Here is a 72,089-nt window from a genome sequence, read left to right as displayed (position 1 = left end):
TCGAGGAGGAGTGTTCAATTTTCTTTGAAGTCTAATAGTTAAATCCTTGACTTGTAAATGATGAGCTTTGTCCTTTTTGTCAAATGTACGGGTGACTCTTCTTAGATAAGCTTGCACATGATACAGGACCTTAACTCGTTTTCTTCGATCAAGTTTAATTCTTCATACTGCTATCGAACCCAATCTGTTTCTAACAAATGATTTTCCAACAAGACCCTGAGAGACGAAATTTCCATTTCAACTGGCAAGACTGCTTCCATGTCATACACTAAGGAGTAGGAAGTAGCTCTACTAGAGGATTGAATTGAAGTTCGATATGTCCATAGCGTGAATGATAATTTTTCTGACCAATCTCGATGTGATTGACACATTTTCCTGATGATAGTCTTAAGACTCTTACTAACTGCTTCAACCGTTCCATTGATCTGAGGATGGTAGGGGGATGATTTGTGCTTCCGGATCTTCAACTTTAAACATAGAGTAATGATTTATGCTTTGAAGTAGACCCATTATCAGAGATCAGTTCAAAAGGTACCCCCATATCGACTGATAATATGTGATTTGAAACTCAAGATGTAGTAAGGATAGTGCTGATACATTTTATAACATCTTCTTTAATTTCATCGATATAGACGAGTATCTATTCCGTATTGAACAACACCCAAGCTTGTACCTAACATACCCTCATATGATCACACGAACAAGTCTTTTGAAATTTCTGAGTAAATTCATTATCCCCTCATGTTCCGTTAGGGATAAGATGGTTTCTATTTGAATATCTTTAGGAATTATTTTTTGTTTTGAGGTCAAAGACCTTCCTTTCTCGATTAAAGGTTGAGCCCGACTCTTATCTTCTTGTTCAGAAACAAAATCTATCAAATAATTAGTTAATTTGTTAATACGCTCGAGGTATTCAAAAATTTCCTTTATCCGATCAATTTCAGATGGGGCAACAGACACCTATAGAGCATCCGAATTTTTGAAACACATCTAGTAACAAAATAGAGCATTAGAATAATCATCTATCATTGGGAACCGTTGCAATTAGGTTGACGAGTTGATTAATCAAGCGAGTGCAAAAATGGGGTGTCTACAGCTTTCACCTAGCAAGATCCTACCCTTTATCGTAAACGAGCCATATTTCGAATAGCTATGGCCATTTCCACGAGATCAGATAAAGTAGAATGAAAGATATTGCATATTCCATAAGGTTCGAGCTCATACTACCAACAAATATCAAGATTTGAGAAGCTTGTTGCAGAGATTGACAAAATAGAGTTTGTTGGGGAAACGTAACGATAAGAGAAAGGCCAAACTGTCCTTGAAAGGGGAATCAAAAGTGAGAGAAGCCTCCTGTGGAAGGTTATGATGGAAGGACTATAATGATTCATGTTGTCTTAAAGTAGAAACCTAAGAAGTCAGGGTAAAACAAGAATGGCAGAAGAGTAAAGAAGCGACGGACAGAACATTTTATACACGTTTACACGGCTAAGAGTGGACCTACAAAGTAGAGCAAGACGTATGACGAGCAGCAGACGATGGCCTTTATTAAGAAAGACTTGGAAGACGTGGTTATACGACATTATGACGCTCTGGTGATACCCCTTCAGGTTGGTACCTTTACTTTTAAGAGAGTATTGATTGATAATGGCAGCTTAATTGACATCTTCTACGCCTCAACTTTCTAGAAAATGAAGCAAAACAGTAGTGCACTAACCCAAGTAAGAGCCCATTTGATTGGATTTAATGGAAGATTAAATTAGCTCTGGGGGGGATAGTTTTGCCTGTGCAGGCAAAACATGTGATCATAATGACTAAGTTTATGGTTATTGAAGCAAGCTCACCATATAACGCCATTATTGGGAGATGGTAGACGTATGAGATAAGGGTTGTCCCATCAACGTACTATCAGGTCTTGAGGTTCCCAACATCGCGGGGGATGTGAGACATCAGGGGAGATCAAATAGCAACTCAGGTGTACATTGTGGGTAAGAAGGAGTGCGTAGAAGGAGAAGGTCAGCAATAACAATTACAGTGGGGAAGAGGTGAGCAAAATGGACCCCTGTGCTTGGAGAACGGAAAAATGATTGATATAGAGGAAGGAAGGCAAATCAAAGTAGAGATAAAGTTAGGCCCAAAATAGCTAGAGAATCTGATAGATAGTTTGAAGAGAAATAAGGATGTCTTCGCTTAGTTGATAAAGGAGATGCTAGGAATCAGTCCTGAAGTAATTGGCTATTACTTAAATGTTGAGTCAAGCATAAGGCTAGTAAAACAGAAGCCGAGGAGGTTAGCACCATACCTAAGGGAAGTGGTAAATGAAGAAGAAAAAAAGCTAATCAAAACAGGATTAATCAGGAAAGTGTAGTTTCCTACTGGATAGCCAATATTGTGGTAGTACTGAAGATGAATGGGAATGTCAATGTGTGTATCAATTACGAACTTAAATAAAGCCTACTCAAAAGAAAGCTTCCCACTACCTAGAATTGATTAGTTAGTAGATGCCACATCAGGCCATGAAAGATTGTTTTTTATGGACGACTACTCTGGCTACAATCAAATTCAGCTATGCATTTAAGGATCAAGAGAAGACAACTTTCATCATTGAACATGGACTTTATTACTATAAAATCGTGCTATTTGGGTTGAAAAATCCAAGAGCAACATACTAGAGGTTAATGATGGAGCTTTTTAAAAACCTATTAGGAAAAACTGCGAAAGTTTACATCGATGATTTGTTAGTGAAAAACAAAAAGAAGGAAAACCGCGTCATAGATCTAGAGGAAGTATTTTCACAAGTAAGAAAAGTTCAGCCCTATGTGGCTCAGGGTCCCGAGTGACCTCTATTGTCCTAAGTAGTAGTGTGGTTTGTGTGCTTAAGTGAGAAAAGTTTAACCCTGTGTGGCTCAAGGTTTCGAGTGACCTCTACTGTCTTGAGTGGCAGTGTATCTAAGTGAGAAAAGTTCAGTCCTATGTGACTCGAGATCCTAAGTGACCTCTATGTCTTGTGTTGCAGTGTATCCTGTGTGCCTAAGTGAGAAAAGTTCAGTCTTGTGTGGCTCAAGGTCCCGAGTGACCTATACTGTCTTGAATGGCAATGTGGCCTGTGTACCTAAGTGGGAAAAGTTTAGCCCTGTGTGGCTCAGAGTCCCGAGTAACCTCTGCTGTCATGAGTGGCGAGTGACCTCTACTGCCCTGAGTGGTAGTGTGGCTTGTGTGTCTAAGTGAGAAACTTCTACCCTGTATGGCTCAGGGTCCTAAGTAACCTCTATTGTCCTGATTGACAGTATAAGGAGAGACCTGGCCTGCTTAACAGGGCAGACCTAATCCAAATATCTGCATAATTTTGGATTACGCATGTCAAGTCCGAAGATCTAAGAAAAGATCTCCCAAGAATCTTGGACTCAATCTCAAAGATTTAAATTTCATCTAGGATCCTTGTAATCAAGGGATTCATTGTAATCGAATCCTGATTAAAGGGGAAACCCTGATTTGAATAAAGAACCTATCAATAGAGGAATCAATGGAGGAAAATAGGCGGGGACATTTGAAGAATAAAGGCTGAAACTGTTTTTCTTTAATATTGTTTTCTCTGCAACTCTAACTTAGGCATCAGAGGATTATTGGCAAGTACCACATCGGTTCTTTTAGGAGGGATTTAAGAGCTACATCGGATTAATAGAGCAGAGTTGATCAAAGTAAAACTCGATTTCGCCTCTACCGTAGGTAATGATAATCAATCGATTGATTTGATTTCCAAACAAGTTATTATATAAATCAGAATTTATGCTTAGATCTTGGAACCCAATTAAACTAAGTTGACTCTACCAATTTCATAATTAATTATCAAGTTTTGAAATTTTTAGAACAAACAGTCAAATCTTCTGATTTCATGGTAATTGCATACCCTTTTATTTACCCACAAGATTATCTAGTTTTTTAGTGTTCAAATGGCTGGTGGCAATGGGGAAGTTGTACATGCAACTCAAAGAACACACCCTGTTATAGTATAAGAACTATAAAGAAAAGTTTGAATCAACTTGAATGTTTCCATTAATAGGTTTTAATATACCCATTGATGATATTTCATCAAATTCCACACACCAATCATCTTTAGCGTTTTCTAAAATTTTCTTTTCTTCTAACTTCTCCTTATACATTAGTTTCTCATTGAATATGACATTCTTACTCCAAATTAATTTTTGATTTTGTAGGTCCCAAAATCAGTAGTCAAACTCATCAATGCCATATCCAATAAATATGCATTTTCTGGACTTAAGAGTCTAATTTGCTCCTTTCATCTGAATCTATATGAATATAAGAAATACAACAAAAGATTCTCAAGTGTGATAAGTTTACCTCTTTTCCAGTCCATGCTTCTTCTGGTAGTCTAAAGTCCAATGCAACTGATGATCCTCTGTTAATTAAGTTGTAGTGTTCATAGTATCTGTCCACAAAGATTTGGGCAATCCAACATTAATCTACATACTTTTGGTACGTTCTATAATAGTTTTGTTCATGTGCTCAACAACACTGTTCTGTCATGATTTCTAGGGAACTTTTTATATCTGATTTCATTAAGTAAGCATTATTTTGTCAAATTTAGATATATTTTTCAATCAAAGCTTTTCATTTTCTAAACACACCAAATCTATGTTTTAGAAAGTAAATCCAGAATTTTCTAGTATTTAACGAATTAACAAAAACCACCAAGTAAAGGCACCCGAGCTGGTCCCCATACATCAGTGTGAACCAACTTCAATTTCTAAAGCTTTAGAGCCCTTTTGACTTTTGTAAAGTTTGCCATTTTTTGTTTTTCAAATATGTAATCTTCACAAAAGTCTAAATTATTCTATTTTAGCCCATATGATTTACCTTCTGAATGCATTGTCTTCATTTCCTTCTCTCTCATGTGCCCAAGCCTCCGATGTATTTGCATTGACCCTTACAATTGCCACTACAATTGTATTAATTGTATTAGATATAACACAAAGCATATCTTCTTTCATTCATTGCGCTATCACCATAACCCCTCTTGTCATCTTACATGAATCACCAAAGATTGTGGTAAATGTTCATGAATCCGCAAGTTGCACAATATAAATCAAATTTTTTTTTAATTGTGAAACATGCCTCACACTTTTCAATTGTAAAGATGTCCCATCTAATAAGCTAATATATACATTACCCTTTCCAACAATGTCACAAGGTTCGTCATACCCGATAGACATTTCCAAAATCACCATGTGCATAATTTTCTAAGATTTGTCTATGACAGGTAGCATGGGATGACGCACCCTAATCTACAACTCACAAATCATTGTGTGCAGCAATAAACAAGATCATTACATCATAATCATTATTATTAGAGAGGTTTACCAAGTCTTTCCTTTCATGATTATTATTCTCAACGGATTTCTTTCAACTTTACAATCCCTTCTGAAGTAACCCTTTTTATCATAGTTCCAACAACCATATCTTTTTCCTTGAGGAGGTCTCAACTTATTTTTTCTTGATTTTGAATGCCCACAATTTTGTTTCCTCTTTCTGATGTTCTACATTTTTTTTCATATTTAAAACGTTTCTTGATGTCTCTTTTGCTCCTAAGATTTTTTTACGGGCTTCTTCACTTAGGAGAAAACCAACAACATCTATGTACTTTAATGTACCAGAACCAAAAGAATTGCTCACGACCATTGCCAAACTATCCCAACTATCTAGCAATCTAGATGAAATCAATAAAGCCCTTATTTCATATTCAAAACTAATCCCAACGGATTCTAATTGAGTTGTGACTGTATTGAACTCATTTAAATGCCCAGCCAAACTATCACAATTAGTTATATTCTTATTAAAGAGTCTTTTCATCAATGATACCTTATTTGAGGCAAAAGGATTCTTGTACCTATCTTTCATAGAGTAGCCATCAGATCTGTTGTCGTTTTCTCCATAGAGATATTAAATATCACAAATGAAGTCAAAAATAGTTTAATCGTACTAAGGGCTTTTCTATCGAGAATCTCCTAGTCATCATTTGTCATGTTCATAGGTATCTTCGACTTTTTTCCCAGGGGAAGATAAAAATCCTTCTAATAGAGGGTATCTTAGATTTGCATCTTCAAGAATCCAAAATTAGAACCATTGAACTTTTCGATTCTCATTTTTCTTCTTCAGCCATTTCCCCCACTCAAACCTAAAGGCTCTATTATCAATTGTTGAGAAAACAGGGGCAATCGAACCAATTAAGAAATTAATCGAAACAAAATACAGATTTTTACATAATTCCCTCAAGATTGAGGTAAGTCTACATATCACACCGATTCCACTATGAAGAGAATACTCGCAGTTACAGATTACAACCTTTCCCCAAAAAATGAGAAATATATATACCCCAAGAAACCTAATTAGGTTTATACATAATATTAGTGAACTACGAAAGTACCCTTGGGTAAACAATACCTCCTTATTGACTAGTACTGTCAGGTTCCACAAACCACAAGACCTTCCTCAAACTCATGATAATCAAGTATTGATGTGAGTCTAATGAAATAAATAATTTCCATGAATGTGATGGTCGATGAAGAGTCAATAATGCTAAATGCATGCTATTGATGAGATTATGCACGTGATCATCCTGTAAGATGAGCTTTGGTAGAATTTGATAGTCAATGAAGAGTCGCCAATGCCAAATACATATTGAGATTTTGCATGTGATTGTCATATAATATGAGATTCTTTGGAATTTTCACTTCGCCAAATTTGTCATTGATGAGAAAAATAATGTTATATTGACTGCCCACGCAGGTTAAATGATGTATCCAAGTGCATTGAAGAGGTGCAAGTTTTGCTCCATCATGGGCTCAACCATTGGCCATACCCTGTTTCGGACCTTTAACTGGACATATGGTCAGCTGCATAATGGGCTTACATTGGCTTAAGACCTTTTTTAAGTCCCATAAGGGTTATATTATACCCTTAAGCAATAATGGTTTTTGTTTAACACAAAATAGAAGACGGGCAAACACACATGGGCTACTAGGCCAAGGGTTTTAGTGTACGAGAATGTGACAATGGGCTGATTTTAGGGAAACAAACCGGTGGTTTAATCAAATGGACTGGTCCGTTTTTTTTTAAGTTTGGTTATTGCATGTTGGACCGGACTTTAGTTGGGTAAGTTTGTGATTTCATGGGCTTTGTTGTTAGTATACATTTCAAAGGAGTTGGGCCATATAATAAAAAAGAGCAGAGCATCATGAATGATGATATTTGCCAATTGATATCTAGTTTTCATCTAGCACTGAAGATCATCTTGATCTTTAATTGTCCAACTATTTCAAACTTTAGATTCTATATAGAGTTGTGTCTAAGCTAACAAGCAGGGCAGTTTCTATTCTTAGATAGCTATATATAATAGTTGTTGATAAGAAATTAATGTGTCATTCCTATCCTTTAATTCTTCATTAATTATAATCCATTTGGTTGGTATTAGTGCATCGAATTCAACCAAGAACTAACTGCTTGTATCTTGAGCTAATGTACATATTTTGCTTCTAAAAGAAAAGAAGTTTAGGTGCCATTATATTGATAATATAGTGCACCAAGATAAAAACCCATATTCGACAGATCAAGGTGTCAATTTTTTTTTTTTTTTGACAGGTTGAAACTGTCAAACTAATGGAGGATGAGAGAAATTCGATGAATCTAAGCCGTCAAATCTGAGAACATAAGAAATTTCAACAGTCGTGGGTTGTCCAAATTTGATTTCTAAAATTCATGGGCTTTGGCACGTCAAATTTTCTAGTGTTCACGAAGTGATAGATTTCTTAGAATTGAATTTCCTTATAGAATTATTCGAAAATTTCTTTCCATCTCAACAATTCATTGATTACCTGGACACGAGAATTTTCTTCAAATAAAACAAAAGGAATTATCATTGCCGAGGTCTTTTTTTTTCTACTATTGACAATTTAATGAGTCTTTTGTTCTAGATGTTGCATAGTATCCCTACACCCTTTTGGGATGGGACTAGTAGTCTTCCCAACTTGTAATAGAAATCATGTGACTATCCAATTTCAACATACAACCTAAGGGAGCAAATCCCTGTCACTAGTTTTAATCGAATCCCTGCCCCTAGTTTTACCTCTGAGCTAGCTCTCTTAGGATGCAATTTAATGAGCTTGATAGCCATGACACGGCTTAAATCAAGTAAGAGCCGATTTGGATGGATTAAAAAAAAAAAAGCCTAAGAACCTTATAACTTTAAAAAATAATATTGAAACTACTAATAATGTAGGGACTTTCATATGAGAAGGAGAAATAAAGATTTCGTAGGGATCAATTTCTCTAGGGATCCATAGAGAATTTCCACATTTTAATCCAACACCTAACCTATCATTCAATACTGTGACAATATAATATTTAAGACTAATGATAAATCGATGTGGCAAAATATATGCAGTCTGTACGTGGCTGATGTGGCAAGGACACAGAATTGTTGATTTTTTTCGTTTTGTATCCCCAAAAAAAAAAGATCAATGGTTTTGTGCGCTTGCCATGTCAGCCACATACAGGCCGAGTATGTTTTCCCGCTGGGGTGTCAATTTATCATGGCTCAATATTTAATAAAGGTCTAGAAATAAAAGTTAAAATAATTTCAATATTTAAGTAATGAATCGTGATAATCTGACTATCCCATGTGGCAAACTCAATCGATTACCCAGACATTAACAAATTTGTGAACCGTAGATCAGTGTTCCTCGGGATACTTGACCACACTTCCCCATAAATAAGTGTAAGTCGAGGGAATCATGTTTCCCAAGGCGTGCAGATCTACGGTTCCAAACTTGTCATATCAAGTAGTGATTGAGTATGCTCTAAGCATTAGTTGGGATAAGAGGCCTAGATATTTCGTTTTAAAAATAGAAAAAAGAGAGGAAATTGGTGGTATTTTAAGTAAAAAAATAAAGGATTATAATAGACTAATGAAGGCAACTATGATGTAAAAAATGTTTTAAAAAATTAATAAAATATTTTATTTTAAGAAACATAATTTTAGGGTGATTTAGACATTCAACTCCCCGTTTTAGTGAATATTTGAGATACCCTATGTTTTGAAAATGATGATATGCCCCCTTGATCTCAGTATTTTCTAATAGACTAATAAAATGACCTAACTACCCCATCTTCAACCTCTTGAAATTTTTACCCTATGTCTGACTCTCAATATTAAATATGATTTTAGAGAAGTAGAAAATGATTAAAGTTTAGGTAAAAGAAATCAAGGGTCTTCCAAAAAAGGGGGTTAAGATGAGGTTGAAAATGATGGACTTAATACGTTGTTAACGATTAAAATAATTTACCAGAGGTTTAACACCTAGGATGAATGATTTAGGGAAGAAAATTCAAGGGTATTTGACTAGGGGTCGAATACAAAGGTAACTTATTATAAATTTAAAAACATACATGTTGGGGTAAATCTAAATCACCCTTAATTTTATAGAGAGAAGCATGTAATTGTGTCACACTTGATAAGGACACTTTTTTTATTTCTTCTTCTTTGAAGGCTTTATGTTTGAAGTTCAAGGAAAGTGCAACTTATAAAGGGTAAAATGAAAATTGTAATACATCTTGGAGGTTACGTGTCTTTATTGAATTTTCCACTTTTCAAGAGAAGACACCCATGTTCACACTTCACATCGTAATACAAGTATGCTAATTCAATTTATTCGGCTTCGCTTTGTCTCATTAACAAAAGAAAACAGATGTTACTGTCTTGTTGATAATTATAAAATATTGTGACAAAAGCAATCAAATATTTGAAGGAAAATAAAAGATTATTCTATTATTAATTTTTTATTTTATTTTTATGGAACACAAATTATAAGTTCAATCCTATATTTATTAGGAAAAAAGAAGTCTCCTTAAGAAATAAATTATTTTTTGTAAATAGAAAATTAAAGACTTGGATATATGTATTAAAAAACAAAACAGTCGCATTGATATTCACTCAGGTTATGTTTGAATTGAGAGAAGAGAAACTCATTAAGAGAAGAGAAATTGAGTTTCTCTCCACCATGTTTAGATTGACAGGAGAGAACTTGTGATAACTTTAAAATTTTAAAATATCTTAAAAAATATCTAAAGGCAAAGTTGATATTATAAAATATTTATCTCCAATTCTTCCATCTTCTCTCCCCACTTAACACAATCCAAATTAGAGAAATTCATTTATTTTCTCTCTTCTCAATTTCTCTCAATCCAAACACAGCGCTAGAAACACAACGATTCTTATTAAACATGCTTTATACTTCACACCATGAAGAGTATTTTTCTATTTTCCAATCAAAATGATTGACTTGAATTAATTGGTGAGTGCTTAACAGTCGAGACGGCAGTTAATCAAAGAGATTTGACTACTAGGACACTATTGCAAGGATTTGACTATGGGTCAAACAAGGTTTATCATACTTGAACGCGAACATTGGTTTTGGGAGTGAATGAATCCTTCCTTATTGACTTCTGGAAGTTGGTATTTACAATCCTCTCAGATAAATAATTAAATGTACAAACAATCTAGACAACCCAAATTGCTGTTGTTAAAATAACAGTGGTGTTGATTGTTCATGTTCATCCCACACTACTCTACAAGAGAAGACACTCAAGTTCGCATTAGGCTACAAGTATATTAATTCAATTTGCTTACAAGTTGGGCAGGCCAAACCTGAGCCCTATGGTTTAATCCAACCTTAGGTAAGGTCTGGGCATAGTCAGGTTGTCTTCAAACTTGGTTTCGGGCCCAAAAGATAAAAATTTTGACTAAATCAAATAGTGTTAGGTTCGGGCATAGGCATTGGGTTGCTTAATTTGCTTGAACCCGAACTTAATACTCTTTATAATTTAAAAATATTTTCTTATATATTTGTTTCCGTCTCATTCACAATTCACATTCAAACTTCAATTAATCATGCCATCTTTTTCTTTGCATTTTCCTATAATTTTATTATGTAAACTTTTAAATATATATATATATATATATATATATATATATATATATATATTTAGAACAAATAATTGCAAATTTTACGTTCTTTTATATACTACTCATTATATAAGTCCTTTCATTTCTAAATTATCTAGTGTTAATAAGAAATGAACCAACCCAACCAACTAGACATGGGTTGGGCATTAGTTGGGCGCATGTTGATCCCCAACCTAGTCCAACCCGCTTGAGTTGCAACCGTTCGTTGTGACATTAACAAATCAAAGCAAATGGTTGGAATTTTTCATGTAATTATTATTATTATTTATATATATATATATGGGGAATGCTAATGTCCAAGACATCATTTGGACGTTAGATTTTCCAACACTTTCACTTTCCAAAAATACCCCTATCCATTTTGTTTTTATGAAAAAATAAGAGTATCTAGGTGAAAGCGCCCTCGATCCGCGGGGTGCGCGGATCCGCTTTTGACCCTTGAGATTTGGGAGTCGCCACCTAGTTATTATGGTCTAGGAACCAAACTGACTCTAAAATGGATAAACACTGATCTACTACAGAAAATCTGAATCCGGGGATCATGTTACGGGGTTGGAAGGTGTTAAGCACCAACCCCGCCCGGCCAATGCCAGTCTCTACTTATTCCAAATATAACTACATCGCTAATGACAAAACCTAGATTAAAAAATAATGAAAAACCTTACCTTCGATCTGCAAAAGTACTATTCTCTCAGATCTGGTGAAAACAGCTCCTTGTACCGTACTCCTTATTTTGTTCTGTCTCCGGATCTGATTTCTGATCTCCGAGGCAAGGTATCTCCTTCTTGGATCTGGATGCTTTGAATTTGTTGTGGATTTTTGGGGTGTTTTTGAAGGGTTTCTAGATGTTTTTTAGGCTAAAATCGGAGTAGGGGTGTTAGGGAAGGAGTTGGGGCTCCAAAATTAGGGTTTTGGGGAGGTTGTGGAGGCTTCTTCACCTACTTTTTCTAGAGTTTTTTCTTTTATACGAAAATAGGGTGTGGAGGCTCCTATTTATAAAGTTTTTAAAAGCATTAGGGTTTCTTTTAGAGTTTTAATTAGGGTTTTAACTTTGGTCTCATGAGATGGACTCAGTCTTTAGGGCTTTGACTTAGGGTTTTGACTTTAGTCTTATGAGATTGACTTGATTAGTTTAGATTAGGGTTTTGATTTAGGGTTTTGACCTTAGTTTTATGAGATTGACTTGATTAGTTTAGATTAGGGTTTTGATTTAGGGTTTTGACCTTAATCTTATGAGATTGACTTGATTAGTTTATATTAGGGTTTTGATTTAGGGTTTTGACCTTAATCTTATGAGATTGACTTTAATACTTGACTCTAGTCTTACTTAATTGACTTTATTTTTGACTTTAGTCTTATTTGATTGACTTTAATATCTTGACTTTAGTCTTGCTTGATTGACTTTAAATTTTTGGAGAATCCCCCCTCTATTATATCTTTGATTCTTTGGACCCCCAAATGGAGGGGTCCTTAAAGAAATATCTTGCGAACCATCAACAATTTTTCTTGAAAGCCTGATTGATCAATTTTTTGGTTTAAATTTTATAATTAATTTTATTAATGTTTCACTTTACATTATTTAATGATTTATTTATTAATTTCGAAATTTTTAATTATTAAAATTGTGAAATTACCATTTTGCCCTCGGAGAGGATTTTTTACGTTTTAAGTCGTTTTTCAATGTTCCAGGATGTTTTGGAATCAGTTTTTCATAAGGAATTCAATAAGAATGTTGGTTTTTGTCATTTATGAAGTTTTTTGTATGAAATGGTCTTGAACTTTATGAGGGGTATTTTCGTAATTTTGTCAAATTTTATGAAAATTGGCGAAGTGGTTTACTTGGTTTCGATTTGTTGTTTTATGTGTTTGAGTGGATTTTTCTAAGCGTAATGGAGGCTCTAGGGTTGTTTTGATGTTAGGGGTATTTTGGTAATTTGGTCATTTTTAGTGATTTTTATCGTGAAACTTCTTTTTGGTATGCAGGATGATGATTTCTATGTTTCTGGGGTAGTATTTTTCTAGCGTAGCGTGGTTTCTAAGTTTTGTCAGTTCGAGATACCTCATCTGGATTTCTGAAACATATCTGGTAACAAAATAAAGCATTGGAATAGACATCCATCATTGAGAACCTTTGCGATCGGGTTGACGACTTGATTAATTAGGCGGATGCAAAAATAGGGTGTCTACACTAGGTCTTTTACATAATAAATGCATTTATTATGACTTTAATAAATATATTTATTATGTTAACATTAATTGTAAATAAAGTATTTAAATATAAAAACTTAATTGTCCTTAACATTAATAATGTAAACAAGTATTTATTAGGAAAAAAAATCAAGATGACCATGTTTTTTCATTAACAGAGCAAATTAATAGTGGTATTCTTGAAAAGTGGAAGTATTGGATAATGCTAACATCTCCATGTGGTCTTGAACGTTCGCATTTCACTATATATATAATACCATACACTTTACCATACGCATTACCAAACGTGTTTTGTCCTACATGGGTTAGAAGTTTTGGAATGGGCTGATTTTTGGTGAGGATAATCTCTACAATTAGACGATCATCCTCACCAAAAATCAGCCCATACCAAAATTTCTAGCCCCATGTTTACAAGTTGAAAAATTGTGAACTGTCCATTTTTTGTAAACCATTTTTTATGGGGTTTGAAATTTTGGAATGGGCTGAGTTTTGGTGAGGATGATCTCCTTACCATGGAGATCATCCTCACCAAAAATCAGCATATTCCAAAACTTCTAACCCATATAGGACAAAATACGTTTGGTAAAGCGTAGGGTGGGGAACGGGACCCTATATATATATATAAGGAAAATGTTGTATGGACCAAGGGACCATGTAGAGCATGGACAGAGGTCCACATTTGGGTTACATGGACTACCCTGTTGGTCCAAATGACAATTCAACCCTCTTGTTTATAGTCTAGATTGGGTTTGGAAAAAAAAATATCTCCCAAAATATTTTTAGGAGTCAGATCTTAAGTTTCAAAATGGCCAGCCATTGAACTCCTAGATTTAAAATTTAAATCCAACAATGAAAAAATCCCTCTTTCCAATTATGTTTTTTATTTTTTTTTTGAGTTCATAAAATTTCATGTCCATATACATGTGGCACCTGATGGTGTATTTGGATGTCACATGGTCATGTGGTCCACATAACCCCATCTCATATATATAGGGTGGCATTCAGAAGCCTTAAAGATAGCCAAACATGTTTTCAATGTATGGGTTAGAAGTTTTGAAATGGGCTGATTTTTTGTGATGATAATCTCTATAATGAAGAGATTATCCTCACCAAAAATCAATCAGTTATGAAACTTCTAACGCCATCAAAGGTAATTTACAAAAATCCAATGGTCCACGATTCTTCAACTTGTAAACTAGAGTTAGAAGTTTCGGAATGAGTTGATTTTTGGTGAGAATGATTTTTTCATCATAGAGATCATCCTTACAAAAAATCAGTTTATTCCAAAACTTCTAACCCATGTTTTAAAAAATGTTTGGCTCTTTTTAGGGCCTCTGAATGCTCCCCATATATATGGGTCAGGATCCATTGACTCCCAAGAATGACTCAAGAAAAAAACACATGATCCTAGCCTTTTAAATGCAAAATCCAATGGTTGAGATTTATCCTTTGGATAAATGTCTCCAAGATTTGTGTTATCAAGATACTCATAAATCTCAACCGTTGGATTTTGTGTTTAAAGGGTTGGGATGATGTGTTTTTTTCATGAGTCATTCTTAGGAGTCAGCAATATATATATATATATATATATATATATATATATATATATATATATATATATATGTGGTCATGCTCAGCATCCTACGTGTTTTGTCCTACATGAGTTAGAAGTTTGGGAATGAGTTGATTTTTGGTGAGAATGATTTATATGGTGAGGAAATTATCCCCACCAAAAATCAGCTCATTCAAAAACTTCTAACCCCATCAAAAGTGATTTACAAAAAATAGATGATCCATGATTCTTCAAATTGTAAAATTGGGTCTAGAAGTTTCGAAATGGACTGATTTTGGTGAGGATGATCTCCTCACCATAGATATCATCATCACCAAAAATCATAGATATCATTATCACCAAAAATCAGACTATTCCAAACTTCTTACTCATGTATTAAAATACACGTAAGGTAAATAGTAGGGTACTTAACATTTCCCATATATATAAATTAGGAGACTGTCCTTAGCTATGAGTTGTGTCTCGAGTTCGTAGTCTAGCTAGTAGCTAAAGTGAGAGTTGCTCTTTTTGTCTAGTACTTGAGTTATAAGCTCTTTCTTAACTAGCACTTGAGTAAGAAGCTCTTTCTTAACTAGCTAGAGTAAAAAGCCTGTCTCTTGATGGGGCCCCTAAGACAGCTTCAAGTCTAGTGCTTCTAAGTCTAGTGTTTGCCAACTGTTTTTCCTTTTCTGTCTAGTGACTAGCTCTTAAATGCTAAGTATCCTCGCCCCCCTCCTGGGGTGAGGGCCTCCTTTTATATGTGAAGACTTAACACTTTTAGTCAGAAGTCAAATATGATCGTATTGTACAGTCTCATATTGATTAAGAAAATTAAGTACTTTTAAAGGCATATTTCTCATTTGTTCTTTGTTATTAGGAAAGAAAGATTTGGATGTGTTTGCAAGATGAATGCAAGTGCACTGTGCACATCAACATTTATTTATGAGGTCATACCATATACCACACACCTTGATGTGTCTTTTTCCTATTTGCAAAAGGTATCTTTGATATTCAATGCATCATATGTTGGATGATCAGAGTTTTTGTTAGTCTAAATGATTTGACGTGAATTGACCATTGGTTGCTTGCTCGCCAATGTGATGTTGGTTAAAGAGAATCGACCATGACTTAATTGTTTGACCATTAGTAAAAGGGATTTGAAAATGGATGAAACAAGTTCAATTATAATTAAACAAGGTGATTGTTGACAGAAGCCATGGTTTTGCCCATGTGAGGGCAGCAAGAGCAGAATTTTTTTTGTTGGAATAATTAAGAGTGAAAAATAATATTTGTGAGGTTAATAGTGTTAGATTTTTTATCTACTGTTAAAATTTGTCTTAATAGCTCATTAATTCATAGATTTTGAAAATTCTTGTAAGAGAAAGGGGAAAGTGCCCCTCCAACCCCTACTGTAAATCCCCCTGAACTGTTGGTCATAGAAACGAATTCAATTTGTTTAACATGCTTTATGACATTAACAAATCGAAGCAAATTATGGAATATCTCATGACACTATCTTGTTTTTTTTATTATAAAAATTGTGTTAAAATCAATAATAAAAAAATTAGAGGAGAATAAAAATTATTTGAAGTTTTTTGTTTTTAATATGTGGAGACTCAATACTTTTAACTAGAAGTCCAATCTCATAAGCCTCCTTAAATATGCGTGTATTTACTCCTTTGTTCTTCATTATTGGAAAAGAAAGATTTGGATTTGCGTGCTAGGTGAGGAAGCCGGCCGTTGCAATCATATTTTACAAAGGCACATGTGTTCTTATGAGGCATACTTTACTCTTTACGCTTTAATGTATCTTTTTCCTACTAAATCCGGTCTTCAATGTCATTTGTTGAATGATTGGTGTAGTTGGCCGTCTAAATGATTTGACTTGTATTGACTATTCGATGCTTGATCATCAATACCATTACTAGTCGAAGAGAATTGACCATTTGTTAACCATTTGCCCAGTAGTGAAAGAGATTTGAAAATTGGTCAAACAAGTTGGACCATACTCAAACAAGGTAACGGTTGGTCTTGAGAATAGATGCATCTCACCCAATTGAACATTGGACGTTAGTTTCTACCTGAAAGGTTTCAACTAGCTCACATAAACCATTCGATACTCATCCAAATATAATTGTTGGGACAACATGTGAAACAATCAAAAAGTTAAAAAGTAAAAAAATTAAAAAAATTAAAATTAAAAATACATGAAAACACAAAAAGATCTACATGGCTTGGTAGTGTACCTGCATTTACAAATCGAAACCAATCTTCTTCAATAAGAAATCAAAAGAAATCAATAAGAAAAACACCCAACATTTTAATTTCAAACCCTAACCTTGAAACTCTTGTATACCTCTTTTATTCTCTCTCTCAAATCTCAAAAGAAGAAAATCCTTACATTTTTACGGTCCTAGAGATCTCTATTTATAAAATCAAGAGTTACTTAGATGTGTATATCTCCCTAAAAATAAACAATTCCAAAATAAAAGAAAATCCTTAAAATAATATTTCATAATTCTCTTTTTAATAACCCAAAAAAATATAAACCCTAAAGAAAAGAAATATAATACAAGACAATTACATAACAATCTTGGCTTGAATTTTGTTACACGAAAGACCTGGGATAATAACCTATCACACGTGTCCATCTTTTCACCTTGGCCTAAATACCAAAACCACCTTGGAGATAAACCACACATATCTTTCACAACAAATTTTTCATCACATATGCCCGGGATGCAACTCTACCTCAAACTTGAATCAACCTGACTTAGTTACTTATCTGTTAATATCGCAAACAACCATGTACTTTTAAGAATCACCAACTACACACACACCACTGAATCATCCTAGTCCATCCTGACTCAACTTGTCTGATCAGTGACTCAAATCATTGAGTTTTGCCCAGGCACTTATCACTATTTATGCTCTAGTTTTACCTTTATTAGTGCATAATCATATTTATACCACATATTTTCTCTTTACATGATTTATCTTCTTAATTAAATATAATTGCATAAAATTATAAATTTGTCAGAAAATTAATTACACACATGTTCAAAAGTGAAGGTCAAATATCATAAAAACAAAATTAAATACCAAATCAGTCAAACAATTTTATTTTGCAAATAAAAAGAGAAGAGAAGAGTCTCGACCTAAATTCTATCACTTCAAAGCAAGCTTCACCGAGCTGCGACGCCATAAAAGCAAGGAGGATTTCCCTAATTTTGCATAGAGATTATTCGGACGAGAAATGAAATTGATTGATGGTGACGCCTCGATTTTAGATTCTTCCAGAAACCCTAATTCCTTCTATAAATATAACTCTTTCCTATTGTAGAAAAAGCCTTTTGTCTTGGCCTTGAGCACTTTTGTCCCTTTTTCATTTTTAGTTTAACATCTTTTAAATTCCTTGTAATTAATAAAGAATGTGAACATAAAAAGATTGTGAAAAAAACAAGCTGAGAAATCATTGTTTTGATTGCACGGCAAACTATACTTACTGCATTGTGGTGAAACAAAGAGCTTTTTACATCTAATTTTTTTTAGATTCTTCTGTGATATAGACAATGGTTCTGTCATTCTCTACATTTTTGTATTCTTTCTATTTTAGTATAGTTCAGATATTTTTATCTTCTTTTGTAGGTTTTGCACTTTTGAAGGAAGGAATCTCAAAGATAATCAAGAAAACTTCAAGAGAATTCTTTATTTATTTTTATTTTTTATTTTCAGTTAGGTTTAATTTCAGTTTTAAATCACTTTGTAGTTAAGTTTTAATAAATATTCAAGAAGACTTGGATTGTAATAGATTAGAGAAGTATGAAGGTTGGATGATACCATAATGGCTCATTAGGTTTGCACACTAAATTTGGAGTTGGTGGCCTAAGTCAACTCAACACATCTTCCCTCGTCTGGCAGGGGATGTCTTACTCTTCACACCCACGTATCTTGTGGTAGTAGGTTAGTCATTGTTTTTGTTTGTTAATTTCATTATGTACACACTTAGATCACTTAATTAGTAAAAATCATCCCTACTAAAGGATGACACCAAAAAGATACGGATTGGAGATCATTACCAATTCCTTGCTCTAATTGGGGAATTTAATTTACTAGTTATCAAATTCAAATCAATTAAAATCAATTAGATTTAAACTATAGGGTCCATGAGCTTGATAGGAGAAATCCGCTTCAAGTTACACCAATCGCACTTCTTAATCATTGTCAGTGCTTAAGACGATCTTGCCCTACAAAGGGGGTGTAATTTATCTATTCTAGAAAAGAAGATGATTTAAAAGTACCATTGCTTAAGCGTTATGCACCACCTATGATCTGAAGATCTGACTGATCGATTTTGATTTCATAAAATTGGGTTGGAAGACTAGTTACGCTATTTCTACCAAATTAGGAGATGTTTAAAGTCAGGCACCCTTTCTAGGTCAAGTCTTTTCTTTTTATTATTTTTGGGACGATTGTGGATTTTGCGTGTTTGGTAAACGTTCGAGGAGTAAAGTAGTAAAACTTCTCGATCCTGAGATTGAATGTACCATCAATACAATTCGTAGGAAATCATAATTACCCATGATAGATGATCATGAGAGAATGTTAAATGAACTTTTTGTTCCTCTTTCTACAACCCCACCCACGTGCACTATTTTACCTTTTAACAATGTCGATCAATTCAAGATTAGGCTAGTTATCATAAATATGTTATCTAAGTTCCATGATAATAAACGTGAATAACCTTATACCCACCTTAACAGATTCTTTACCATTTGTCAAACCTTTAGGAATCAGAAATTGAATGAGGAAAATGTGAAGCTTATATTGTTGCCATTTTGTTTAGCAGATCACTTAATCGCGTGGTTGAACTCCATAGCACCCAATTCTATTACTTCTTGGGATGTTTTTATCTAAAAAATTCATGGTGAAATTTTACCTCATGGTCAAAATTGAAAGAATGAAGGATGCCATTAATAACTTTCGAGGATATCCTGATGAAAAATTCTCCCAAACTTAGAAGAGATTCAACGATTTACTGGTCAAATGCCCATATTGTATTGACAATGCATAGTGTGGACATATATTTTTTGTTGAAAAACCAATCTTTATTACTTTGATTTGGAGTTTTCACCATTCATTTTTAATAAATAGTGTAAATGGCACCTGAAAAATAGTTTCAAAAAATTAGTTGTTTGTTAGTGACACTCATACAGATAAGGGTGTTGATCCACCTAAGATCTAGGTAATGGAGTCCATGTTAAGGGATAGGAAAGGCAAAAATTATTTTTTTATTAATGATTCTCGTATAGATAAGGGTGTTGATCCACTTAAGATCTAGGTAAGGGAGTCCATGTTAAGGGATAGGACATTGACTCTGACCTTTCTCTACCTGTTGTGGATGTACTAGGCCACAAAGAGCTCTTTTAACTGTTGGAAACTTCTGACCGACATTGGCAATAAACCTAGAACCATAAAAGGGCTCTCAATCTAAAGGTGGACGGAATCAGCTTGCAGATTAGCATATCATCTCTGTGGTGGAAGATCATCATGTTTCTGTAGTGCATGACATGCTCCACAGGATTTCTTGTTCCGTTAAAGGAGTCAAACTTTGGCATGTGGAATTCCCTTGACGACTCTATGTTTCGAATTGTTATAGTGAACGGGAAGGTCCTCAAATCTCTAATAACTGATCGGGCAAGTCGACTGACCTGCCTTCTTTTAGCAACGTCTTCCTCCCTTCGCCTCAAAAGATTTTCCACTTTCCCTATGGTGAGGGGATTCAACGGCACATATTGCTTCGTGTTGGCTCGATTTTCCTCACTTTTTCCCTTGAGGTCGTATTTTTGGTATGCTGACCTCCATTTCTATCAACTCCTCCCTGGTTCTTCGATTCCTCTCATTTCTACTACCTCAAACGCTTGTTTTCTCTTTTGAGTGCCCAGATCTCTTCCGACCGTCGCTTCATGTTTCGTTGTAGATCAGGTTTGATTTGCTCCAATAGTTGTTGGATGCCCAAAGTAGGCGGGTTCCTTTGTCCGCCCTGAGATCTATGGGATTGCTTCTTCGTTGCTGCCCCCACTACTGGTACCAAATCAGTTGTCTCTGATGTTCCTTCCACCTTTGCTGCGAACCTCCTTCTAATATTCCTAGTGTTTGTCATGTGTATGTCGTGTTTTTTCTATTTATTTCCCACGGACAACGCCAATTGTAAAGGTAATTTTTTTGATCACCTCAAAATCTTCACTCACTCATCTGCAAGATCTTCTCTAGACCGTCCTTGTCCCTTGACACACAGAGCTTCCGATGCCTAAGTTAGATCCCATAGAAAATTGATAGAGTTCTATTGAGTAAAAGTTGTGTACCTTTGGGTATAACCTTTATCTTCTATTTATAGAGAAGGAATTTTCATCTTCCATGTTTTTAATATTATCTTTTTCTACTTTTGGATAAGAAGTGTGGGAATCCTTGACAATAGAACCTTTCCTGGCATATCACACTGAAATCCCAAGAATCCAGGGATCTACGTGCCTTCTTTTTTGGGATCTCTTTCTCCTTGATCATTTTCCTAGCTACGATGGCAAGATGGGAGCTTGAACTACCAAAGCGATACACTGTATGGGTCGAAATTAATAGATCGGATAATGCGTCAAAGGGTTTATCGACCCATGTCGTTACTTCTGTGGCTAGTGAATTTATTCCTCCACATTAATCATGTCTTGTGATATAGTAGATGAATCCTTGGAATTTGTGTTGGATTTGGGAGCGTAAGAATTGAAAAAACTATTTTCTAGGAAAATAAAATTTTCAAGCATTTTGAATACATATAAAATAATAGGATTTTTTCAATTCATTGCTTCATTTTTTGGATGAAAATCGATCGAGGGTGCTTCTTTTGACTTAAAACCATCTAGAAAAATCATTATGCAAAGTTTTAGTTGATCTTTTCATATATTTTAGTCCAAAAAAGAAAATGAAAAATGTGTAGGTTTTACTAACGTCGAATTCATCAATTTTTACTGTCAAGTTCGACATTTTTAAAAAATTGTCGAGTTCAATAATAAAAAGTGGTGAGTTTAACAATAAATTAAAAGTGGCGAGCTTGGCAACAAAAATATTGACCTCAACCACAGATAAAAAGTGGTGAGCTCAACAGTAACAAGAGATCATTAAGAAATAAAAAGTTTATTAAATGGACTATCAAGTTACCATTCAAAATTCAAGGACTATTTAAAAAAGAATTCCCCTGGTAAATGTCCTTTTAAGTAATTTCCCCAAAAGATTAAAGGTGTTGAAAAAGTAATTAATTATTTGTTTAATAAATGATAAAAGTAAGTGTAATGATTCTTAAAACCACCTCAGGTACACGCCCTCCTAAGCTCTCATAACAGAACCGTAGATCATTAACCTCGGGATACTCATAATTATGAAAGTAAAGAAGAGATGCATGGTTGGCAGAAGCTGGCACCCAACGGTTGACAAGTCATCATGTCGGTAGCGGTTATGAAAGCGAGGTGGGGAAGAATCGAGGAAGACCTTCTGACCCTCGAAGTTCGAAATGACTCTCTCATTCCATTACACCTGTCTCGTGAAGCACACCTAGGTGGGACCCACAACAATCTCTCAAGCCACAACGGTTATGGGAACGTAGTTTGTGGTGAAATCGATGGAGGACTTTATGGGCTTCGAGATTCGTGTGATCCATACTATGAATAGGGATTGGGCAGGGAAGGGAAGTGGGTAGACATTCTTACCAATCATTGCTGTCTAATCAACTGGGTCTCTATTAGGACTATAAATTGATCGGATCATGCATGAAATCCGATCCATTCTGATATGATAATTACAGGTCTAGATTGATGATTTGGATTCCTATAAGAATAGGATCTCATAAGGTCCTAATCCGATATCTCATTCAATTGGTTTTGGATCAACCATCCTTCAATTCAATAAAATGTTAAAAAGTATATAAATTATATTCAATATATGAAGTTTATTATTTTAAATGTATGAAACTTATTTAGATTTTATACATCAATAGGCTTTGCTTCGATTTAAACCCAATCCTATTGTTATTGAATTGGGTTTGAATCTTAATATTGAGATTCGAGAAAAACATGATCTATTGAGAGTCTAATCCAAAATTATTGGATCATATCCAGATCCTATTTAATCCTTATCGAATTGGTACTAAACCAACCCCGATTTGATCCATTGACAGTCATAGTCTCAACTCCCATGTAGGAATTAGTTGTATCCCAAAGGGTGTGGGACCCAAATGATTTAAAAAAAAAAAAAAAAAATCTTCTATAAAACAAGAAGAAAACAAGTAAATTTAAATAAAATTTTATCCATTTAAAAGTAAAAGGATGATTTAGACATGAGATAAGCTATCCTTGACCTCAATCTTCTCTTATGGTTACAACAAATCTTTGATTATTTTTTCCATAATCATCAGTCATCTTCAAACTCTGATAAATTTTATCCATTCTACCCAACCTCTCATAAAACTATCCATTTTCATATTAATACCAAGTAGAAAATACTAATTTTTTCTATTTAAATTTTTATCTTTTAGTTCAAAAATTATATTAAGGTGAAGAAGACAATAAAATTTTCTTAAAGTTGAAAAAAGATCATAAGATTGAAGAGGGTAAAGGTAAACAAAAATTACCCAAGATATTGAAGATGTCCCATTTTTAGAGAAAAAAACTAGAGTTTTTAATATGGGAGAAAGACGGGGCACATTTACATTTGCTAGGAAGGAAACTACTTGATTCCAATTGTGAAGATTACTCAAAAAGAGTTGAACATTAGTTCAAAGGTAGGCGTCCCAATGCTAAAATGTAGAAGATATTTTCTTTAAGAGTTAATGCTAAAAATTTGTTGTAACTGCAAAGTTTTACAGAGCATGTTCCTACTTACGATGCCCACTAAAATCAGTAAGTTTGTAAAGTTCTACTTTGTGAATTTGTCTTTGATGAAATTTCACCATTTTCTTTTTTTGTAAATTTTGTTTCCACGAAGTTTTGCAATACTTCTTCAATGAAAACATGAGTTAGGGGGAAGTTTTGGGTTTGTGTGGATTGACTTTTCTAAGTGCTTCTGACCCTTGTGGGGAGTCAGAAGCACTTTAAGGGTGTTTGGATAAATAGCTCCTGGAGATAATTACTTTATTTTGAAGTCATTTTAGTATTTTATTCACGAAATACCGATGATGCTACTTCTCTAAACTACTTTTGCACGGAGCCACAAAATACCGTCAAAATGACGGGATTGGGACAAGTATCCCCCTCATAAATTTTTAAAATTAATTGCATACCCTTAAAGAGGTAATTGTAATAATATTATATTACTATCCATTGATGTGATGGTAGCCTTTTGGTGTAGCATTTGAGACAAGTATGCCCCTCGTAAATTTTGAAAATTACAAATATACCTTCAAAAATGCAATTAAATAATATTATATTACTATCCATTGATGTGGTGGGAATCTCTTAGTGTAGCATTTGGATTTGGATTTAGATTTGGATTTCTAACTCCCCCAATTGTTCACTCAATAATGTATCTATGAGGGTTCCAACCATGGTTGAAAGTTTCTTCTTGCAAGATTGATGTGAACAATTATACACAATTTTACTATCCATTGATGTGGTGAAACCTTTATCATATTTTTAGTAGTTGTATATATTTGTTCATAATCTCTTCCATTTATTTATAATTGTTGGGTGTTTATATAAGTTTTTATGGATAAAAACAGTAAATACTTTTATTTTTTTTAGAGCATAATTTGTTAAGTTATAATGTTAAAAATAAGAATTGATACTTATAAGGGCATTCTAGTCATTTAACAGAATCCATAATAGTTCTCAAATACAAAATTCTATTAGAAATACTTCTGATTGCACTTCTTAGAAGCTACATTCAAATACACAATAGTTATCCACCTACTCCAAATAGTACTTCAAAAAGTACTTCTGGGAGTACTTATGTTCTAAGTACTTCTAGCTCCTATATCCACACCAGCCTAAACTTGCTAAAGTTTTTGCAATAGGTGTTGGCAACTAAAGCATGGATGAAAATTAGTCACAATTTATAAGGTTTAACCAATGAATGCAAATTTTTGTTTTACATCTATTTACAACAATTTGTAGGTGACATGCAAACTTCATGAATTTGTTATGTTTTGTGGGTGTACCAAATATTAGTACATCAATGCCATACTAGATGACAACACTTCAGTATTAGTATCACACCTGATCCAACTTAATACAACGGATACTAATCTAACACTTAAATACCAAGAAGGTAAATTCAACTTAGTTTTCAATAATTGCTATTGGCATCCCACCTTTTACTTATTACACACCATTTAAAAATAAAGAAAATAAATAAATGGATGAGAATAAGTAAAAGTTGGGGTGCCAATAAAAGCTCTCTCTTGGTTTTTTTTTTTTTTCTTCTAGATTTCTATTTTGGGTTTAAGATTTTATATGAGCCTAATCATAATTATAAACAACTACTAAAATTGTTTTAACGAGTGTTATAATGTTGTGATAATAATATGTGCCAAACCTTTGTAATGTTTGAATGATGTGTTTTAAAAATTAGTTGTGAAATGATAAACAATTTAAGAAATTAATTAGGTTGTAATAAGTAAAAGTGAGGGTGCCAATAATATCTTTTTAATTTTATAGCTGAGGTATTGTTTATGTATGGATAATGTTATAGGCACCCAAATTATTACCAAGAACACCCCACACCCTAGCCAAATTGTTCCGTCTCCTCACAAAGAATCAGCTCATTCCAAAACTTCTAACCCCATCAAAACAAGTTGAAGAACAGTAAATCATCCATTCTTTTTGTAAAATACTTTTGATAGGGTTAGAAAGTTCAGAATGGGCTGATTTTTGGTGATGATGATCTCCTCACCATGGAGATCATCCTTACCAAAAATTAGCCCATTAGGAAACTTTTAACCCATATAAGATATACAAAAAAAATGGCTATGGTGAGGGGCGTGCTTAGTAATAATTGGAGTGCCTTTAACCCTACCCTTTGCCTATTTATCACCTCAGAAAGCAACCCCACATGAAATTTTTGATTTTGTGATGAATTTCTTCCCAATTTTGGTTGCCCGGGGACCTATCGTTAAACGCATAGTGACTAATAGGTATATGTTCTTAGTTATCATTAATGAGACATTAAGAGTGGTTCCATCAGTCAAATTAAGGGGTGGGAAGGTGAGTTTTTTATGTTGTCATGTGCCAACAATGTCAAAATGATCATTTGCTAGAATATGCGAATTGTTATTAATTTAGGTTATTCCTTAATGAATGTGGTATTTAGTTCGGATTCTAGGATTTGATTCGTTTCTATAATCTGACCCAAAAATCCGATGTTACATTTGATTCTCTCATCAGCATACATAGAAATTGGATTTAATAAGAAATGAGCAACACGGTTTCTTGCATTTTGCACTAAAGTGGCTTTTTTTATCTTTTATTAATTAGACTCATCACATATGTAGAAATAAGATGAACAAAAGATGAGGCTCTGATTTTAGATTTTAAATATAATGTAAACAATGAGATTTTTTTATTTTAAAAATTAATTTTCACCATCTAATTCTTAAAATCCAAATTAAAATTTAGCATCAAAATCAAACAACTGAGTCAAAACTCTGATAAACTGAAAGAGAAGAGAGACAAACTTTCGATGTCCCTAGTTGTTATGTCAAATTTTTTGATGGAACGTACCACTAGAAAATAATGGAAGTCCTTGAAATGTAGTCTTTCTTTACTATTATATATGACAAAAGAAATACTATAAAGCATTCCTTAGAATATATATATATATATATATATATATATATATATATATATATAGGGGATGGTTCAGCAACCCTAAAGTTTGCCAAGTTTGGTGCCAAACATCTTTCAAAATATGGATTAGAAGCTTTGGAATAAGCTGCGTTTTTGTGAGGATGATCTATATGATGAGGAGATCATCCTCACCAAAAATCAGCCTATTCCAAAACTTCCAACCCCATCAAAATTGATTTACAAAAATTGGACGGTTCACAATTCTTCAACTTGTTAACTAGGGTTAAAAGTTTCAAAATGAGTTGATTTTTTGTGAGGATGATCTCTTCACCGTAGAGATCATCCTCACAAAAAATCAGCCTATTCCGAAACATCTAACCCCATCAAAAGTGATTTACAAAAAATGTTTGGCACCAAACTTGGCAAACTTTAGGGTTGCCGAACCGCTCCCATATATATATGGGTCAGGATCAAGGGACATATGAAAAAACATATGTAAAAACAATGTAACATTAATAAATTTTCAAAATATGGGTTAGAAGTTTTGAATTGAACTGATTTTTTGTGAAGATGATCTCTATGATGGGAAGATCATCAGAAAAAAAAAATCAGTCCAATCTGAAACTTCTAACCCTATTAAAAGTGATTTAGAATGTGGACCTTCGATTTTTTGCCAATAATTTATAAATCACTTTTGATGGATTTAGAAGTTTCAAATTGAGCTGATTTTTTGTGAGGATCTTCTCATCATAGTGACCGTCCTTACAAAAAATCAGCTCAATCCAAAACCTCTAACCCATATTTTGAAAAACCATTGTTTTTACATATGTACCTTGAACCTCCCCCTATATATATATATATATATATATATATATATATATAGGGGGAGGTTCAAGGGACATATGAGAAAACATATAAGAAAACTTTCGACGGTAAATAAAATTTTAAAATATGGGTTAGAAATTTTGGATTGAGCTGATTTTTTGTGAGGATGATCTCTATGATGGGAAGATCATCCAAAAAAAAAAAAAAATCAGCCCAATCTGAAACTTCTAACCCCATTAAAAGTGATTTAGAATGTGGACCGTCGAATTTTTACCAATTTTTATCACTAATTTGTAAATCACTTTTGATGGATTTAGAAGTTTCTGATTGAGCTGATTTTTTGTGAGGATGACCTTCTCATCATAGTGACCATCTTTGCAAAAAATCAACTCAATCCAAAACCTCTAACCCTTATTTTGAAAAACGAAAGTTTTCTTATATGTTTTCTCATATGGCCCTTGAACCTGACCCATATATATATGGATAGCGTTATTACCCTATTACGACTCACATTACGACACACCGTTTGTCTTATATGGGCAAAAATGTTAGGAATGGACTGATATTTTGTGAGGATGATCTCTGTGATAAGGGGATCATCCTGACAAAAAATCATCCCATTCTAAAACTTCTAACCCCATCAAAATTGATTTACAAAAATTGGACGGTCTAAAATTTTTCAACTTGTAAACATGGGGCTAGAAGTTTCATAATGAGCTGATTTTTGGCAAGGATGATCTCCTCACCATAGAGATCATCCTCACAAAAAATCAGCCCATTCCAAACATTTTTTCCCATATAAGACAAAACGGTGTGTCACAATGTGAGTCGCAATATGTGTCTATGGAACCCGACCCCATATATATATATATATGGGGGCGGTTCGAGGGACGTATTGGAAACCGGCTGGAAAATCGATGCAAGCGAACTGTTGGATTTTCGACTTTCGACGATTAGATCTCGCTTGAAAACAGAACATGCGGGCCAGCTGGAAACATCATTTGTTTAAAAACTTTTCAGATATTTTTAAAGACCTCCCTCCATTATTTATATTATTAAAAGTAAAACCCACTGTCTTCTCTCTCAAAACTAACACGCAGACTCCGTCTTCTCTCTCAAGAGTCTCCTCTCTACAAAAATTATAGATTCAAACCCTTCTCTCTCACGACATTATCCAAATTTTCAATAAAATTGGAAAATAAAAAATTGCTCCAACTATTTCTAACACTGGTGATGTTTGAGAAAGTCGCCAATGGGGTTTCTTGTGTGGAACAGGACTTGTGGTCTGCCGTTCAAGGAAGAGCATTGGTTCAAGCTGTAAAAACATTCTCCAAATAAACAAGTCAGTGTTGGGAAAGAGTTGCAGCTACGGTCCCTGGGAAACTATTAACTAATGTAAGAAGAAATTTACGTCATTGAAGGAGAACTTCAGGAGCAAAAAAAATGTGGATTAGATCATTGTTTTTTACTTGATGGTGTAGCCAGGCAAGGCAGACAAGTGATCTTGAGAGATGAGTCATTGTTGCATGTTTGTTCTAATGATTCATTTCTTTTTTTGAAGATAGAATTAGCCCAACTTACATCACAATTCACACCCTGAGTGAGAGAGAACATTTTCATTTTTCTTGAATGATTTTCGTTGTCATAATTTACTACAGATTGTAATATCTTACATTATTCTTGAGGGGGAAAGGATATCAATGTTGATAGCTTTCCTGAAGAATCTACTATATGTCATGGGGCTTTGAGCCAAGAAATTTTCCACTTAATCCAATGATGCAAAGGTCTATATTTTTGGTATAAATGTCTTTCATATTCTTTTTCAGATTTTACATTGTTATCCATATAATGACATTGGAAATAGTTGGAGAAATTTTTTATTATAAAATTTTATTGAAATTTTGGATGATGTCGTGAGAGAGAAGGGTTTGAATCTGTAATTTTTGTGGAGAGGAGACTCTTGAGAGAGAAGACAGAGTCTACGTGTTAGTTTTGAGAGAGAAGACAATGGATTTTACTTTTAATAATATAAATGATGGAGGGAGGTCTTTAAAAATATCTGAAAAGTTTTTAAACAAATGATGTTTCCAGCTGGCCGCATGTTCTGTTTTTAAGCGAGATCTAACCGTCGAAAGCCAAAAATCCAACGGTTCGCTTGCATCGGTTTTCCAGCCGGTTTCCAATACGTCCCTCGAACCGCCCCCTATATATATATATATATATATATATATATATATGGGGGGCATTCAATGGCAAACTTTTTGGCAAAACATTTTTCAAAACATGAGTTAGAGGTTTTGGAATGGGCTGATTTTTGGTGAGGATGATCTTTACGGTGAGGAGATCATCATCACCAAAAATCAGCCCATTCCAAAACTTCTAACCCCATCAAAAACATTTTACAAAAAATGGACGGTCCATGATTGTTCAGCTTGTAAACATGGGTTAGAAGTTTTGGAATGGGCTGATTTTTGGTGAGGATGATCTCCTCACCGTAGAGATCATCCTCACAAAAAATCAGCCCATTTCAAAACTTCTAACTCATGTTTTGAAAAATGTTTTGCCAAAAAGTTTGCCATTGAACGCTACCCTATATATAGGAGACGGTTCAGCAACCTTAAAGTTTGCCAAGTTTGGTGCCAAACATTTTTCAAAATATGGGTTAGAAGCTTTGGAATGAGTTGATTTTTTGTGAGGATGATCTCTATGATGAGGAGATCATCCTCACAAAAAAGTCAGCCTATTCCAAAACTTCTAACCCCATTAAAAGTGATTTACAAAAATTGGACGGTCCATGATTCTTCAACTTGTAAACTAAGGTTAGAAGTTTCAAAATGAGCTGATTTTTTGTGAGGATGATCTCTTCACCATAGAGATCATAAGCTTATTTCAAAACTTCTAACCCTATCAAAAGTGATTTACAAAAAATGTTGACAAAAAATTCAGAAACTTCTAAATCCATTAAAAGTGATTTACAAATTATGATAAAATTTGGTAAAAAATCGACGGTCCACATTCTAAATCACTTTTAATGGGGTTAGAAGTTTCAGATTGGGCTGATGTTTTTTTTTGGATGGATCTTCTCCCATCATAGAGATCATCCTCACAAAAAATCAGCTCAATCCAAAATTTCTAACCCATATTTTAAAATTTTATTAAAAACGAAAGTTTTTACATATGTTTTCTCATATGGCCCTTATATATATTATATATATATATAGGGTCCCGTTCACCACCATTAGTTTTACCACACACTTTAACAAACGCGTTTTGTCTTACATGGGTTAGAAGTTTGGGAATGAGCTGATTTAGCACCCTAAGCTTTACCACACACTTTAAAAAACGTTTTTTGTCTTACATAGGTTAGAAGTTTTGGAATGAGCTGATTTTTGGTGAGGATGGTCTCCTCGGTGAGGAGATCATCCTCACCAAAAATCAGCTCATTCCAAAACTTCTAACCCCATCAAAAATGGTTTACAAAAAATGGACGGTCCACAATTTTTCAACGTGTAAAACATGGGGCTAAACATTTCGGAATGAGCTGATTTTTGGGGAAGATGATATTCTAATCATAGAGATCATCCTCACCAAAAATCAGCCCATTCCAAAACTTCTAACCCATGTAGGACAAAAAACGTTTGTTAAAGTGTGTGGTAAAACTTAGGGTGCTGAACATTTCCCTATATATATATAGGGAGCGGTTCGACAACCCTAAAGTTTGCCAAACATCTTGGCAAATATTTTTTGTATATCACTTTTGATGGGGTTAGAAGTTTTGGAATAGGCTAATTTTTTGTGAGGATGATCTCTACAGTAAAGAGATCATCCACACCAAAAATCAGCTCATTTTGAAACTTCTAACCCTAGTTTACAAGTTGAAGAATCGTGGATCATCCAATTTTGTAAATCACTTTTGATGGGGTTAGAAGTTTTGGAATAGGCTAATTTTTTGTGAGGATGATCTCTACGGTGAAGAGATCATCCTCACCAAAAATCAGCTCATTTTGAAACTTGTAACCCTAGTTTACAAGTTGAAGAATCGTGGACCGTCCAATTTTTGTAAATCACTTTTGATGGGGTTAGAAGTTTTGGAATAGGCTGATTTTTGGTGAAGATGATCTCCTCATCATAGAGATCATCCTCACAAAAAACAGCTCATTCCAAAGCTTCTAACCTATGTTTTGAGAAATGTTTGGCAAGTTCATATATATATATATATATATATATATAGGGTCAGGTTCAAGGGCCATGTGAGAAAACATGTAAGAAAACTTTCGTTTTTCAAAATAAGGGTTAGAGGTTTTGGATTGAGCTGATTTTTTGCAAGGATGGTCACTATGATGAGAAGATCATCCTCACAAAAAATCAGCTCAATCAGAAACTTCTAAATCCATCAAAAGTGATTTACAAATTAGTGATAAAAATTGAAAAAAAATCGACGGTCCACATTCTAAATCACTTTTAATAGGGTTAGAAGTTTCAGATTGAGCTGATTTTTTTTTTGGATGATCTTCCCCATCATAGAGATCATCCTCACAAAAAATCAGCTCAATCTAAAATTTCTAACCCATATTTTAAAATTTTATTTACCGCCGAAAGTTTTCTTACATGTTTTCCTCACATGGCCCTTGAACCTGACCCATATATATATATATATATATATATATATATATATATATGGCAGATCAAGGGACATATGTAAAAAACAATGGTTGTTCAAAATATGGGTAAAGGTTTTGGATTGAACTGATTTTTTGTGAGGATGTTCTCTATGATGAGAAGATCACCCTCACAAAAAATCTTCTCAATCTGAAACTTGTAAGTCTATCAAAAGTGATTTACAAACTATAGGTAAAAACTCGATGGTCCACATTCTAAATTACTTTTGAGGGGGTTAGAAATTTCAGATTGGCAGAATTTTTTTAGGAAGATCTTCTCATCATAAAGATCACCCTCACAAAAAATCAGATCAATCAAAAACCTCTAACACATATTTTGAATTTTTTTTATTATTACATTGTTTTTACATATGTCCCATGGTCCAAATATATATGGGGACAGATCATTGGACATATGTAAAAACATGTGTAAAAACAATGGTTTTTCAAAATATAGGTTAAAGGTTTTGGATTGAGCTAATTTTTTGTGAGGATGGTTTATGATGAGAAGATCATCCTCACAAAAAATCAGCACAATCTGAAACTTATAAGTCCATCAAAAGTGAGTTACAAATTATTGGTAAAAAATCGACAATCCACATTCAAAATCACTTTTGATGGGATTAGAGGTTTTGGATTGAGCTAATTTTTTATGAGAATGATCTCTATGATATATTGTTTTGTGAGGATGATCTCCCCATTTATTATTATTACACTGTTTTTAAATAGGTCCCATGATCCGTCCCCATGTATATATAATTTTTTTTTGGGCCTTTCCTTCTTGGAGTTTTTCAATTTGTATGACCGGCGGGTTGAGTCCGATCTATTTAGAATTTATCCAGAGCCGAAAACCAGGTCCAACCCTACCTTACATTGACTTGTCTCTTATATTCCCAACCCATCATGGAGTCCTAGATGGAGGGTTACACCAGTCTTAGGTGATGGGTACACATTAATTAAAGGATTTGGCCCACATTGACCTACACTCAAAAAATGATTTTTTATTTTTTTAATAATGCCTCCAACAATGCCATTTGAAATTCATAATTCCGACTAGACCCATTAGAAGTTTCGGTTCCTTTTGAGGACCCACATTTTGGAGACCTTACATTATCATTCGTCTAGGGGTGTGTTGAAGGGGATCTGAATTTGCAAAAGAGAGTTATTATTGCCACACCAACTATGTGCAATTCTTTGATAATTTAGATAGGAATTGGCATGGCATTAGTAAAAGTTGGTGTGGTAATAATAGCCCTCTTTACAAAAATACCTATATTTTATTTATATTGAGATGCCTTTAATACATGTGGACCAATGAGAATGTGGGGTCTTCGGATATCTCCAAAATCGCACTCCAACTTTTCCCTAACAAGTCAAGTCAAGAAATTACTTAGTTTCGAACACGACAAGAATAAGCAAACCCTAGTCGTGAGTTTTAATAATGATTTTTTGTTGTAAGATATACGTATTTTTCATTGAGATTTTGAGATTGGTGATATTTCTTTACTCATGATTCTACAAGTCACCAATCAAGTTAATTTTTTAATTTGTAGGTCCATCAATAAACATGAGCAAAACTTCAATGAGCTTTAATAATATGACATGTATCACTTTATTCTTAATTGAGGAGTATAGTATTAAAGCTTTATTTGTGATTAGCCAATTTTTTGAATAAAAGTAATTTATGTAGCACGCAATTGATGTCAAATTTGACTAGGGCATTCACATTGCCTGTCATTTGAAATTGTACTTGATCGTGACCAATATTTTATCCTTAGATAGATATTTTTTCTTCAAAATATATATATATTCAAGTCTTTTATAGAACACTACTACTAAAATTTTAGAAGAAAAGTTGGTACTTCTCCCCTTTTTAGCAAAACTTCCTTTGTTGAACGGTCCATACCTAATTCCTACAATTAAAAAATAATAATAAAATAAAATAAATCTTGAAATATTTTCCATGAAATAAAAAAGTTTGGGTGCCAAGATCATACTGGCACATCTGATAATGACTTGGCGTCGACATGACATACAAGATTAGCAGCCATATGTATATATATCACATTAATATTATCACGATTGAGTATTTCAATCGGCTTCCCCATTGATGACATACTTGGTATCGATCTCTTGGTCACATGTCCGTGGACCCCGATTTGTGTGCCTATGAGATTGTAGTTGGAAACTAGTTCAAATTACATGATGTCATCAAGGAGGTAGACAAATAAGCAGTTCCAAGTCAGTTTCATCCTAGAAGTTTAATAGAGTATCGTGAAAAAAAAAAAAAAATTTAAGTATATAACATGGTTTCAAACTCGTTCGAGTCGTCTCAGTATCAGGCATGAATGAGATGAACGCACAAGTCAATTTTTAGAACGAGATTTAATACCTCACGTTCATTTTTAAAAATTTTAACTATACAACCATTTTTACTAAAATAATGCTGGCTCAAAGTATGATTTTCTATTCCTCGGTCTACCTTTTGATGTGACTATACCATGAGTGATTGTCATTTGTTGAACATTATTCAAGGAATAATTTGATTCTCATATAATTGGACAAGATGGGTGGGAAAATTATTTTTCTAGAAAATGTGATTCTCATGTGTATATTTTTTCAGAGTGATTTTTCCATCCCATTTCCCAAGAAAATGTTTTTCTCACCTCTTTGTTATGGCTTGTTGATCTCGATAGTGATCGTTGATGATCAATCCATAGTTTTTGTTGGTTGATCTTGATACTAAAATAGCTAACTGGTGGACAACACACTCCCCACTTGGGGCGACAGATGCTTCTGAAGGATAAAATTATTTTATTTTATTTTTTTACGTTTATGAGCATAATGAAATTGGTGTGGCTCTATGATTTTACCCTGATTATTCATGTAAATCTGTTTGTTGTGGTTAATTTCTTAAGTATCATGTCATGTTTGTTTTCTTTAATTAATTGTGTATCCCACTTGTAGTTTTTTCAACAGTCCTAATGTTATTCTCTCACAAGTAATCAATCTCACATCATAACTAAAAAATCAATTATTATTTTAATATATTAACCTAAGTTCAACCAAATGGCGTGATTTATTTATTTTTTAATTTTTGAGGATCCATATCCCTTTGAAAATAATTATTTTTTCTTTTTATGGGTTCTTGAAAATAATTCCTTACCATCATACATACCATAACATATCAAATAAAATTAATTATTTTCTAATTCTTTTTTTCTTGGCATTCAAAGACGTCTTGCTAAGTTTTCTCTAGATTCTCCATATTGGCCACTTGGATAATGGTCCAGTTTGAAATTTTATTCTATTATATTTTCCCCTACTAAGTGAAATGTAGAGGTCATTTAAAATTATAATTATAATAATAAATAAAGTAAGAGAGACCAAGAGAGAATATTTAGGCCGCAGCAACCACGAACATAGATTCTCTTTTTTTTTTTTATCTGTGTGTGGGGAGAGTGTCTATTTTACAATGTTCTGTTTTTAAATCAATTAGGCCCTGTTTGGCGCCACATACCACGTACACATCTGGGAATTTTGGCCTCTATTTGAGCCCACATTCGTTCAAATCAATATCCACGGAAAATTTACTCCCCAAACAAAACCCTTTAATTTGGTGTAGGTGGTCGCCATTGGATCAAAAAAGTACTTTTCACATATTTAAATTTTATGGATAAAAATTTGTTTAAATTTATTTAGAGAGATTCTATTAGCACATCAACTTTACTAACAACACACTCATCTGTTGTGCTACGTGCGACATTCCTCGGTCTACCTTTTGATGTGACTATACCATGAGTGATTGTCATTTGTTGAACATTATTCAAGGAATAATTTGATTCTCATATATTTGGACAAGATGGGTGGGAAAATTATTTTTCTAGAAAATGTGATTCTCATGTGTATATTTTTTCAGAGTGATTTTTCCATCCCATTTCCCAAGAAAATGTTTTTCTCACCTCTTTGTTATGGCTTGTTGATCTCGATAGTGATCGTTGATGATCAATCCATAGTTTTTGTTGGTTGATCTTGATACTAAAATAGCTAACTGGTGGACAACACACTTTCCACCTATTTTCTCTATGTACGTATTCCACTTAATATGAATTACATACTACAACACCATCTATATGAAATTAAATCATTGTCTATATAGATTGGTGTGTTAGAAGTAAAAATCCATGTGTTAATAGAAGCTCTTTTTTATTTAAATTTGTGAAAATAAGAGAAAATCTAATTGATTTGGAGGTCGATGATGATTGAGAGACTCCAAGTCATGGTGACTCTGGTCAATGCCACTAATTCATACAGTTATACCAACATACCTTACATTATGGAATCCTATAACGATAAAGAGTTAATCAATAAAGATTAAGATACACAATTTTTACATTTTTATAAGTCAAAATCTCTTAAAACTTATTATAACTTGATCGTTGAAATATATTTGTAGGTGCAATTCGATTGTCCACCAAAGATCATAAAATAAGATGGAAGTCAAGATATTAAGAACAGTGAGCTGGACCAGATTTTACTACAAGAGTGGCCCAGTGTTCCATGAGAACAGTGGGCCCAAATTAATGTACCAAAAGCCATTTTTGGTGGGGTCGACATGAAATTTTTAAGGTGGAAGTGTACGTCAAATGCGCGTTCCATTACTCCTTTATTTCCTCCCTTGGGTTCCATCTCTCTCTTACAGCCTTCCGTATCCGAAGGGACGAAAAGGAAATGAGGGAGAACATTTTCAATGGCGTACGCGGTTGGACACATAGTATCCAACGAAAAGCTCAGAATATAACATTGCTGATTTGGACGTACCCTTCCAATTTTCGTGAATATTAAGATAATCTTGTCTTTTCAAACTAATAACATATTATTATTGATCTAGGTTTTCTACCAGAGATTAATTTTAAATGACCTAAATACCCTTATCTTTAAGCACTATCTAAAGCCCCTTGATTTTTTATTTTATTTTATTTAAAAAAAGTCTCTGTCATCCTCAAGTTGCTAAGATTGTGGATTAATTATTTTTATCTTATTCAATCTCATCTTCAATTTATCATATTTAATGTCTGAAAGAAAATTCATGACTTTCATCTTATTACTTTAAAAAAATATTATCTTGTTCTTAAGATTTGAAAGAAATAGAATTTTAATACTAAAAATAAATTTACTTCATCTTAAAATAATATAATTAACTTAGGGAGTAAATTGTTTTTAACTCATGCAATCTAGTATTCAAGACTTCAACCCATTTGTCTTCAGTGTCTAAGTATGAATCCTTGATTTTTTTTTACTCAAAAATACATCTTTTTTTTACTTTTCCAATATTCTATCTTTTTTTTTTAATTGAAAATCTCAAGATTAAACACAAAGATAAAAATCAGGTTGACGATGATTGATTTTGGATGAAAATCAATGGACTTTCTATTAAAGGTTGAAGATGGGGTCATTTATGCTAACCTTAGAGTAGAGAAACTAGGTTAAGGGGGATGTGTTATAAGCATGGTTTTAAAACTCAGTTTCGCATATCGTCTTATCCAGATTCTATATTGAATCGTCTCAAACGAGTTTTCTATTATATTTGAGACATTTTGTTCAAAAAATAAAAAAGTTGAATGTGAATTATTAAATTTCAATCAAAAAAGTAACTTGTGAATTGGTCTTATTCAATTTTAATATCGAGTTAACTCGGATGATACATTTTGATTTGACGAATTTTAAAATCATGATTATAAATTTAAAATCAAAAGGGTCTCTAAAAATGAAATATAAAGGGGCATTGTCTAAATTCTAAAATCTCAATCACCGAAAACAATCACCGAAAAAAAAACAGAGTCTCAGTAACTAACTGGTGACTGGTAACTGGTAAGTGGTAAGTGGCAAGTGGCTAGCCTAACCTGACATCTCAGCTGTTCGTTGGACACTTGGTGTTTAACGTAGCTGGATGCGAAAACCAAAAACAATATATATTATAAAATAAAAAGGTTGGGAGACTATAAAAGAACGCCAACTTGCAACTCGCCTCTCCCTCTCTCTCTCTCTCGATCTAAGCATCTCAGTCCACACCACCAACAACAATGGATCCACCACCACCACCACTTTCTACGACCACCACCACCACCCAACTCGGTTACCCAGATTCAGTCGAATCGTCACCTCGCTCTCGCAACACCGATTCCTGGGACGAGCCACTCCCACCCGTACCAGGCGCTAAAATGCGCCTGATGTGCAGCTTTGGTGGCCACATCGTCCCTCGCCCACACGACAAGTCTCTCTGTTACTTAGGTGGTGAAACGCGCATCATCGTAGTAGATCGTATCTCTTCTCTCTCAGAGCTCTCTCTTCGCCTCTCTCGAAACCTTCTCAATAACCGCTCTTTCACCCTCAAATACCAACTCCCCAACGAAGATCTCGATTCACTCATATCTGTTACTACTGATGAAGATCTCGAGAACATGATTGAAGAATACGATCGCACATCTTCTCCTTCTTCAAACAAACCCTCTCGTCTTCGTCTCTTTCTCTTCCCCACAAAGCCTGATACTTCCTCTTCAATTGGTTCTCTTCTTGATGACTCAAAGTCTGAGAATTGGTTCGTCGAAGCTCTTAATGGTGCTGGGTTTTTGCCAAGAGGAGTATCTGCTGATGGCGCTTCGGTTAATTGTTTATTGGGTCTTGATGATGTGTTCTTGTTCGTGTTGATGGGTCTTCTTCTTCCGTAGATGTTGAACCACAAAACGATTCTTTGGGGAATATTAACAAGCAGCTAAAGAGCAACCAAGATGTTCATTCGGTACCCGATTCGCCTATGTTGGAGACTAATTCGTCGTTTGGGTCTAGTTCTTCTTCGCCTTCTATGGCTAATTTGCCTCCGATTCGAGTTCATGTTGAGGATCGGATGGTTGGATTAGAAGAACATTTCTCACATATTAATGTTACCAATGTTACTGCACAAAAGCAAGATGAGAGGTTTGTTCTTCTTTCTTCGCCGCCTCCTCTTCCTACTACAACAGGGGTTCCATCTGTTGTTAGTGAAACCCCAATCGGGTTTCATCCGATAGCGAATTATCAGATCAAGGAGGAGTGCCCACCGGGTTCAGAAAACCACCACAGCCACCGTCGTCTCAACAATTGTTGCAGAAAACTAGTGATGGAATCGATATACCTTCACCGGATGGAAATAAAAGGTAATCTTGATTTCTTAAGATTTGTTCTTTTTTTCGCCTCTCTCGAAACCTTCTCAATAACCGCTCTTTCACCCTCAAATACCAACTCCCCAACGAAGATCTCGATTCACTCATATCTGTTACTACTGATGAAGATCTCGAGAACATGATTGAAGAATACGATCGCACATCTTCTCCTTCTTCAAACAAACCCTCTCGTCTTCGTCTCTTTCTCTTCCCCACAAAGCCTGATACTTCCTCTTCAATTGGTTCTCTTCTTGATGACTCAAAGTCTGAGAATTGGTTCGTCGAAGCTCTTAATGGTGCTGGGTTTTTGCCAAGAGGAGTATCTGCTGATGGCGCTTCGGTTAATTGTTTATTGGGTCTTGATGATGATGTTCTTGTTCGTGTTGATGGGTCTTCTTCTTCCGTAGATGTTGAACCACAAAACGATTCTTTGGGGAATATTAACAAGCAGCTAAAGAGCAACCAAGATGTTCATTCGGTACCCGATTCGCCTATGTTGGAGACTAATTCGTCGTTTGGGTCTAGTTCTTCTTCGCCTTCTATGGCTAATTTGCCTCCGATTCGAGTTCATGTTGAGGATCGGATGGTTGGATTAGAAGAACATTTCTCACATATTAATGTTACCAATGTTACTGCACAAAAGCAAGATGAGAGGTTTGTTCTTCTTTCTTCGCCGCCTCCTCTTCCTACTACAACAGGGGTTCCATCTGTTGTTAGTGAAAACCCCAATCGGGTTTCATCCGATAGCGAATTATCAGATCAAGGAGGAGTGCCCACCGGGTTCAGAAAACCACCACAGCCACCGTCGTCTCAACAATTGTTGCAGAAAACTAGTGATGGAATCGATATACCTTCACCGGATGGAAATAAAAGGTAATCTTGATTTCTTAAGATTTGTTCTTTTGTCGAACGAAAATTGGAAAAATTAGTGATCGTTTAATAATTGGAGATGTTTTAGTTTACAGATTTGTTCTTCTTTAATTCAGGAAGTTATCATAGTTCTCCTTAGACTGAAAATTGGAAATCTTGATTCTGAAATTTATTTCTGAATTGTTTTAATTAATTTACAGAGATCCAAATGTGGTTTCCCGGACGAAACCCATGTTTTATCAAGACCCAAGTGTTCAAGTTGCCTCTAGGGACAATAGGGTTCATGTTAACCTTATTGATCCCAAGCTTTCAGATCCAACCCATCGGTTCCTGATTCAAAAACAAGGTCAGGATTCTGGGTATGTTTTAAATTCACAATTGGATCAACATCAGCATCAACAACTACAACAACAACAACAACAACAGCAATACATTCATGGAGGAACACATTACATCCATCATCAGCCCACTGGGCAAGTACCAATGTCTTCTTATTACCCGATGCATCCACAACAACAACAACAACAGCAGCAGCAATATGATCAAAATTACCCAATGTACTTTGTACCCGTTCGCCAATCCCAACCTTACAATTTCTCTATGCAATCCAGTTACGGCGACACCAACACCATCTCTTCAACTCGGACCCCGACTCCTCCGAATCCTTCTATGCTTCCCACTCCTACAGTTTATAAGGAACGGTCTGCTCCTCCTCCTCCTAAACCTGAATTGGTCACAAATGTTTACAGAACAGCTGCCCCAACACCTCCTCAGCTTGTCCAAATGCCTACTGAACAACAAAATCTGGGTTACGCCCATCAGATGCATCATCCATCTCAGTCTATTGCCAATTATGGTTATGAATTCACGGATCCTTCACATACCCAGATATACTACACTCAGCCCCTCGGAGCCACATTGCCTTCTCAGTACCAAACCATGAGCGCGGCGGCAGTGGTAGCAGCATCGGAGGCTTCAGGGCAGCTTCCGACAGGCAACACTAAATAGAAGATCAGAACCTAAAGAACACTATGGTGTCAAATGGGAAGAAAAACAATTTTGGGTGGGTTTAGGTATCGTTTCTTTGTTTTTGTCTTTAATTATTGGTATTGGTTTGTGTTAGTAAGTAATAGAAGATTAGGAACTGAGTTTCCTTTCTTCTGTGTTTCACTTGTTACTGTAATTGTTACAGGAAATGAAGGTTGAGTCTGAGACCATATACTGGAGTTGTAGTGTTCTATTCAAATGTTGTGTGTTGGTCTGTCTATGTATCAGCTATCCAATAAAAAATATTATACAGCAAGATTTGAAGTTTTATGTCTTCAGGTGTTTGTTGTTGTGCTATGAGAAATGAGGAAACAAAGAACTTTGAGATTTACTATGAAAATCATATGGTAACTTCTGGCACAAATAGCTTGAGAAGTTTTAATAGACTGAATCATTGTTCCATGAAGAAGCTTTAATCTCAAATCTAAAATATTATTCAATTGTTTTGATGTCCACTTTTAACACCTTAGTGAAGGTGAAGTCTTTACTACCATTCAATTCCAAACATGGAAAGAAGTGGGATTTCCTCTTCGTATATAAACTTTGCTTCCAAGTATTTTAATTAGGACCCATCATCCAATTAGAATCTATATGGAATTGCACTTCTCCCCCAAATTGCTAAATCATTCATATTAGTTGCCTTAGAGCTCAGGGCTTATTTAGCATTAACTAATAGGGTCTGGCTCCTGCAATCTTTTACTCAAATAAAACGATTTAGTGCTAATCTTAATAAGAATCCAAAATTCAATTTTCCTAATATATATGAATATTCTAATCGTTTGGTGGAACTAATACTCACTTTGATTCCAGGGTTTCAAACCACCATGGTTTAAAGTTTCCTACATGTAAAGTACGCAACTAATTTGGAGCATACATGTATCGTCTGGAGATTCTTAAAAGGTTAGACTAAGGGTATGTTTGATTGCATAGAAAGTGACTTTCCATGGAATTTGAAATCCATGGAAAATTATGGTGGAAAATAGGTAGGGTTGGAAAATCAAATTCCAATGTTTGATTTTACTTGAATAAAATCATGAAAAAAATATTTGAGGAAGAAGAAGAAGAAGAATAATGAGGAGGAGAGGAGGAAGAGAAAGAAGAAGAGAGGAGAGGGAGAGGCTTGGGGCGGAGAAGGAGGGGGGGGGGGGGGGGACGTGGTGGTGGTGGCGGCGGAGGTGATGAAAGGAGAAGGAGAGGATGAGAGAGAGAGATGGTGATGACGACGACGACGAGGTTAGTGTAATGGTGGCTATGATGGTAGTGGTAGGGAAGAAGAAGATATGAGTAGAGAAGAAGAAATGATATTTTGGGGATGGAAAATATGGGTTGATTTCACTTTCCCACCTATATGGGTGGGAAAGTGAAATCCATGTTTTGATGGACTTTTTGATTAGGGTGGAAAATCAATTTCCATGGAAAAATGCAATCAAATACATGTAAATGTCATTTTTTATGGAAATTGATTTTCCACCCTATTTTTCATGTGCAATCAAACATACTCTAAGATCAAACCTTGACATAGATTTCTCGCAATGCAAGAAATACTGGTACGTCAAGTTTTATTCAAGATTGATTATCAGAGGAATTAGACGGGTTAAGATGGACATCTCCAATCATAGTAGTCTTAAGGATTAAGAAATAATCTTGGAACTTAACTAAACGAGGATCCAGGAAGAGGAAAAATCATGAATCCCCGAGATGGTGAAAATGATTAAAGATGAGCAAGAATGAAACAGCCTAACGATAAGTTTATAAGATAAAGAACCTATGTAAGGAACAAGGAAAGGCAAGTAAAAGAAATTAGATTTTTGATCACTATTTGAAACTTGAATAATCTTCTTACTAATTTAAGCATACGAGTCTCTTTCATAGGTACCACATCGATGCTCGAAGATGAAAAATAGACGAAAATCAAAGCTTAGCAAACCTGTACGTCTTTAGACTCTGTCTTTTGTAGCCTAAAATAACAGTGTGAGAAGTTAAATGTTGTTGGCCTGTGATACTTTCAAAAAGGACTCTTGTTGGAAGAAGAGCTCCTCTGAAGGTTGAAATTGAACTGTATGACATCAGGAAGATTCACCCAATTCTTAAGTTTGGCATTGGCAAGATGCCTAAAATACTCCAACACGGAATGGAATCTCTCTATTTGCCAATTTGATTGAAGATGTCTACTGGTTGAAAAGTTAAGCTGAAATCCAAGTAATCTGCATAGTTTATCCCATAACTTCCTTGTGAACCTTAAATCTGTATTGCTGACAATGCTTTTGGGTACACCCCAATATTTGGTGACATTCATGTGAAGTAACTGAGAGGCTTCATCTGCAATCTGAACTTGACAGTAACTTGATCTCAAACCCAACTTTGAAGAGTACTTGGTTGTCTCAAGTTGATCAAATAAGTCGGCAATTCGTGCGATAGGATACTTGTTCTTGATGGTGATTTTGCTTGACGCTCGATAATCGACACAACGTCGTAATGACCCACCATACTTTTTCTGTTGCTTGTGTAACTTAGTTAATTCTGGAGGACTCATCATATGAGGCCCTCTTGTAGGAGATGTAGTACCAGTAGTCATTCTAATGATTCATGATACTGGTGGTAGTTCTGGTTGTCTCATCACACCTCAATCTTCAATATCACATCACATCAAATTCTGTCAACCTGTGTGGGAGTTGAACTATGTTCCTCATCATCAGGTTCAACTCGTAAGGTAGCAATGTACGGTTGCTCACTTTTCTTCAGTTGAAGGGTTACAATCAACTTTCCCTCTTCCTTATCAGTGGAGACGTGACTGAAACTTAGACATTCACCTAATATGCCCAATGTGTTGGCGAATGACATCGGTACAATCCTGTTCGGTCACAAGAAATCCATCATAATGATAACTCTAAATTCATCAAGTGGAACTGTGAATAAATCATGCTTACCCTTCCATGTGCTTATTATGACGAATATTGACTTGGCCGACCCCTTGGATAGGAGTGGTTTGGGAGTTTACAATTTTCATGCAGCTTGAATCTTTCACAAGCCGGATATTGAGGCGCTTCGTTTCTATAGGGGAAATGAAGCTGTGCATAGCTTTTGTATCAACTATGGCCTACGTGGTCTTGCCACCAACTTCGATATCAACATACATAAGACCCGTCCGTTGACGACTTTTCTGAGTCTTAGAAGTCTGCTTCATTGCATTTAGTAGATGCATGGCTCCCATGTAAGGATAATCTTCATCATCTCACCCACTCGTACTATCGTGACTAGGGTCATTTTTGGAGGTTAGTAATGTGTTCAACTTACTCTACTATGGACACTTGAACATTTTGTGAGGATCACCACATATCATACACTTAAGCTTGTGGCAGTATTTAGTAGGCGAGGTACTTCTGCTCTTTAAATTCTATCAATACCTGTGTAACCTGTGTAGGAGTTGAACTATGGTCCTGATTATTAGGTTCAACTCGTAAGATAGCAATGTACGGTTGCTCACTTTTCTTCAGTTGAAGGGTTACAATCAACTTTCCTTCTTCCTTATTGGTGGAGATGTGAATGAAGTTTGGATATTCACCTAGCATGCCCAATGTATTGGCAAATGACATTGGTACAATCCTATTCTACCACAAGAAATCCATCCCAATGATAACTCTAAATTCATCAAGTGGAACTGCAAGTAAATCAAGTTTACCCTTCCATGTGTCTATCTTGACGAGTACCGACTTGGTTGACCTTTGGATAGGCGTGACTTGGGAGTTTACAGATTTCATGTAGCTTGAATCTTTCACGAGCTAGATATTGAGGTGTTTTGCCTCTGTAGGGGAAACGAAGTTGTGCGTAGCTCTTGTATCGACTATGACCTGGGTGGTCTTGCCACCAACTTCGATATCAACATACATAAGACCCTTCCGTTGACGACTTTTCTAAGTCTCAGAGGTCTACTTCATTGCATTTAGTAAATGCATGGCTCCCATGTAAGGAGAATCTTCATCATCTCGCCCACTCGTACTCTCGTGATTAGGGTTACTTTGGGAGGTTAGTAATGTATTCAACTTATTCTACTATGGACACCTGCATATTTTGTGAGGACCACCACATATCATGCACTTAAGCTTGTGGCGGTGCTTAGTAGGCAAGGTACTTCTATTTTTTAAAAGGGAGGAATTCCATTGGGATCCTTAACTAGAGCTATGTCTGTGCCCTCCATTCTTACTATTTGAAGGCTTCTTGGTGTGATCATGTTGTTGGGAGTACCCCTTCGATTGAGGGTGTACATTTTGTTTGCTCCTATCCGCGAGAGTATAATCAGTCAATCACTTGACTGCGACAATTGCAAACGCGAGATCTTACACATGTTGCCTTTGGAGTTCTATCTGAACCCATGGCTTGAGCCCTTCTTGGAATGAGAATAGCTTGTATTTCTCTAACATGTCATGAATATCAAGTATCAAGATGGAAAATTGCTTGACGTAGTCGTGAATAGTACCTATCTGGTGGAGTTGCCTAAACTTCCTACGGGTAATGAACTCCACATTCTCAAGTAGAAACTGATTCTTCAATTCCTTTTTAAGGTCAACCCATGTCTCAATGGAACATTGGCCACTTTTCATCTCAATGTATTTTGTTCACCACCATAGTTTGGCATCACCTACAAGATACATAGAAGCTGTTGTGACATTTATCTCTTCTGAATCCAGACGAGCTACACAAAAGTATTATTCCATGTCAAACAAGAAATTTTCGAACTCTTTCACATCGCGAACACCATTAAAAGTGCGTGGCTCATAGACTCGAAGGAGTAAAGGAGGAGCTTCACTACTAGTAGGCCGTTCATTATCGATAGCTCTGACAAGGAGACTTATTTTCGTAGTGAGCTCCGTGATTTGTTCTTGTAAGTTGGCTAGGGATCCTCGGGTATCTTCCTCGAGGTCAACTATTCTAGCATTGATTGTCACGGATTCTTCCTCTGACGTGTTCTGGTGACCATTTAATTGCTCAATACCATCAACGAGACTGATAGCTGGGCCATATTTTTTTCTAGTAGCTCAATACGTTCCTTGTTATTACGTGGTAGTGGTGTGGTTGGAACATGTTGGTTTGTGGTACTTTTCTTTTCTCTTGCCATTGTTCGGGTGAAATAAATGGAATTGGGGAAGAGCTTGGTGATGAAACTAACTTGAATATGTAACCAACATGGTTTTGGATACTAATTGTGCTCTGATACTAACTGTCATAGTCATGTTCTTTCGAAGTAAGGTCGTGCGACGTAAGGAGATGCTAATCTACAAGCAAGCCTGTAAAAATAATATCTACACCACAATACGTAGGAAGCAAACAAGATAACGAGGTAACACGAGGCAAAGCTCGGAGGAAATTTTGTTGATATAATATTGATTACACGGAGTAACACGTTACAAAAGAAAATATGTGTGTTACAAGCACCTGATGATCTATGACACACGAGACTTCAACGTAACTTGACACAAGGGTTTAAGTCAACTTGGGTGTAAGCTGGGGATTGAGAAGCATTAGACACCCTTCTTACAAAATGTATGCTAAGTCTTTCCTAGGTTTCCAAAAGGAAACATAAAAAATGGAGGCCAATCATACTCCCTTATTACTAAAATGTCACTAAGCTAACATATACGCTCTTCCACGAGGCTGACATGGTTTCATTTGTGAGCCTTACATAGTGTTACATGGGTGCTCCCGGGTGACTCCGGGGTAAGCTACACCTAATAATAAGTGACAGAATGTATGACCGTCACACTATGGCACGAGCATCCTCTTTGAGATTAAAGTGGGTAATAGAGGAAGACAATAAAGTTGAAGTATTATTGAAAAAAGGGGAAAAAAGGAAAAATAACAAAATTGGAGGGGTATTCCTAGAAAGTGAGGTAAAAAATTGAAAGACAATCAATTTGGAAAGGTATTCTTGGAAAGAAAGAGGAGAAAATAAAAAATAAAATTAAAAGTTTTTCATATCAATATATTAAATCTCAAGTCCGTTCTATGTGAGAGATAACAAAAGTGGGTTCACCATTGTGCATTATTTTATACTAGAGTTCACAGGCATCCTCTTTGGGGTTAAGAGGGTAAAATGAAAAAAAGAAGTTGGAAGAGTCTTATTAAAAAAATTTATGGTTAAAGGGCGTAAAAGAGGAAAAATAATAAAATTGGAGATGTATTATTAATAAAGGGGGAAATGAGGAAAGACAATAAAGTGGGTTAAAGGGATAAAAGAGAAAATATAGCAAACTTAGAGGAGTATTATTGAAAAAGGGTGTAAAACAAGAAAGATAGTAAAATTGGAGGGATTTTATTAAAAAAAATTTTGGGGGGCAGAGGGTGGGGGAATGATATGTTTATCATTACAAAAAACTATGGATGAAAGGTTTATCCCCACAAAAATGTTGCAAAGTAGACCTTATAATTGTATTTTATTATATAGACCATAGCTTGTCTGTACCTACGACATGAGCATCCTCTTTAAGGTTATTTGAGATAAAATAGAAAAATAATAAAAATTGGAGAGGTATTATTCAAAAAGACAGAGATGAGGAAAGATAATATAGTATGTTAAAAGGGTAAAATAAGAAAATAAGTTATTGGGATATTATTAAAAATGGGGTAAAAGATGAAAGATAATAAAATTAGAGGGATATTATTAAAAAAGGAAAGAGGGGAGAGGAAAGATATGAGTGAAAATAAAAGACATTAAAGTAATTAGTAGGATGGATCCCACAAAATTGTAACTAGATAGGATAATTGTCAAACACAAAATTGTAGTAAAGTGAACCCTATAATTGTGTTTTATTATTCTATATATATAAATGACGATAAGTCCTACTCAACTATATTTTTGTGGGTATAAAGATTGAGACAAATAAATGAAGTTCACATAATCTCACTTTATTTTATTTTATTTTCTCCCACTTTAATTTTATTGTCTTTCCTCTTATCTCATTTTTTTGTTTTTTAATAATACCCCTCCAAATTTACTATTTTTCCTCTTTAACCCTAAACTCTAATACATTTATATTTTTAAACAATGCATGATAAGCTTTTACAACAAATTAAATCATTAATACATAAAATTTTGGGTCACTCCTTTTTTGGTAAACCTATACATAAAAAAATCGGATGTATAGGTGATAACACTTGGTTTGAATCATTAACGAGTGGTGACCTGAAAAATTCACCAAAGGTCTGACCTATTGGTGATATAATAATATGGTCATGTGAGAGCCTTTTTCAGGTAATGGTTGTTGTACGAGAGTTTCTTGTGTTTATTTAATAACTAGTTGCTATTAATGTACTTATTAGAAGAATATGTTAATGTAAGTAGAAGTACGAGTTTGTTGATCCACCTCGAGATGCCATAGAAAAGCTGATGGAGATTCGAATGATTCATTGACACCGTTGCCTCACGTTTTGTAATAGTACTTGACTACTTGCAGCGTTCAGAAGCACCTGCGCTGCGTGCACCCGCAGTTAAAAAAGCATCTATGATTCTGCACCTCCACGTCAACAAAGTGTAGAAACAGAGTCAATTTTTAAGTCACCTCAGCATAACTCAAATTATATATGCAACTCTCATAATCAGGTCAGTTATTTTTTGAACTTATAAAAATACATTTTTATTAATTATGTTGTATTCAAAATTAACTTAATTATAATTATAAATTACAAAAATGTGTTTGTATTATATTAATATTAAATGATAAAATATCAAATAAAACTAGTGTGTATCTATGTATACATCATTCTACAAAGTTTGTTATTTTATTTTATTTTTTCATTTCTTGGGTATTCGAAGAGAAACAAAAATTAAAAATACATCACTAGACCAAGGACTCTAAGTACCTTTTTGGATTTTGATTAAAATTAGAGATGCATCTATGTATCGATGGAAATAGTTCTTCTAGTGGCACGGCCTGATGACCTCAAGGAAATTTCTCATGTAATTCCTTCATTACATTGTTGTATGAGAGACTAATATAAAATCACAAATGCTCTCACCTTAAACTTCTTGCAAAATCTCTTAAATTTTTTCCCCCCAAAACCCACAATTTACAATCTATTATTAGGATTGTAAGTGTTTAACCATGCAAAAGCCTTTGATTTTTTTTCCTCCAAAACCTTATCTTGTTCTTGAGGTTTGATGGTTGAAGGAGAAAGAATCTCTAGTTGAAGAAGAGGTTAAAAGAATTTAATTTACTATAGAATATTGGTTTTTAGAGAAAAATTAAGGTTTTTAAATTGGTAAAAATTTGTAAAAAATCATCAAAATGACGGAAATACCCCTCATAAATTCCGGATGTCCGAAAAATCTTGAAAGTACCTCCATTGCACTCAGAACGTGATTTCGAGTCTAACGAGACCCAAATCGATGAAAACAGAGAAATTTAAGAAAAATCGTCAAAAATCGTCAAATGACCAAAACGCCCCTTAACATCTAATTCTAACATAGAGACCTTGATCCCTAGGAAAAGAAAACTCAAATAAAAAAAATAAACCAAAATAAAATTCAAATTAAAAATGAAAAACTAAAATCCAAATTTAAAATTAATTTAAAATCGTAAAATCAAATTAAATTTAATACAAAATAAAAATTACATTTTCAAGAAACCGATTAAAATACAAAATCAAAATTAAAATCAAATTGAAAAATCAAGTTAAAAATCACTCAACCAATTAAAATACAAAATCGAATTAAAATTTAAATCAATCAACCGAATCGACCAACCAAAAATGTAATTAACAAATTAAAATCCGTTCGATCACATTTAAATCGAAATCCAATCAACCGACAATTAAAATTGAAATAAATTTAAATTTCAAATTAAAATGCAAATTAATCAACCCGTTCCAAAATATAAATTAAAAAATTAAAATCAAATTAAATAATTAAAAATCAAATATAATCAATGAATCAAATTAAAATTAAATCAAACCAAGAAATTGATCTTAAAACTAGGGGTGCACATGGTTCGGATTGGTTCGGATTTTGGCAAAATTGGAACCGAACCAAACATGATCGATTCTACAAATTTGAAACCGAACCAATCCAATTACGCTATAGAACCGAACCAATCCAATCCAATCTTGATTCGGATTGGTTCGGATCGGTTCTCGGTTCTCATACTTATTGAAGATGGATACCTTCTTTTTCAATCCAAACATTCTATCTCCTCCAATCTTCAAACCTTGAAAACAAGTAGGACTTTTTTTAAGCGTGGACTTTGGGATAATAAAAAAATTAAATTTTTTCTATATTTCATTTAAGAAATTTGATGTAGATGATGTTCAATAAGTAGAAAACAGTATATTTTATAGAAGATGAGATAGAGGATGAGTTCAATAAGTTGAAAATGAAAAAAATTCTCTAAGAAAAATGAAGGGATTTTGGCTTGAGGTTTAAAATAATGGCATTTAAGCCATTTTATGTTATTTTCCTAAACAAATAAGAAATATATTGAAGATCCATTCGAGAAGAATTTAAATTTGTTTACCGTTAATTAAAGGTGCCTGATCGATCGATAGCTCAGAGATTTATCGAAGTTTTTTGAACCAGAGAGAGAGAGAGAGAGTTCAATCTTCGTTTTTTGATGAGTTGGCGAGGCGGTGAGGTGAGGTGAGTGAGAGAGATGACTGAGGTTGAGAACGACGGCGGCTAGGGTTTTGTTTTCAGAATTCTTCAAATAGGAAGAAGAAGAAAGAAATAAAAAATCGAAATTTTATTTTTTAATAATTTTATATATATATATATATATATATATATATATATAGGGTAGCGTTCAATGGTTAACTTTTTGGCAAAACATTTTTCAAAACATGAGTTAGAAGTTTTGGAATGGGCTGATTTTTGGTGAGGATGATCTCTACGGTGAGGAGATCATTATCACCGAAAATCAGCCCATTCCAAAACTTCTAATCCCATCTAAAACAGTTTATAAAAAATGGACGGTCCACGATTGTTCAACTTGTAAACATGGGTTCGAAGTTTTGAAAATGTTTTGCCAAAAAGTTAGCCATTGAACGGGACCCATATATATATATAATTGGTTCGGTTTTCGGATTGGTTCGGTTCTATTATATCCTAATCCGGAACCGAACCAAATTAACCGGATTTTTTTTCTTCGATCCGTACCTGAATCGTGGGTGTATTTAATCCGAACCAATCTAATCCAAAGGCTTCGGATTGGTTCGGATCTCGGATTTACCCAATCCAATGTGCACCCCTACTTAAAACCCACAACCGATTCCAACTCGATTCAATTCATCCTCACTCATTTGCAACTCAAAAATTAACTCACCAATTGGACTTCTATTAACTCACGTCCCAATACATGCTCTAACACAACCATCACCCTAACCTAACTCAACTCAAACAATCTTTCTTTCTACACGTGGCCCACCATTGCCATTTCTTGTACTCATCCTACTTTACAAATTTCTCAACTATCCTTTAATTTTCCATCTCACCTTCCCACCATTTTCTCTTACAAATTACCCTCATTATCACCCACATACTTTAAATAAACCCCTCAACTCCCCCACTAACGTGCTGCACCATCCATGTCTCCTTCAAATCAGCCCCATTCACAACTTCTCTTCATAACCAACAACTCTCTCATCTCCTCTCCAACGACTGGCTCGACCCCACATTGCTCTCTCTCTCTCTCTCCCCCATGTTCACGTTGGGCAGCAACTACCCCCACGTTTTTCCCCACTTCTTCTTCAATTCTTCCACCATCATTTCCATTAAAAACCAGCAACAAGGGTGAATCCTCCAGGAGGTCTCTCTCACAACCTCTTCTTCCCTTTCATCTGCCAGTCCCACTTGATCTCCTCCAACATTTTTCTACAACTCACCTCACTCTGTTCTTCATCTTGGATTAAATCTGGAGCATAGCAGGCTGTTGTGAAATCAGCAACGCCCAAACGTGCAACTTCTCCTAATTCTCCTCTTCTTCTCCAACAGACCTCAGCCCTCTCTCTATTCTCTTCCCCTTCACAACACCTATAATACAGCCACGTTTTAGAGAGGATCAACGCTCATCTCTCTCACATTATTTCCAACCTTTTCTGTCATGTTCTCTACACCTCTCCAGCCCTCTCTTTGCTCACTCTATTTCCCTCACATTCTCCAATCTAGAACAACCCATTGCTGTTTTTTTTCTCATCTCCATTAAACCTTAATCCATTTATAACGTTTTTCTCAACCAAGCTCCTCCATTAATGTCCTCCACAGCCATACCATTCCCCATCACTTTCTTCATCATTAAAGAGCAGTAGCCTCACTTCCATTATTGTTTCTAAACGCCCCTACAGCATAGCCTCACCCGTTTTCATTTTCTCCTCTTGAACGCCCCACGGTTCGGCCATTTTCGATCTCGGCCTTCTCTTCCAATTCCCAACAGCAGCAACGCCATTCTCGCCCAACTTTTTACCATTGTAACATTACACCCATCTTCTCTTGAACGTCCAAAACGGCTTCAGCCATCTCGTTTTAATTTTCCATCTTGTCCCATAACAGCAACACCCCATAACGGTCATCATTTTTTTCCTACACCTTTTGGCGCCACACGCTATTTCGAGGTTCTTTTTGAAGGAATCCAAGATTCCAAAATCATTAGGCGAAGGTAATTTTTCTTTTTCTTATTTATTTATTTATTTTTATTTTTGTTTATTTATTTACTTATTTTTATTCTTGATTGCGTAATTTCATGCATATAAATTAATTCATCGATTTTTCGGGGTATAAGTGGCACTAGTGGCCACTTTTAAATTTTCAAAATTGTCGAAATGTTAGTGGATCGATTCGCTCATTTTTTGGTTAATAGATTGATTGAATCAATTCGCTAATATCAAGTTGGTGAACCGGATCATTGGTGTTAATGTTATTGGGTCGATTTATCGATTTTTTTTATTATTTATTATTGGGCCAAATCATTAACATTGGTATTCATCGACTCATTTTTTTTTTTTTTTTTTTTTTTGTACGAAAAATTTAAAATCGATTTTCCTCAATAAAAAATCAACGAGTTGACTCTTGGATTTTTGTGTGCATTGAAAGCTCCAAATCGAATTTCATCGATTAAAAACATGAGAGTCGACTCACTGATTTTAGTATACGTGGCGATTTCAACAATCAAGATCCTTTTGATTGACAAATTGCGAGTCGACTCACTGATTTTTGGTACATTGAAGATTTGAATCGATTTTATTTTTAAATTAGGCACGTGGGTTAAATCACATATTTAATACATGTGGCGATTTTAAAAAAATAATCAAAGATTATTTTGATTAACAAATTGTGAGTCGACTCGCTGATTTTTGGTACATTGAAAATTTGAACCGATTTTATTTTAAATTAGGCACGTGGGTTAAATCACATATTTAATACATGTGGCGATTTAAAAAAAATAATCAAAGATTATTTTGATTAACAAATTGCGAGTCAACTCGCTGATTTTTGGTACATTGGAAATTTGGTTCGATATTTTTAGAAATTGTGCATGTGGGTTAAATCACATAATTAACACCTGTGGCTACTTTAAAAAATAATCAAAGATTATTTTGATTAACAAATTACGAGTCGACTCGCTAATTTTGGAGACATTGAGAATTCAAATCGAATTTTTTTAAAATTAGGCATGTGGGTTAAATCACATATTTAACACATGTGGCTATTTTTAAAAATAATCAAAGATTATTTTGATTAACAAATTACGAGTCGACTCGTTGATTTTGAGGATATTGAAAATTTGAATTGATTTTATTTTAAAATTAGGCACGTGGTTAACTCACCGATTTAATACACGTGGCAACTCAAAATTTGTGAGTTAATCCACTGAATTTAATGCACGTAATGGTTCAAAAATCGAATCTCTTTGATAAAATATCGTCAATGAGCCAATTCACTAATCTTATATACGCAGCATTAAAAATCGATTTTGTATTGTTCAAAATATGATCAAATTGATCCATTAAATTTTTGTGTCATGTATGCCTCATTAAATCATGTAATTATTTTAACCGTAGGATTTGTTTAATAAATCCGATGCAATTTGATGATGATTGGACCCTAGTTTTACTTTTAGTCTTTGAATGTTGACCGTAGGATATTTTTGGATCGCAGTAGAAACTGATCATCTTGATCAGGCGGGTTCGGTGCCTAACACCTTCCGAAATCCATAACCTGACCCCTTACCCATCTCTCTGATCTACGGACCGACCCATATCCATTTGGAGTTAATTTTGGTTCCTAGACCTAAACTAGGTGGCGACTCCCTATTCTTTTAAAAATCCCCGAGATACGTAGATCGGACCCCTAATCCGCTATTTAGCGGACGGCCGCGGGGGTCGAGGCGATTTCACTTTGAAATGTTTTCTTTCAAATTAAGATAAGTTTATTTTGAAAATATTATTTAATAGTTAAATTTTAATAATAATTGGGCAGGGTTGACAAGGGCAGTGATAAATAAATTAAAAAACACCTATACCCTAAGGGAAATGAATCATGCCACCTGCTTGTTTGGCCTAGTATGTAGGTCCTTTGCAAGGGGAAGCTGGTTGTTATACTAATTTATAACTCAGTCGACATCACATATAGTTTTAATAAAAGAAAATATATATGTTTTTTACAATTTTTTGCTTAGTCCAAGGGTGACTCACGGTGAGTCGTAATTTTTGTTTAGGCCTTGATTTACCTAAGGTCAATTCTGTTACAAGTCCATGTGTGCTCGAATTTTGTTAGGAATAATTATCCTTTAATCTACTCCTAAATGACTTTTCCCCTGAGAAAATCATTTTATTTTACTCTTTTGCCCATTTTCTAACTCTTCAATAATCCCACCACTTTAATTTTCTTATTCTTCCAAGTAAGACTCTTGGTTAAATTGGTCCCCTGCATGAGTATAATTACTACCTTAATGTCATCTTATTAAAACTAAACCAAAGTAAATTACTCTTATGTCTCACAAGTATATCATCAATCCTAGAAGGCTCTTTGTAATTTGACAAAGTTCCATGATTTTTGATAACTTTGCCTAGCCTATAGATTTCTTTAGAACTTGTGAGTAAAGATTAGATTAACTGTAGGTTGTTAGAGAATTAGTTAGGTTAGATGATTTTTGATGTCAAAAATCATAATCCATATTTGCATGCCATTTAGCCTAGTTCTCTAGAATTTGACTCAAAGTCGATTTCTAGGATTTTTTGACCCTCTTCAAAGAATTTTCTAGAAACTAAGGCATTTTACTATCCTATCCTCTTGATCATCACTACGTGAAAATCGAAAAAATTTAAAGAAAAAATTGTTAGGTTTCGACCGACGAATTATAAAAATCTAAATTTGACGGGCATGGGCCACATATTTTGACTTCTTAAACTCACGCTCTCAGTCTCTATGCGATTTGTTTCCCCTCTCTCACTCTCTTGATCGATTGTGAGAAACTCTCCCTCTCCCTCTCACTTTTTCTTTGTCTCTCTCTCGATAGTGATAAACTTCTCTCTCTCTCTCTCTCTCTCTCTCTCTCGATTGTAAGAAACTATAAGATCTCTATGTCTCCCTCGATTTCATTTCCCTCTCTATCCGATCACTCTCTCTGTCTCTAATCTCCCAACACTGAAAATGGAGTGAAGAAAAAGTCATTATGAAGATAAAATCTAGGGTTAACTAGAGCCTCAAAGTGATCTCTTGATATCTCAGGTTGGTGGATCCATAACGCCGTTGAGATTATTGAAGAGGAGATCTAGGGTATATGATTCCACGAGCTCTTCGATCTCTAAATTGGTTTTAAACCTTATTTACTTGGATATGATTTTGATTTTTTTTTTTTGTGAATCTGAACAGTGAGGATCAAGGTTCATGATCTCAAAGCTAACTCAAAGCCATATTTGTTAAGCTAGTTGAAGGATCTAAACACAGAACTCGCTCTGCTCCGTGTCTCTAAGGTCATTGGTGGAGTCCCCAACAAGCTATTTCTCTAACCTTCTTCTCCCGATTTTAGACCTGTAAGTCTCTTTCTCACATGTGCATATGTGAATCTCACACTTCATTTCCCAATTAAATGGTTAATTTTCTACTTTTTTGTTGCAGTTTATCTCCACTAGGTTTAATACCAAAATCAAACAAAGGTTCTCTCCTCAATTCTCAAGATTAGGTTAAATTTCTACTTTCATAATTGATGATATAACATTGTTTCCATGATTTTACTATATGAATCAATTTTCTTCCAAAAACTTGTAGATTATGTTAAAAAAAGAAATCTAATTAGATGAGACTGCAATATGCAAGATGGTCATAAGTTTAGTGCTGATGGAACTAAAGCAACATTAATTATATCTTATTGAAAGACCAAACTAATAATTGGAGAAACTATATATGATAGCTCTTTTTCAATATTGACTCCTAGATATACTTAGTTTAGTTTAGCGAAATACAAGCATTGAGTTTCTCCATTCAACCTAAGTCCAATAAGATTCCCCACTTTCAATGACGTTATCTTGATGAAGTTTACATTCCAAGCACTACCACTCGTGCAGTACCCGTGGGTATCTTTAGTAAGTATTATGTCGTGAGATGTGTAGCCAACTATTACCAGAGTAGAGGCACTGTTTAATTTATGTGAAACCAAACACAAATTAGAGCTGTGTTTTGGGTTTCTATTTTAAATGTGTAGCTTCTAGTTAGAGATCTCAAAGTTAAAAATTAAGAGGAGAGTAGGAGACGGTTAGATATTAATATTTAGTTGATACCGTGAGTTCTTTTGGAAGATCTTTTAAATGGGTGAAGCATTCGTGTCAAATTTTGACACTTAAACTGACTTTTATGCACCCTTTTCGAATTTCTATTTTTCTTTCCTTCCAAGATAGTAACTAACATTTATCATAGAGTATGAGTTCCATTCTACCTATTCCAATTTTTTTTTTCTTTAAGCAGATATATAAATATACATATATGTATTTTGTCTATGGGTATATGATACAAGTTGTAAGATATGCTATTACGTATTTCATTTATCTTTTTTATTGCATAAACATTTCTTACTTTTCACATTGTTTAGTATTGTTTGAGACTTTGAGTCTACAAATCCTATTTTTTTAGGGTTAGTCAATTCTGACACTTTCTATATATGTCAAGCTCTTGACATCTACATCTTTATTGCTGCAACGTGAAAATAATTTGCATCTGGTGTATTGTGAATCATCGTCCTTTTGACAAGGCAAGATCAGATTAGGTCTATTTGGGACTCATTATTATTCAAATCCCATCCAATTACAAATTTATATAGTTTGTCTGAGGTAAAAGTATATTAAACCTGTACAACTCTTACTATGAGCAGATTGTATCTACAAGATGTATTCGCTTGTTTGAGTTTTGAGTTTTAGGTCGAACCTAAGGAGGAGACATGTGGGTTCTAGTCAAGAATGCTGATGCATCCAATGGTGGAGAAGTCAATTTCATTAGGCTTTAATTAATTGGTTAGGATGAGGGTTAATGTACCAGAAGACAGTTATGATGATCATCTGCTCAAACGAGTGACTGACTGAACCAATTTGTGAACTGTATTAAACCATTTCCTGCTCTGTATCCAGTGTTAGTGTTGGGTTGGGGTACATTTATTACCATACTTTATAAAGTTTTGTACCATTTTAAAATGTTTCATCCACATAATAAAATATTGACCTTTAACAACGTTTGAATATTTCAAGAATGTTTCGGAATATATATAGAAAGATTGTCTCAGCTCAAGATGAGATTTTAAAATATTTTCCACTATTATATCACTTCTCATCATCAATCTCTCATAATTGTTGGGTTCTCATACTGCATGTGTGCCACCATGTCTTGATAATGTTATTTGGGATGGTATGATCTTGACCATCCACGAAATTGAACATTGTTCCCAAGGGGTCCACCACCAATTAGGCCACTACCACCCCCCTTCACCTTTATTCTTTGCTTCTCTCTAAGGCAGCGTTGTTATCTATCTTCCCATGTAAGCTATATATATATATATATATATATATATATATATATCCCATGTATGATGTATGCGTATGGTATACGCCTTTGTTATCTGTCTTTGCTTACTCATGTTTAGATTAGATTAGGTCTATTTTTGGGACTCATTATTATTCAAATTCCATCCAATTACAAATTTATATAGTTTGTCACTTTAAGAGATTATGTCAAGATACAATTTTTTTCCCGATTTGTTGAAAATTCGATAAAACTATATCGTCAACTTGTAGATGCCTTCGAAGTCAACAATTCCAAGTAAGGAGTGGATAATGAAATCTAGGTTATCAAATGAATATCTCAAAGGTGTATATTCTTTCATAAAAAAAATATCAGTTAAGTTACCCATATTGGTTCCTTTATTTATTGGGAGGATTTTCTTTTGATAGATAAATGGAAAACACAAGCTGAGTGGTGGAGCATGTGAGGTACAAGGAAATTGTGGAGAACTGATCTGCCACTATCCAACAAGGAGGCTTGTTAAATGCACCTTGTTCTTCTTTTCATTGAGGTAATTATTCTAAAGTTTATTTTTAAAAATCATGGTATTTTTTAAGAGAAAGGCTTTAGGGAACACCCTAATTTAGTCATTTATGTCCATTATTCTGCAAAGAAATAGTAAGCAATTTGAAAGTTTTTTGGTTTAGGTTCTCTATCAATTAAAAACAAAATCTTGGGTTTTAGAATTATTATGTGTTAAAATGTCTTTTATGTTGCTCTCTTTATTTCTTGTGTTGGGTACTCTGTTACTTTAAAAAAAAATAATTATAACTTAAATCTTAAGGCTTGTCTCATTTTTTTTCTTTTTTCTCAAACATGGAATGCTAACAATGCATTCAATATAGTTCAATGAGAGCATTTGAAGACTTTGTGTGGCTCACCGCATAGGAATCACTGGGAGGCTTTTGATTGTGTTGGCAATGATGTTGTCCATGAGTTGGAATATGCACCTTACCTTATGAACCAGCTAATGGAAACTAGCAATATAGTGTTTCTATTTGCCAAGGTATTATTTTATTCACTCTTGTGGTTGTGCAGTTAAATTAGATTGTTGAGATGTCAATCTGAATTTTTTTCTTATTAGGATAATGATCGCATCTGCTATGTGTGTTCCTTGTTAAAAGAACTATGGCTAGAGAAAATTTAAGGTGGTCTTATCTAACTTAAAACTGTAAGTGGTGGTTTTGCAAAGCAAACAAAGCTTCATAATAGCTTAGTGGTAAGATCTTTTTAGGCTCATAGATGTTAGTTTTATCTTCCATCAAATCAATCTAATTGAACATAGAAAATTTTAATAAAGTCTAATTATGCCAGCACAAATCAGACAAACCCATCAATAATAATAAAAAAAATAGATAAATATAATTAGGATAGAAGCATTTGTAGAAATGCAAGAGCAATCCTAATAGGTAGTAAACTACGAGAAAAATCAATTGAGATGACTTTCAAGTAAACAATTTCAAAATATTTTAAAACAGTTTAAATTCAAGAGATGTTTTCTTCATCAGTTTATTTATTTACTATTACTATTAGGGTCTGTTTGATTAGGCTTGGAAAATGGCATGGATTTCAATTTCCATGGAAAATTAGAATGTCAAGTGTTTGATTGTAACATTTTCCATGGAAATCTATTTTCCAACCCCATTAAAAATCCACCATTTGCTGGATTTTAAAATCCCACCTTCACCCCAAGGAAATGAGTTCCATCCAAGATGGACTTCTTGTTTAATTAGATTACCCAACCCTCTTCACCAACGAAACCTTCTTCACCAACGAAACCCTCGTCACCAACGTCTGCAACTTCCATAAGTTCGTCACAGGTTTGTTCTTCTTCTTCTTCTTCTTCTTCTTCTCTCTCTCTCTCTCTCTCTCTCTCTCTCCAAGTAACCTAATCTTTGTTTCTTTGTTCTTTTTTTTTTAAATTAAAAAGCTCTTTCGATCTGTTTTGTGACTCTCATGCTCTCACCCCCGTTCATGGTTCTTCAATCGAACCATAAGAGAAACCTCTAATCGTTCTTCTCAGTGGATCTAGAAGAGAACCCTAACTCTAGAGAATCTCTTCCATATCACAAGGTAAGCTCTCTCTAATGTACATTTTGAATTCTTTGATGGAACCTCAAATCCATTTTTAGAATGAAAGGAATTTATTTGGTATTATATCAAAATCTGATTTGAGTTGTGGAAGGTTAGGATTCGAATTTGAAAAGGTTTATTTTGTTCATTTGTGAAAAAATTTGAAGTATTTATGTATGTTAGATGTTTGAGAAATTGCCTAGTTGAAGTTGACATTTGGAAGAGTGTTATGGGAAACTTTGAAGGATTTAATATGTAGGATATTTTTTTGTTGAATTTTTGTTTGGAATTGTATGTGTTTGTTGTAGGATTTATTAATGTTTACTTTGTTCATTTGTGAAAAAATTTGAAGCATTTATGTAGGTTAGATGTTTGAGAAATTGCCTAGTTGAAGTTGACATTTGGAAGAGTGTTATGGGAAACTTTGAAGGATTTAATATGTAGGATATTTTTTTGTTGAATTTTTGTTTGGAATTGTATGTGTTTATTGTAGGATTTATTAATGTTTACTTTGTTCATTTGTGAAAAAATTTGAAGCATTTATGTAGGTTAGATGTTTGAGAAATTGCCTAGTTGAAGTTGACATTTGGAAGAGTGTTAGTTATGGGAAACTTTGAAGGATTTATTTATGTAGAATATTTTTGGTTGAATTTTTGTTTGGAATTGTGTGTATTTGTTGTAAGATTTATTAATAGCAATTTTATTGCACCAATTTTGGTGAAGCATCCTTGTTGATTTCTATTATGGAATTGGTTGTATTTCACCCTTTTGTTCATAGTGATTTTATTACACCAATTTTAGTGAAGCATCCAAAGTGATTTCTATAAAGGAATTTGTGGATTGTAAACTCTATTGGAACCTAAGTTAGTCCAAATTTGATGGTTTGAACATCTTATCTAAAAAAAAAGACTTTTGTTTAGAGAATTTTATTTTTATTTTTTTAATCCTAACCGTGGGATTGATGGGTTTTAATCCTAGCAAATGTGTATAAATCATGTAAAATATGTGTGCCTTCATGACTTATGTTTTTTCTTTTATCTATAGTGTCGGTTGGTTTGTTGGGAAAATATTTTCATGATTTTTTTTCTTGAGAAATTAACATTAATAAAATAGGTGAGAACAACGAATCATAATGGGTATTTTTTTCCAAACGTTATTTTAGCATACAAATTACAATGTTAATGGTTGTTATATATAGTTTTTTTTTTCTTCTTTTCTATATAGAATCTTCTTAAATAAGTTGGATATTCAATTTAATGCATCAAAGAAATATTAGATGAAGGGGGCGTTCAATGGCTAACTTTTTGGCAAAACATTTTTCAAAACATGAGTTAGAGGTTTTGGAATGGGCTGATTTTTGGTGAGGATGATCTCTACGGTGAGGAGATCATCATCACCAAAAATCAACCCATTCCAAAACTTCTAACCCCATCAAAAACAATTTACAAAAAATGGACAGTCCACAATTTTTCAGCTTGTAAACATGGGTTAGAAGTTTGGAATGGGCTGATTTTTGGCGAGGATGATCTCCTCACCATAGAGATCATCCTCACCAAAAATCAGCTCATTCCAAAACCTCTAACTCATGTTTTGAAAAATGTTTTGCCAAAAAGTTTGCTAAAAAGTTTGCCATTGAACGCTACCCTTAGATGAATATTCAATTTGTTTGTCATGACTGTTCTCTAAAACTTGAATAAGTTGGATATGGGTAGACCTGGTTTTGGATCTTATTCAACCCAAACAAACCTGTGATCCATATGGCATGAACCAAACTGATCTATGAACACATATATGGGTCAGCTTCACATGACTTTACAAAAGGGGCTACTTACCAATATAAGGGTCAGATCTGATCCAAGGCTACTTACCAATATAATGTATTTTTTAATTTTTTTTTGTACTAGATCTTGATGAAATAGACGATGAGGTACAAGAAGCAATTGGACAAGGTGACGTACCTACACAACAAACAGGATCTTCATCGGTGCCTTCTCGTGAAAATTCTTCGTCTAAGAGAAAGCGAAAGCATAATTCTGAAGAATCTAATGATGCAATGATTTCCATACTTGCCTCTGCAGCCATGCGTATGGCAACGGCAATGGAGAGACCTAACATAGCCAAATTGCAAAAGGAACTCAATGAAGTTCCTGATATCTCTCGAGAAATCATGTTAGAAGCGATTGATTACTTGGGTGAGCGTCAAGAAGCAGCACACATATTCCTTGGCTTGGCAAGTGACATGAAGAGGGATTGGTTATTTAGGCGCTTAGGAAAGTCAGATGACACTTAGGATCTGTTAGATGTCATATTTTTTTTGGGAGATGTATTTATTATAATACAAAAAATCATACTGATTTGCAATGGTTATATGTTGTATTTTTTGGGGGATATGTCTTACATATATTTTTTGGGTATACTTATTTTGTATTAATCATGATGTATGACTAATTCATCATGCTTGTAAATTTTATACCACATCAATGTTATATATGGTAATTTTTGTAGTGAAAGTATGTTTTTTTAGATAGACTTTTATTGTATAGGATCCATTTTATTTAATAACTAAAATGATAATAAACAGTGAAATTGGAAAATATTTAAATTTTCCAACTTGCAATCAAACAATAGATTTGGAAAATGAATGCATTTTCCCATGTGCAATCAAACAGAGAGAAATTTTCTCTATGGAAATTCAAATTCCATACCATTTTTCCATGGATTTCAAATTCCATGGAAAATGAATTTCCATGTGCAGTCAAACATACCCTTATTGTTATTGTTATTGTTCTTGAAAAACATGTTTTGAAAGCATTATGTCAAAATAACCAGAAGACTTTGGCTCTAGACAGAGTGAAATAGAATATCAGGATTGGTTTTAGCCAACCTGGATCTTTAGGATAAGGCGTTGTTGTCAAAATAAATAGTGTGAAACTGTTATTGCACACAGCATAGCAGAGTGTGAATGTGTCACTCTCGCCACTAAAATAGTTGCATACCATTTTCATCCTCATTTTAGACCCAGGAAAAAACTAATGCAACCAATACAAAAACAATTCAGATAAGGATGATTACTTGTTGAAAGGGATCAACAAAAGCTATAATATTCTATACAAACACTAAACCTCTCTACAAGATCTCTTTAGGATTAGTTATTCATTCCTCATATAGCTTAGTGGTAAGATCTAGTGGAGGTTGTTCCCAAGGTCTTTAGTTCAAATCCCTTGAACCCCTTCTTATGCTAGTCTAGGTCTGCCTTAACTCTACTGACCTTTCAAAAAAAATTGTATAAAAGTCTGACTCAAGGGAGATGCAAGCTTGAGCAAGATATTTTAGGAATCTCGTCCTTACTAACCAAATCCTTTAAACCCACTCACAAACATTGTATAACCTAGTTCTTGGTAACCCTTTCTCAATTGGGTACCACAATCCACTTTGAACTTTGGGCTCTTATTAAACACACATCCACTATCCACTTCCTCAATTTGTGTTCTCATTTCACACTTTTGGGCTCCCATGAATGTGACACTTTTGCTTTTGTATTTGATGTTTCTCTTTCTTAAATGGATAATGTATGTGTAAGAAAAAATTTGTCAGACCATGAGCAGATGGCTTCCACATTATGGGTTGGTTGAACAAAAATTTTAAAGGTTCCAGCCATAAATTCCAGAAAGGGAAATATCATGGGAATCTTGGAAATGATAGAGTTTTGGATGAACCTTCTAGTTTTACAGTAATTCAGTTATTGCATCTTGTTGGGATTCTCTTTTATCTCATGCTCAACTTACTTGATCAGGGTACTTTGTTCCCTCACATTTAGCTGGAAAGCAGTACGTAGTTTATAGTTTTAGGTTATATTCTTTATCTCCCATGAACATATCATAGCCTTGGTGTAGACATGAGAATGTTCATCCTTGAACCTCAATGCTACGTTGTTTGGAGTAGCCACCATTCTTTTTTGGAAATGAGTGTGAATGGTCACTCGAATAGATTCTTCTGAAAATAATTTTTTCATACCATTATAGTGACTCTCAATCATGAAAAATGTATGGTCTACCTAAGATCTAGGTAAGAAAATTCGGTTAGAGAATGGGGAAGGTGTTAAGCACCCCATTCTCTTCACCTAAGGTGGTTATCTTTAGATTTGTCCATTTAAAAAAAAAGATTAGCATAACAATTAAAATGCATGGGATGCATGGAATTGGTGGGTGCACATGGTGTGTATGTACCTCTTTGAAAGAAGATTTGATGTTGGTGTTGACATAAGAAATATCTTATGGGAAAAGATATTCTATGGAGTCAATACACATTTGCATGAGTTGGGATGTTGGTTTAGGATTTTAGAGAAGTTCCATGAATGGAGTTCTCTTAGATCTATAACCTTTATGCATGCATGTTTAGCTAGAAACTTAGTGTTTTAACCCCAGCAAGAGAGTTGCACATTTCTTCATCATAGCCAAACATGTGTGATGTGTGTGCATAGTGTACATTATGATGTATGTATGAGAATGGGTTAAAAAGACTTCAACCTCCATCATTTCGACCAAACCGCCTCAAGCATTCCATGCCAAAGGTTGAGGTTCAATCTATTTGAAATGAAGGAGGGTTTTCCATCACATCCTAAAGGTTTAAAAAAAAAAAAAGAGGGATAGAAAAAGAAGATGCAAGTTAAAAAATAAATAAACCACTATTATCCCACCTTGTCCCCTTGGAAGTCTTGAATGAATCTTGAGCTTGAGAAATGAACTTGAGAGTTGAAGGATGTAGTTGAGGGTTGAGAGATGAGTAGAGATTTTGATAGAGTTTTTGGGGGACTTTTGGGGGATTGAGAGCATGAATTGTTCTTATAAAATGAGGGTATTTATAGAGTTTTTGAAGAACTTTTGGGGAAAAAGTGGTCCAATCCTAAAAATTAAAAGAATGGACATGAGATTTATGTTTTTATTTTTATTTTTTTTATTTGTATGATGGTAAAGATGACATTTGTGAAGAAATCCTAAAAGTATTCTTTGGTCTTTGATTTTTTGATAAATAGAGGTGAGAGAACAAAAGTACTTTTGGGAGGGTGAATAAGGGAGTGACATGTGTAAAGGTGGAGTGGTAGGTAAAAAGTAGACCTTGGTTCATTTGTAAATAACACATAAAGTAAGGGTGGAAGTATATTTTTGAAATGGACCAATGGGAGAATAAAAGTACTTTTTGGAGGTAAATAGGAGAATGAAATGTGTAAAAGTAAAGTGATAGGTGAAAAGTAGACCTTAGTTCATTTGTAAATAACTCATAAAAAATGGTGGAAGTATATTTTTGAAATGACCAATGGGAGAATTTCATGTATGTACTTGAAGCTTCCCACCTTTTGAGGGTATGATTGAAAATTCTCTCAACTTTATAGATTATTACCAAAGATCCAAAATATCTTTTTGATTTGACTAACCTTTTTGGAAAGGGCATTCTTGGATTTTCACAAGGAAGAGTTGACTTTCTAATTAGATAATGTATTGGGTATTGAGGGCTTATGAGAGATTAACATGTGTCATATTTTGGGAGGTGTGAGAGAATGGAGTTAGAATGGACTAGGTGTTGGGCTTAGAATGGACTTGGTTTTGGATTTAGGATATGGACTTGGGTTTGGACTTAGAAAATGGACTTAGGTTTTGGACTTGGGTTAGGTTGGAGAATGGATATAGGTTCAGATTGGATCAGGAAGTAAGTAGAATTGGCTTGGATTAGGGACAAGGTATGGGTATGCAAAAATAATATGAGATGTGAAATCGCCTCGATCCCCACGGCCGTCCGCAGAATAGCGGATTAGGGGTCCGATCTATATATCTCGGAGATTTTAAAAGAATAGGGAGTCACCACCTAATTTAGGTTTAGGAACCAAAATTAACTCCAAATGGATATGGGTCGGTCCGTGGATCAGAGAGATGGATAAGGGGTCAGTTATAGATTTTGGAAGGTGTTAGGCACCGAATCCGCCTGATCAAGATGATCAGTCTCTATTGCGATCCAAAATTATCCTATTGTCAACATTTAAAGATTAAAAGTCAAACTAAGGTCCAATTATCATCAAATTGCATCGGATTTACTAAACAAATCCTACGGTTAAAATAATTACATGATTTAATGAGGCATACATGACACCAAAAATTAATGGATCAATTCGATCATATTTTGAACAATACGAAATCGATTTTCAATACCGCGTATATAAGATTAGTGAGTTGGCTCATTGACAATATTTTATCAAAGAGATTCGATTTTTGAACCATTACGTGCATTAAATTCAGTGGGTTAACTCACAAATTTTGAGTTTCCACGTGTATTAAATCGGTGAGTTAACCACGTGCTTAATTTTAAAATAAAATCGATTCAAATTTTCAATGTTCCAAAAATCAGTGAGTCGACTCGCAATTTGTTAATCAAAAGAATCCTAATTTTTTTTTGAGTCGCCACGTGTATTAAATTGGTGATTTAATCCACGTGCCTAATTTTTTAAAAAATTCGATTCGCATTCTCAATGGTCCCAAAATCAGCGAGTCGACTCACAATTTTTATATCATAAGAATCCTAATTTTTTTGGAATCGCCACGTGTATTAAATCAGTGATTTAACTCACGTGCCTAATTTTTTAAAAAATTCGATTCGCATTCTCAATGTCCCCAAAATCAGCGAGTCAACTCGCAATTTTTATATCATAAGAATCATAATTTTTTTTGGAATCATCACGTGTATTTAATCGGTGATTTAACCCACGTGTCTAATTTTTAAAAAATTCGATTCGCATTCTCAATGGCCCCAAAATTAGCGAGTCAACTCACCAATCTTGATAAAAAAAATCGATTTCTTTACCCTCCACGTGTACCAAAATTCATGAATTAATCCACATATTAGTGAGTTGATTAATATCAATGTTAGCGGGTTGGCCCAATAACATCATAAATCGATAAATTGACTCGATAATATGAACACCCAAGGAGCCAATTCATCAATTTGATATATATATGAGTTAATTCGTTCAATTTATCACAAAAAATGAGCGAATCGTTCCATTAATATTTTGGAATCATACAGATCACCATTAGCATCACGTATATCTCAAAAATCGGCTAATCGAATTAGGTGCAAAAATAAAAAAAATAAAAAACAATCAAGGAAAAAAAAAATAATAATAATAATAATAAAAAGAATAAAAACTTACCTTCATTGAATAACTTCGGATGTTTGAACTCCTTCCAAAAAAATCTCGAAACAACTTGTGAGTTGTATCGTGCGGTTGATTGTGATTGTTGGCTATATGAGGAAAAATGAAAAACAAAGTGCCGTTGATGTTGCTAATGTTGTGGCTGTTAACTGGCTGTGAGAGAAACAAAGAAAAAGCAACATGTGTTGCTGTTGGGACGAGTTGGAGAAGAAGGCAGAGATTGAAGATGGCTGAACTGTGGGACGTTCAAGAAGCAATGATGGAGGTGAGACTGCTGCTTTTTAATGGTGAAGAAGATGTAGAGAATGGTGTGGTTGTGGAAGACATTAATGGAGAAGAACTGTGGAGCACGTTTAATGGCATGGCTGTGGAGGACATTAATGGACCTTTAAGGACTATTATGGGCTGCTTGGGTGAGGAGACATTGAAAATAGATTACGATTCAATGGAGATGAGAAAGGTAGAGATGTGGTAAACCTAAAGAGAAGCACTCTTGTTGCAGGTTTAATGGCTACCATCAATATGGAGACTTGCTGTTTTTTTATGGAGATGATGGAGAAGATAGCAAAAATAAGAGGTTGTTGGGGGGGGGGGGGGGGGGGGGGGGGTAGAACGTGAGAGAGATAGAGAGGGAGGTTGGAATGGCTGTGGGTTGAAGAACAAAGAAGAGGGACCTTTGATGCTGCTGTTTTTTTTTTTTTTTTTTTTTAATGGCTGTTGCTAAAAACGTTTTCTTCCTTCTTTTAATGGCTGCTTCTCCCCAAAACGTCTTCCCCCTTTTGTTCTCCTTCCCCTCTTTTATAATGGTTCCTCTATGAAACGTGGGTCTGTGTGTGTGTGTGTGTGTGTGTGTGAGTGAGAGAGAGAGAGAGCTGTGTGGGCTGTTATGGATAGATGGGAAAGAGGAGATGGAATATAGTTGCTGTCCAACGTGGGGGCATGGCAGCAGTTGGAGAAGGAAGGTTATGGAGTGGAGAGTGATGGAGAGATTTGGAGAAGGAGTGCGTAGGTAGTTGTATGGGTGGTTATCGAAGGAGAAGAAGTGGGGAAGAACGTGGGGAAGAAGAAGGCGTTGGGGAAGAAGAGGAAAAAACGTGTTTTTATTTTTGTTTTATTTTTTTTATTTTTATTTTTTTTAAAAGAATGAGAGAGGGGGTTCCTACGCTACTCGTACTATGGTAATTCTCCGTCAATGATTCGTGATTGGTTAAGTTAATGAATTGATTTTGTTTCCAATTAGTTGATTTCGAAATTTTATTTTATTTTATTTTAGTCGATGTTTTGATTTGAAATTTAATTTGATATTTTAAATTACATTTGAATTTGTATTGATTTTAAATTTTGAATTTTGATATTAAATTTGGTTGTTGGTTAATTTGATATAATTTTTTGATTGGTTAATCATTCGATTATAATTTTATTTTTACATTTTAATTGGTTGGGTGATTTTCGATTTGATTTTAATTTGAGTTTTAATTTTTTAATTTGAATTTAATTTTAAATTTTGAACGGGTTGAAATATTTATTATTATTATTATTATTATTATTTTTAATTTGAAAAAATTTTGATTGGATTTAATTGTTCGATTTTAATTGTTTGTTTGATTTAATTTTAATTTTAATTATTTGGATTTTTTTTTTAAATTTGAATTGTTTAATTTTTAATTTGAATTTTTTTTTATTTTAGATTGGATTTCAATTTTTATTACATCGTCCTAGGGATCAGGATCTCTAAATTGTAGAGTTGGATATTGAAGGGTATTTTGGTCTTTTGACGATTTTTACAGATTTTTCTCGAACTTCTCTATTTTCATCGATTTGGGTCTCGTAAGATTCGAAATCACATTTTGAGTGCAATGGAGGTACTTTCGAGATTTTTCGAAGGTCCGAGGTATATGAGGGGTATTTTCGTCATTTTGATGATTTTTTTCACAAATTTTTATAAATTTCTCTATTTTCATCGATTTGGGTCTTGTTAGACTCGAAATCACGTTCTGAGTGCAATGGAGGTATTTTCGAGACTTTTCGGACATCAAAAATTTATGAAGGGTATTTTCGTCAGTTTTGTGATTTTTACAGATTTTTAGGAATTTCAGCGTGAGATTTCTTTCAGTCCCTGTGTGTTTATTTCTAAATCTCAAATTCATATTTTCCTAGCGTAGCGAGGTCTCTAAATTATCGAACTCTGTAGCGAACCTATGCGTACGTACTTGGTAAGTCGGATGTAAGATATAGCGATCCTAAGCGTGCGTAAATTTCTAGGTCAAGTCGTGACGAGTAGGGAGGATGAAAAGAAACTAGAAACATAAGGAATCAAGCAGTACTCACAAGCCTTCGAGTTCTTTTATATTCATCATTAGGAATCCACCAAAATCGGGTGACGAATTGTCGAATTAGGCAGATGCAATAATGGGGTGTCTATAGATGCCCCTCTTTGGTAGAGGGTGGAAGCAAACTAGATGTCCAATCTATTGTGGTAGATAGTGCGACATCCGAATGCCAAAGCTAGTGACAGTCCATTTTGCAGCCTGATTTGGCAATTTGTCAAAGTGTCAAGATCCTTGAGAATAACCTCTTCTTGGAAAAATGTCAGATCCTTGAATTTTGAAAAAAAATTCTCCTTGACTAATGCAAATGCAATGTGGGTGCACGTGTGTGCCGTTGTGTAGTGATGATTTTGAAAATGCGCATCTCCATTCTGCACATTCATGCTGAGAGGATAACAAACTGTGTAAGGTCAACATAAAATCCGTGCAACATGTTTTTGCAGAAAGTCAGATAAAACTGAGTAAAATCTAAGAATAAACTGAGCAGGTCTGAGTAAAATATAAGTAGATCTGAGTGAAATCTGAGATGACCCTCGGCAGTATCTAAGCAAAATCTGAGAAATAATCTCGGCAGGTCTGAGCAAAATCTGAGTAAATTTCGAGATGACCCTTGGCGGTATCTGAGCAAATCCGAGACGAATCTCGACGGGTCTGAGCAAAATCTGAGTAAATTCCGAGATGACCCTCGGCGATATCTGAGCAAATCCGAGATGAATCTCGGCGGGTTTGAGCAAAATCTGAGTAGGTCTGAGTAAAATCCGAGATGACCCTCGGCGGCATCTGAGCAAATTTGAGATGAATCTCGGCGGGTCTGAGCAAAATCTGAGTAGGTCTAAGTAAAATCCGAGTAGGTCTGAGTAAAATCCGAGATGACCCTCGGCGGCATCTGAGCAAATCCGAGATGAATCTCTGCGGGTCTGAGCAAAATCTGAATAGGTCTGAGTAAAATCCGAGATGACCCTCGGCGGCATCTGAGCAAATCCGAGAGAAATCTCGACGGGTCTGAGCAAAATCTGAGTAAGTCTGAGTAAATTCCAAGATGACCCTAGGCGGTATCTGAGCAAATTCGAGACAAATCTCGGCGGGTTTGAGCAAAATCTGAGTAGGTCTGAGTAAAATTCAAGATGAATCTCGGCGGGTCTGAGCAAAATCTGAGTAGGTCTGAGTAAAATCCGAGATGACCCTCGGCGGCATCTGAGCAAATCTGAGAAAACCCTCGGCGGTATCTGAGCAAAATCCGAGAAAACCCTTGGCGGTGTCTGAGCAAAATCCGAGAAAGAATCTCGGCAGGTCTGAGCAAAAATCTGAGTAGGTCTGAGTAAAATATTGGAGTAAAAATCTCACTCCACAGGAATTATTTTTTTTTTAGATGGTCAGGTCAACATTTGAATCTCAGGGGTTTTCAAAAAATGCTATCAAAAGAGTAAACTTTAATTTCAGATTTTCCTTATCCTTTGGGGTTGGAATTGATCAGGCTTAAGAAAAATGCCCCTAATTTGATAAGACATTACACTGGGGATAATTGAACATATTTTGAAATGACGTGCCCGTACTGTAAGGGGAAAATAAATACTCTTCCAAACAAAAGGAGAGGTGCCCCTAAATATGAAAATTTGAAGTCTTAGATTACCGCAAGTGTAATAAGGATTCACTTTTAATTTCGATTTTATTGAAGATTATGAGTCAAGCTCATCTGTTGGGAACAAATATTCACTTTTGAGATTCATCTTGGAGATCACGTTCTTTCCCCTTTGGTTCACTTAGAAAAGTAAACTTTTCCAGATCAGTCGTGGAGGAGATACATGTGGCTTCTAAGTCTTTGCTTGTCTTAAACTGGGTAATGAAGCTTGGTCATTTCAGATTTCTGATGCTCTCACTCGGCTCGTGTTTTCAGATTCTCGATTCGACAGAGATTTTTTTTTGATTGCTCTATCTTTTGCCTAGTTGCATGTTCAGGTTTTCAATCTAGCGAGCATGCTCTAACTTTTGCCTAGACCACCTTTTCAGGTTTTCGATCTAGCAAGCTAATAATTTTCTTTTTCTTTGTTCTGATTGTTGCCAAGGTCGTCCTTCCAGATTTTCAACCTTGCGAGCTTGCCTTAATTTTTGCCTAAGCCGCCCTTTCGGGTTTTCAACCTAGTAGACTATCTTTTTTTTTTTTTTTGAGTTCTGGAGTTACTGTCTGATCACGCTTGCTATTTTCCTCGACCTTTTCATACGGTACTTAGGAGGACTTTCATAGG

General features: G+C 34.6%; 1 protein-coding gene and 1 long non-coding RNA gene across 2 annotated transcripts; both read left to right on the top strand.

Annotated features, from left to right (window-relative positions):
- The first annotated feature begins 38,123 nt into the window (after positions 1-38,123).
- LOC147406186 (uncharacterized) lies at positions 38,124-41,492 on the top strand. Its single transcript, XM_086432512.1, is given in 4 exon segments — positions 38,124-38,807; positions 38,810-39,299; positions 39,332-40,178; positions 40,376-41,492. Coding segments are annotated over 4 exon segments (2,763 nt in total). The 5' UTR covers positions 38,124-38,189; the 3' UTR covers positions 41,184-41,492.
- A 17,024-nt stretch (positions 41,493-58,516) lies between these two features.
- On the top strand, positions 58,517-62,822 carry LOC147406185 (uncharacterized). The gene is made up of 4 exons (XR_015176346.1): positions 58,517-58,756; positions 59,091-60,065; positions 60,176-60,318; positions 62,223-62,822. It is a non-coding gene; the product is annotated as an uncharacterized LOC147406185 (long non-coding RNA).
- Positions 62,823-72,089: the final 9,267 nt, after the last annotated feature.

The sequence above is a fragment of the Akebia trifoliata genome, chromosome 3 (genome assembly GCF_017979445.1).
Source record: "Akebia trifoliata isolate Shusen 1 chromosome 3, ASM1797944v1, whole genome shotgun sequence".
Lineage (NCBI taxonomy): Eukaryota > Viridiplantae > Streptophyta > Magnoliopsida > Ranunculales > Lardizabalaceae > Akebia > Akebia trifoliata.
Note: the sequence above shows the minus strand (reverse complement) of the source record. Positions and strands in the feature narration are given on the sequence as shown.